Source organism: Ascaphus truei, chromosome 16 (assembly GCF_040206685.1).
Source record: "Ascaphus truei isolate aAscTru1 chromosome 16, aAscTru1.hap1, whole genome shotgun sequence".
Classification (NCBI taxonomy): domain Eukaryota; kingdom Metazoa; phylum Chordata; class Amphibia; order Anura; family Ascaphidae; genus Ascaphus; species Ascaphus truei.
This window is the reverse complement of record NC_134498.1, coordinates 2,790,339-2,862,427: the sequence shown is the minus strand read 5'-3', so window position 1 is coordinate 2,862,427 and position 72,089 is coordinate 2,790,339.

Sequence of the window (72,089 nt, the reverse complement as noted above, 5' to 3'; positions counted from 1 at the left end):
CAAATAAAATACAAAAAGCACAGTATCCATATGTGCAGGCATTAAGCATTAAGTAGCCCAATTGGCTACATACAGTAGTTATGATGAAAACATGACTAGCTGGCCACTTAGGCTCCAAAGGGATTTATATACAGTATTAATATGATACATTGTTAATAGTATGAATTTTTACACCAATTCTAGGTTAGCTAATCTTATATTACCTATTTATGTAGTGCAATGTATGTATTATATACAGGCCCCCGATGAAGCCATGAACGGTGAAATGTACGTAGGTTACGTCTGAGGGGTGGGCTATCACAGAACGCATAGGGTCACAGGTCACGGCGCCTTTGGAGGAAGTTGGATCTGTGTTGCGTTTTGGATCATCCCCACCCGACACGTGGACTGTACGAGAGAGGTTTCATTGAATTTATCTGTGCATCTCCGCATCATCTTGGGACCTCTCTGGATATCGGAGAGAGTTTGTGGCATTCCCCCACTGACCCGAGTATACACGGAGGACTCGCTCTACTTCAGTCATCTGCCACTGTTTGGTTTTCAATGTCTATTGTATCCAGTCCTGTTGTAAGTAGGGTTTTGGGTTTTAACCCATTGATGATCCGCTGCAACAGGCTCCTCTGTGTTTTATAATAAATTAGTTTAATATTTTCAGTCTCTGTGTTATATGTTTAATGTTGTTTGTCTATTCTGTCGTCATGTAGTTTGTGCAATCATGCAGTATACACTATGATTTTTTCTTTTGTATCTATTCACATGTCACGGACCAATCAAATGGAGTCTTATCATTGATTTGGACTGTCTGGACTTTCACCAATTTTGGACCTATTGGACATTATCATATATTGCTGTGGGCGCTGGTTTGTATTTGTTTCTCTATTTCCCATCTGGTGTTTCTTCTACCAGTTGATTCTTTGCTGCCCTGCCTTATTTTAAGTTTATTTCACTGTTCATTTGCATATTTTATTGCACATTTATTATAGTCTGTAATTTATAGTGATTAGGGCTTTGTAAGCACATTTCTTTTTGTGTTAAACACAGATAACAACTATTTTTTCACTTATCGACCTTCAGTGAATCTAGCACATAAGGCCATATGTATCATCACTAGAAACTGAAGCATTGCTCCAAAAAGGATTATTGGGGCTATGCACTAAGCAGTTATAAGTCGTTTTAGGAGCGCAAAGTGCTCTTAGAACGTGAAGTTCCGCCGAGCGCTATTCACTAAGCCGCGCAAACAGGCACGTTGCGCTCTAAAATTGACTTTTTCTTGAAATTTTTTCAAAGTCCAACTTTGCTCGTACGATCAGCTGTTTTTGCTGAATCCTGCCCTTCTGCGGGATTCACTAAACAACGCAAACTGATCGTACATGAAAGATGCGCTGAAAAAAGCTCACCAGCTAAAGGCTGGTGATAAAAAAGCAGGACTTAGAAAACATTCTTTGTTTACATTTTTGCATGCGCAAAACCCATACAACAGGCCGGCTGGTGTCCCCGGCTGACCCGGCGAGGGGTCTCCGCGGCCGTCCCGGGGTACCTGCGGGCCTGCGGTACCAATGTTGCACCTACAAAAATAATAAACAATATTTATAACTAAATACACCCCCCTAACACACATACCATACAGTAATGGACAAAATTACTATTATCCACATATGGATAATAATGCATTTGCCCATTTTAAATACATTTAACTTTCAATAAATACAGTAAAAACATATTACACTTACCTTTTACAGGCACCCACGATGAAGGCCGTCTTCATCCTCATCTTCATCCTGCCCATTACCCCTCCGATGCTGCAAAACATGCGCAAGAATCACAATAGCCAATGTAATGTCCCCTAACAGGCATTAAGGGGTTAACCCTCCCTCACCCACCACTCGGGAGGCCTACATACCCTCACCCAATACCCAGCCAGGAGGCCTACCCACATACCCTTGGGGCCAATACCCCCTCCCCCTAACCCCAGTACCCACAATAAAAACAATACACAGCCCCACAATAAACATCATTCTATTTATTAAATACATAACCCACCCCCTGTGCACCCCCATAAATACATGATTTATCCTTTTACATACAGGGTTCCTACCCCAGGCCCACGCGAGTCTCCGGTGGGCCTGACGGGTCACCTGACAGACCTACAGGTTACCAGTAACTTGTTTCATACAGATTCTGGAGGCCTGTTGGTGGGTCCCGCCAGGCGCCATGGCCCACCATGTGGTCTCCGCAGGTCACCGTGGGCCACGCAGCCTGGTACCCGTGAGATACCCGAGGATACGTCAGGTGGTCTCCAGAGGTCTGACGAAGAACCAAAGGAACAAATCCTGAATGTAAAATAAATAAACCGGACCTATACATTCAATACATACATCGCCCCCCCCCCCCCAACACATACAGTACAATCATGTGCCAAATAACTATTATCCATATATGGATAATATATTATTTGCCCATTATGAAACACATAAAAAATCCATAAATCAAAACATGAATTCTTAATCTTAAAATCACCACATTGCATGTTAAAATAAATCCTGAAGCAATTGTAAATATAAACCAACAAACCAACAGCTACACACATTTATATGAAATGTCACACAATTGCATTGAGTGTGTACATGATGCAATTAATCTGTGCATCATGTAACACTATGCAAAATATTTGTAACAATAAACTACACTATGAACAATATCCCCTAAGCACCAATGCTATCCTGAAAATCAAATAGAAACTAAGCAACATCAATACAATTAGCATCAATCAAATAATCCATTTCCTCAAACAATTACAATACAATACAAATCAATTATACAATTCCCTATTCAATTCCTAAAGCCAACCCAATGCCAAAACAATTCTAATTTAAAGTAACCACCATCATTCTAATCTAACTACCAGAAAGAAGCCATTACAAATAACCTGTCACTAAATACAAATTACATTATTCACAACAATGACAAAATAAAGATGATAAATACATTAGCCATACATGAAAAGAACATAAACATTAGCAAAACAATCAATTATTATCCCTGTATGTCTATCCATATAGATAGATAAACATAACATACAAGGAGCAATAATAGAGCATAAAATACAATGCATTTACATACAAAAATCACATAGCCAGGGTAAATCTTACTTGCTTGATACAACGCACATTCTACAAATATTGAGAGATTTGGAATGGCAGCCTGAGTATACATGGGTAACCGCAGATGTTACATCTCTTTATACCACCATTAACCATGTTAAGGGATGTCAGGCTATATCACGCAAGTTAGAATCAGATTTCACCACTTCACCTGCACTCAAATAATTTTTAGTAGATAGTATTAAGTTTATTTTAACACATAATTATTTTCAATTTAATTCACGATTCTTTCTACAGATCTGTGGAACGGCAATGGGCACCAGGTTTGCCCCAAGTTATGCGAACATCTTTATGGACAGTTGGGAAGAAGATTATATCTGGAACAACTGTCCCCTTGGGGCACACCTGGTGCTCTGGCGCCGTTTTATAGATGATGTCCTATTCGTTTGGTCGGGCTGCCAGGAACAGCTAGATTCGTTTTTTAATTATCTAAACTTTAACGATAGGGATCTTTCATTTACTTTTAATCATCACAAAGATCACATAGAATTCCTTGACCTTAGTATATATATATATAAATAACAACCAAATACAGACTAAGACATATTTTAAATCAGTTCAGGCCAACAACTACCTTAGGGCGGACAGCCAACATAACCCTGGCTGGATTCGCAATATTCGTAAGGGACAGCTCATCCGCCTGAAGCGCAACTGCTCAAATCCAGAGGAGTTTGCCATTCAGGCGGATGAGCTTAAAGAAAAATTTCGTGACAGAAAATACCCAGAGAACCTACTAGTAGAAGCGTCTCTCAAAGTGGACAAAATTGAGAGGGATACCCTTTTGGAATATAAAAACAAAAATAAAAATCCAAATAAAAATCCACATAAGGGTAAAGAGCAGAACAGTGGTATGGCCTTTGTTACTCAATACAACGAGATGGCACCGAAGATTCGCCAGATTTTAAATAAGCATTGGCCAATCCTTCTATGTGATAATACATTAGCACCATGTCTCCCAGATAGACCTAACATTATCTTCACCAAAGCCTCCAATATTAAAACTCGATTGGCTCCGAGTTGTCCTCTTGACCATTCAAAATCTAAAATACTAACAAGGGCTTTTTTAAATGTACTAAGTGCACAGCTTGCATATTTAGCTCCAATACTAAAACATTTAGATCAAACGTTACCTCAAAAATATATACTATCAAAACATCTATTAATTGTCATACCACCTTTGTGATATATCTATTATTATCTGCGGGCAATATGTAGGCAGGACAAGTAGGTGCTACCAAAGAAGGGTATATGAACATATTTATAATATCAAGCGAGGTTTAACGACACATAGCGTTTCTCATCATTTTAGCATCCACCATAACAAAAGTACAATTGGACTAAGATGCCAGACTATAGAGACTGTGCAAGCCAGTTGGAGAGGGTGGAATCAACTCAATCAGATCAGTAGGCGTGAAGCCTATTGGATCTATGAGTTGAAGACCCTCTCCCCCAACGGTCATAATATTGATTTTGAACTAGGTGTCTTTCTAAAATAGATTTTAAAATGTTATAATATATTACTGATTGATATAAAAATTTTATATATACATTTATATTTTTAATATATTTACATATTTTTTCTACATATATACTTTTTTTTAATATAAGCATTTTTAAATGAGACTAAAACTTATAAATATCATTATATTTCTATCCATCCAATTGTGGGCATATTTATGTACAACATGTTCCGTTGGTATATTTTACAACGTCTTAGCATTAGAGCACTATATGTTGGTATATGACTTTATTGTACATTTTATTGAGAGTTGAATAGTATTTTTTTTTTTGTTAAATGTGTCAGTGTTCGTATCTTTGTTTATATATTGCATGGTAGGTAGGCTGTACTTTACACAGAACATGACTGACAGAGGTTTAGACCAATCATGGCCTATATAGCATCATTCGATAGGTGTCTATTCTTTACCAATGGGGTCAATCCTGTCAGTATTTAAAGATTCTATGGACTGTGTTCTATTAACCCCTGATGAAGTGCGCATGCGCACGAAACGGGTTGGGCAGTTTGAAGAGAGTGATCGCATTGGAGCAGAGCACTTCAGGAGCGTTTCCAGACATACCGACAGGAGAAGGGAGTTTCGGCGATTTGTCCCGCCCCCAGTGACGTGTTTCCGGTAACGGAGCGGCAGTCGGCACCAGGAGAAGCAGAGAACAACCAGTGGTCACGCGCATCCGGACGCAGAACTAAGGAAGTGATCGGAGTTTCCCCTGATTGCCACGAGCCCACCAGCAGCTGTTGCCGGATTCTAATCACCACACACCTCTGCTTGTATTCAGTTTACGTCTTGTAAGTAGGATTCCGGTTTTACACACCAGATCCGACATCTGCTCCAGGCATTTTTTAGTTGTTCATTAAATTTACTCTTGTATTATTTGTCAGCCTACCTGTCATTGTTTTATGTGTGTTTTGTCTTGTGTGTCCTATATGTTTGCTTTTAACATTGTTGCACTATGATTTTTTCTTCTTCTCTCCTTTGCTTCACACATGTAAATCCCTGCTGTGGAGCCTGAAGTCAAAGATTCGACTCTCCTCTGTTGGACATTGTCGCAATTCTTGGACTCTATATTTGTTCATACATTGGACTCTAAGGCGCCGGTTTGTATTGTTGTTTTTTGTTCTTGCACTAACTGTGTTTTGGGTTAGTTTTACTTGGCAGCCTTGCCCTATAGTTTATAGGTTAGGGTGTAAAATTATAATTATACACCTTCTATATTGTGTAATTGTTGTATTATCCTTTACGCATTTTATTTTAGTCTTTTAGCGCTATTCACACCAACCTTTTTTTTTTTTAAATCACATAGAATACACCCATTCAGTGTCCGTGAATGTATGTATATACATAGATACATTCACGGGTATTAAATGGGACTGAAAAAATAAAAGACATGAATCAAAAATAAAAAAAAACTGTAAAAGTTAAAATAATAAACTTTTCTTTTGTTTACTTACCATTAGATGCCCACTCACCGAAATCCAGGCGACCTGGAAGCACAGGAACCAATCCACAGGTAACCATAAAAAAATAAAAAAATAAACCCTTACAATCCATGTCTGTGTCTTTTTTCTTCTATTTGTAATCCTTCAGTCAGGCTTGGGGTCTTTTTTTCTTCTTTGGGGTCTTCTCCGTCTTCTTCCGTCTTCTTACGCCACGCCCTTCTTTTCTTCTTAGGAGGGGAGATGTTCCCTCCTCGGCGACTGGCTTCAAAATGAGGCGACATAGGCTTTTATAGGCCTATGATGTCATATTTTGGTCAAATGTTTCCCACGGTCATGATTGGGCCGTGAAAAACATGTGATTTGGCCGAAAGGGGGGCTCTGAGGCAGAAATCAATGCGGTTCAGCTCAGGGGACCCCCTGCTCCCGCACACTATTATTAAAATGTACATTAATGCAGCTTCATTGCCATAGCGGATAGCCGCTACGGTAATGAATTATTGTTTATTGTTATGTGTGTTTTGACAGTAGTGTAGATGTGTAGGGGGTCTCCTGAGCTGAACAGCATTGGTTTCAGGTCCAAGGACCCCATACTTCAGGAGATACAGGCCCCTTTATGGGGTGCCGGTATCCCCTGCAGAATTTAAACAAATTTAAAAATCTATACCTCTGAGATAGGATTTTATCAACCAATGACTCTGGAGATTGCATGTATACCAGCTGATGTGTTATTTTGTTTCACTATACTGTATGAACTATTCATCTTGCTATGTGCAATGGCATTGATATTAGTTAATGTGTTTGGCTGTGAGACTTCATAATTATTAACTGTGGGTGCTACTCTTGATTTATCATATTGAGCTGGAGGATATATTCTTAATTGGGACAATTCACTATATCCCATAGTATTGTGAAGTCATATAACCATTGATATTATACAACTTGGCAGGAATCAGTTACAATAGCACCACGTGTTAGTTTTAATTATATTTTATTTCTTCACTTTTTCACCATGGTGATTCACTGTACACATTCACATAAAATTACAAATTGTTAGTGTGGTGTGCACCACAAATGTACCTTCTGTGAGTGATCTTGTGACCAAGTCACAATTTTCATTCAATTGTTAAATTTATTTAGTGTACGATCGCCTGTAACAGCCTTGTATGGAGATGGCAAATCTCCATGCAAATGTTACATGTGGCTTTTTTTTCTATCAGCTAGCGTACAGGAACTTTAAGTGCGATAGCAGAGGGAAAAAAGCTTGCACGCATGATAAGCCAGTTTTGGGCACGTCCGATAGAAAATGGGCTCAGGGCCTTAGTGAATCGCGCCGCCGGCTTAATTTTTTATTGGACATGCTAATTTTTTTCAGGCCAGCGCGAAAGCTCGGAGCTTAGTGCATAGCCCCCTAAATGTCAATGTAGGCAGGTATTTTGTTCTGCTTGGCCATTGAACATTTTCAAAGTTTGAGAATCAGGCAAAATTTCCATTTGTTTTCCTTGAAATGTCACGAAAAAGCAAGCTTGAAAACAAAATTCAAAGTTAATGTGCAAGGTCCCGTTGCCCTTTATATACTGTGATCTATTACAATATTCAGAAAAAAATCTGGAGAAGATGGAAAAGTTCTTTCAAAATGGAAAAAATTCTGTTGAAATTGTTCCACTAGAGAAAGTGCACAGAAGAGCCACCAAATTAATAAAGGGGATGGACAATCTGATTCATGAGGAAAGTCTAGCTATATTAGATTTATTTACATTAGAAAAGAAGCATCTAAGAGGGGATATGATAACTACTGTACACACAAATATATTCAGGGACAGTAAAGGGAGCTTTAAAAATAACTATTCATCCCAAGGGCAATACAAATGACAAGGGGTCATCCCTTGAGGTTGGAGGAAAGGAGATTTCACCAGCAACAAATGAAAGTTTTCTTTACAGTAAGGGCAATTCAAATGTGGAACTCATTACCCATGGAGACTGTGATGGCAGATACAATAGATATCTTCATAAAAAAGGTTGGACATCTTTTTAGAAAAGAAAGGTATACAGGGAAATACCAAATAAGTAATGTGGCGATAGTTGGGTTAATCAGGCCAGTAATAAAGGTATTATGTCCGGCTGATTAACCCCCAACTCGCATTAGGAGTGAAGGGGTTAAAAGTATCTGCATTACCCAGATGTATTTGCCCCTGATCAGCCTTCTTACCCCCAGTTTACAGCCTATTCCCTGCCTGCAGTAATAGAATTGCATACAAACTGTGCTATTAGCTGTTCAGGCACAACATGTAGTTGTGAGCGCTGAACCAGCGCTTATTGAGGAAGCGTGGCTGTATAAGAGAGGTCTGTTTGAAGCATAGGTATCCATTTTCAAGCACTCAACCTCGTAACCGCAAGTTCAATTGAATAAGTGTCTTGCGGTTAGATTTAAAGTGGTTTTCGACAGAATGTATCCGTACCTTGTTAGCTTGCGTAACTTGAAAGGAGGAAAGTCTATTGCCGTGGGAAGTCGGTCAATTGACGTGAAAACTAGGTGAACTTGGTATCCCACAAGAAAGCCTTTCAATTAAGCGGGCTAACTTGCGAACAGGAAAAGCTAGCACTCCAATTTTTGGAGTGCAAGCCCAAATAAAGAAGTCAACCACACACATATAAAAATTACAGTAGTGACACCCCCAGAACATAATGTTTTAATAAAGTGTAAAATACTGTCAGTTTTAAAATGTACAGGCAGGAACAGTTTTTTTTCTGTGAGACCGGGAAAAATCCTTTGGCATATAAATATGCTAGGAGTAAATGAGCTGAGGGTATTTTCCTTCCTGCACTTCAAAGAGGCCCCACTAAATGGCAGCCTCTGAGTCTAGTGAAGTACAGGGATGAAAAGCCTCAGAGATCCATTGTGAAAATGGCCAGGATGTTGCTGAGTGCCAGATCCCGGTACTCAGCATGAGCCATTCACACCTTGGGCCAAACCCCAGACTAAGGGTCGCCAGATAAGGGGTGTACCCCAGGTATGCTAAACCGCATGGGTGTCAAGCTGACATGCCCTTTAAAAACCAGATAGGCTTTTTTGGCTGTTTTGCAAACTACGGGCAAATCGGATATTGGTGGGTTAAATGTTCCACGGAAGGGATTTGCCATGCATGTTAGAGATAGGTCTGTGAACCCTATAAGACTGCCCACCGAGCTATCCCCTGTGTGATTCCTGACATATCCAAGCTCTGCATAAGATTCTGTTTGAGCACAGTAGTGGTTCCAAGACGCAAGGGGTTAACAACATCGCAACTAAGGATTTAACCCAAACTCAGGAATTCGTTAGCCCTGGTGACTCCCGAAAGAATTCTAACGAACTACTATGAAATTCCTTCATTTGGCAGAGATATTAGAATGGCAACTTGCGATCTAGCCAAACGGACTTTAAATCAGAGACTGCATTTCTTGCGCTTTCTTTCAAAGGACAATTGATTTTGTTTTCCTATCCCAGTAAGTGTTGTATTAAGTGTATTCTGAGGTTGTCGTGTGTTTGTCTATCAAGGAAATAAATGACAATTTATTTGGCTCTCCTTGTTGTGTTCAATCGAGAATTCAAAAATATAAAAGTGTTGATAAGTACTGTCCACCGTGACAGGCTAATATTAACTGGTGGCAGTGTGTGGGATACTGATTGAACCTATGCTATAGACTCCTGCTGGACTCTGTAGTATAGTGGGGGATCTCATGGCTTGCGAGCTCCCCAGACAAGTGGCAACTTACACACACTTCTAAAGAGCATGAGATACTTCACTGGCCCCTATACGCATGCCCCAATAGCACCATGAGTAACCACTCAGGAAGGTTCTGATCCTGGTACAGGGAGCAGATCATGGAGAGATGTGCGGGCTATGGACTTCGGACTACACTATAGATGAAGACTTGGAGCTTCATGAGGCCAGGAAAGCCCCACCAGAAGACCCTGGCTCCGTAGCTGCTGTGGCAGCAGACGCTACTCAGCCCGGAGTATAGGATGTCCCTCCAGCTCTGGGGCTGCAAGGACATGGGGAGAGTGCCAGTGACCACCCGGCTAGTGGTGGCATGGTCCCAGGGAGTGCAGAAGGGGTAGTCGCTGCGGCTGCCGGACTTACCGTCCCTGGGCTCAATGCAATTCTTACTGCATGGGGAGAGTGAGTTAGCACTGCAGAGTGTGTACAGCTGCTGGCAACAGTGCTTGGAAGAGCCTCCCAATCCCACCTTGTAAATGGGAACAGGAGCTTCCCCGGGTGGACCATCACAGCTTCAGCTAGTTCGGGATAGTACGAATGACATTGATGCATTTCTCAATGACTATGAGACGCAGTGTTGCCGGTTCCAAATTCCAAGGAGGGATTGGGTTGTCAGACTGCAACCACTTGAAAAACGGTAAGGTAGCGCTAATTCCTAAAGGAGAAAGGGCTGGCTGCCTATGATATAAATCTGACCCCAGGTCAGACTGATGGATAGGAAAGAGTGTTATACTCTATCTCTGACAATCGGCACTTCATTCAAACTATATATAAAAATTATTATATACAACCAGATTTGATGATATGGCACATCCAATGAAGTACTCCACGTGTAGATGGTTTTACATGGAAAGACAATAGAAAGAATATCATAGCGTAATACTGTAAGTTAAAACAAATGTATATAAACACACAAACACAATACAGACAACAGATGCTGAGAACAAACAGGTCTATACTGGCATAGCGTTCAGATCTTTAGACAATCTGCTACCATCCTCCACACAGTATTGCTGAGCTGATCTCAGACAAATCTGCTGCCACGGTTTTACAGCTACCACTGCGCATGCGCAGGCTGCACAGGAGATGGAGGTTGAAGCCACAGACTGGAGAGGTCTGTCCCCGTGAGAGCAGGGGAGTACCCCGCCCGGAAGCAGATGCCGGCATGCAGTGTGTGACCGCCTGGAGCTGACTGTCCATCAGAGGGGATACTCTTTAATTATCCACTGCCGATACCTTCTTGCTTCTGGTAAGCAGGTATTTCAGCCACAGTTTGAGTGTTTATATGGGACTTTATCATTCATATTTTCTTATGATTCATGTTATAGATGTGTTTTATTAAATGTCATTTTATTAATATCAGTCACCTGTTTGTTCTCAGCATCTGTTGTATGATATTCTTTCTATTGTCTTTTTATGTGTAACATCTACACGTGGAGTACTTCATTGGATGTGCCATATCATTGAATCTGGTTGTATATTATATTTTTTATATATAGTTTGAATGAAGTACAGAGCGCCAGAAATATAACACTCTTTCCAGACTGCGACCACTGTTATCTGGCAAAGCCAAGCGGACTCTGCAGGGTATTCCACGAGTGAATGCCGATGACTACAGTCATGTCAGAAGTAGACTGCTGACCCAGTACGCCCTGACCCCTGAAGCATACAGGGGCAAGTTCTGAGCAAGAGAGGTACTTCCCGAGGAGTCTTTTGCAGATTTTGTCGGCCGGATGGCCTTACACGGGACTCAGTGGGTGGAGGTAAATGGGTTACAAAATTCCATACCCTACTGGACTTAATGTTTCAGGAGCAGCTGCTGCAGCGGCTTCCCTCAACCTTGAGGGCATGGGTCTTTGACCATAAACCTAAGACCTATGAGGAGGCTGCAAGGATGGCTGATGAATATGTGGCCAGCAGGGCTGCAATGGATGAAGCAGCAGCTCCCAAAGGAGTGGTCCGTGCAGCCAAGGGAGCTAAAAATAACCCTCAGTGTTGCAGAGTTTAAACACGAGAGGCTGTGTTTTTCCTGTAACAAGGTCAGACATCTCAGACCAGACTGTCCGGACTGGGACTGATTCAGGGGACCCCATCAGGGGAAACGATCCCCAGCTCTGAGACCAGTCGCCTGTGTGTGGGAGGAGCCAAGCACAGCCGCGGAGCCATCTCACAGAGGGACGTCCACGGGAGAGCCTGCGTTTGCCACCTCGGGACAAGCAGCGGAGATCGGGGGACATCAGGTTGCACCAGTCGGATGCAACCCAATGATGTCCGGCAGAAACATCTGCGGAAGGTGACCATCGGGGACCGGCAGGCAGACGGCTTGCTGGACTCTGGTGCCACCGTGACTCTGTCCCCCTGCATTTGGGACCTGTGATTCCAGCAGTTTCTGCGGAGACCATACAGGTAAGCAAGACTAAGTCGCATTGTGATCCTGACTTACTGTTCCCTGTCCCCACTTAGGTATGACTGGAGGGTTAGGAACCCAGTTTAGGGATGCAGTGCTATCAGACACCAGCTTAGATGGCATGAGACTTCGGGCGTCCGAGTCTAAGTCAAGTGAAGGGTCTGATTACTTCTTGTGGCACCACAGGCTCCTGTATAGAGAGCAAGGGACTACAGGGCTAGATGAGGTATGGACGGAGAAGAGACAGCTATTGGTACCCTGGGAGTATAGGCAGCAGTTGTTGCGGGTATCCCACTCCATTCCTTTAGCAGGGCATCAAGGGGTTGCTCAGATGCGAGCCCGGCTGTTGCAGCATTACTACTGGCTGGGGGCATCCAGTGCAGTGGCAGAATTCTGCCAGTCCTGTGATGCCTGCCAGCGAGTAGGTAAGGTGGGTGACCATGTGAAGGCACCCCTGAACCCGTTACCGGTAGTAGGGGAACCCTTCCAGTGGGTAGCCATGGACCTTGTGGGACCCCTCATATTTCCCAGCTGGTCAGGGAAGCGCTACATCCTCACTGTGGTGCACTTTGCCACCTGGTACCCTGAGGCAGTAGCGCTTGCCACTATTGATGCTAGGGCAGTAGCAAAAGCTTTGCTAACCATTTTTGCTAGGGTAGGTTTCCCTAGTGAGATCCTAACCAATCAGGGGTTGTAATTCATGAGTGAATTGCTCCAGTGTCTCTGGGATGCATGCGAGGTGAAGCACCAGCGCACGACCCCTTACCACCCCAAGACCAACAGACTATGTGAGAGGTTCAATGGGACCCTCAAGCAGATGCTTTAGACTTTTATACAGGCAGAGGGAAAAGACTGGTAGATTCACCTGCAGCACTTGATGTTTGTATACCGAGAGGTACCGCAAGAATCTAGGCTTTTCTCCCTTTGAACTGCTATATGGTCGCAGGGTACGAGGACCTCTGGACCTATTCCATGAGGGATGGGAAGGGGAGAGTACCAATACTGATGATTCTGTGCTTCAGTATGTGGTGGATCAAAGAGACCGGCTAGAGATGCTTGTGACGAGGATGGAGGTGATCAGGCCTGAATGAAGGTGTTATACCCAGCTGGTCATCTTCCCCTTGCATTGGGAATGAAGGGGTTAAACTTGTTTGCCATGCATTATTGTGCTTGCCCTGTCCCAGCCGTTTTTACCCTCCATTTGCAGGCCATTCCCTGCCTGCTGTGTTAAAAGACAAAATGCGTTGCCTGTTATACCCTTTCACAGACACAAGATGGCGTAGGAGCGCCCAACGCTGCCGCTGATTGAAGAAGCTTGGCAAAAGTTTAAAGGGCCGTCTGTGAAATGGGTGTAACGATGCGCGGAACACACCCCCTGCGGCGTGTTCCTTCCTTATCTGTTTTCTTCTGATCGCCGTCCTCTAGCTGCGAGTCAAGATCCTGTGTCTTTAAGGATTCTGAAGCAAACTATGCCATCTTGCTTCCTGGCAAATCCTGCCCTCCTCCTCCTGACTGGAAGTAAGCCCCTCTCTGACTTTCTCATTGCTTACAGCTGCTGCTTCCTTTAAATAGCACTCAGTGGCTACCTGTCTGGGTTCCTGCAAGTACCACCATTGCATGCTGTTCCTGCCTGGACCTCCTTGGTATCTTTACTCATCTCCTTTGGATTCCGGAAGACTGGGACAGTCACTCATTTACTACTGAGGTTAGTTTACCGTTGGGTAGTGTAGGTACCTGCTTAGTAGGGTTCACCTTGACGTGGTAGCAGGCTTATAATTCCTTGGCCAATGGATTAGACTAAGAAACCTTATGTTATATTTAGTTTCGCTGCACCTTGCTGTTTCTGTCACTATGCCTTTAAGAAGTATGGACGTTCTCCAAGAAGCAATCCCCTTGTGGATGTTACCTTGTGCTCTGGACTCCATGCCCATGTTCCTGCTCCATGTTCCTGGTTTCCGTTTCCAGACTCATGTGCTGAAGCATTGGCTTCCTGCAACCACTGCGTTGGTGCCTGAGAGCGCATGCACTCCCGCTCTGCTGTCAGAGCATACGCGTGCGTGCAGTTGGATCACTCGTGTCCCTGGGCCAGGCACCGCACCGCCGGACGCGTCGCGCATTCTCATGCACGCGGCGCAGTCACGTGACTACGTGCGCCGATCCCCAGCTTCACGGCAACTCACTCCCTTCGTATCCCCTGCGGCCTCCCCACCTCGCTATTGGGACCCTTCCCTTTCCCTGCGCTTGTGAGGAGAGCACAACCGTGACAATGGGTATCCATTACTTGCGGTTAGAATCTCATGTGGTTTACCGATTAAATGTATCCGTCCCTGGTTAACTTCGTAACTTGAAAGGTAGAAAGTCTATTGCCGTAGGAAGCATGTCAATTGACGTGAGAAATGTGAGAACTTCGCTTCCCCATGCCGGGCTATTCAATTACAAAGGCTAACTCAGGAACAAAAGCACCCAGCACCCTGATTTTTGGGGTACAAGTATGATTAAACAGTACATGCACCTACAAATAAAAACTACAGTTGTAGCACAAACAGAACATGATGTTTTAATAAAGTATGTAAAAACTGCAGATTTAAAATGTAAGGCAGGGTGTATTCTGTAAGCCCGGGAAGGAATTCCTCGGACATACAGATGTGAGATGGGTGAATGATCTGGGGGTATTTTCATGGCTGCACTTCAAATGTGTCTCACTGATTTAGCGCCCCCCAGTCTAAAAAGTGTCAGGGATGAAAAGACCAAGAGACCCATAATGTATACACGGCCGGCATTCTGATGCATAACAGATGCCGGGTCATTGACACCTCTGGGCCAAATCTCAGACTCAGAGGCGTCAAGGTATGGGTGTAGCCCAGGTATGCTAAGTGGCATGGGTGTCAAACTGACCCGTGCACTTTGCACACCGGAAAGCATTTTTGCCCGGTCTTATGAACTGTGGGCAACACGGCTATTGGTGGGTTTAATATTTCCCACAAGGGGATTGGGTCCACATGTTGAAGATAGCCTTGGCCAGTCTATAACTGTGGCTCCCGAGGTATCCCTGGTGTGATTCCTGATCGTGACTGTTGTTCGTGTTTTTCAATCCATGATGTAATGACGCAAGACTTTGTTCCAGTACAGCGGCAACCGGTCCCGGAGAGAAGGGGTTAATAACAACGTAACTAAGGATTTACCCCAATTTTCGGAATTCGTTAGCCCTGGTGACTCTTGAACAAATTCTAACGAATTTCAAGGAAATTCTTTGAGGTGGCTGAGATATTATATCAGCAACTTGCGATCTGGCCACGGACATTTAAATCAAGACTGCATTTCTTGCGCTTGCAGACAAAGGACAATTTATTTTGTTCACTTATCCCAGTAAGTGTTGTTTTAAGTGTATTCTGCAGATGTCGTGTGTTTGTCTATTAAGAAAATAAATCACAATTTATTTTGCAACTTGTTTTTTCAATCGAGTACCCAGAAATATAAAGGTGTTGGTAAAGTTGGTGACATCGTGACAATGCTCATGGGGTTGGCACAGGACAACCTTAGGGCTGCTAACACCAAGCAGAAGACTTGGTATGATCATAATGCCAGTAGCAGAGAATTCATCCCAGGACAGCAAATACTTTTTCTCAAGCCCTCCCGGGAGAACAAATTGATGGCTGCCTGGTCGGGACAGTATGCGGTACTCTGAAAGATGAATGAGTGCAAGTATGTTGTACAGGTAGATGCTGAGGCAGGAAGAAATAAGACCTATCATAAAAACATGCTCAAGGAGTACATAGCACCGAGTGTGGCATCAGTGTTGGCCATTTGTAGCCCACTGATGGGGGATCCAGCAAGCACTGCTCTGCCAGATCTCCTGGGGGAGGCTAGGCAGGGGGTAAAGTAGAGCAGGTTGAGATAGGGTCTCATCTGAGTGTCAGGCAGAGAGCAGAGGCCAGAGCTATGGTAGAACAGTATAGGGCTCTTTTCACAGATAAGCCAGGCAAGATACACATTACAGATCACCCAGTGCCTACAGGGGATCTGAGACCTCTGCATAAGCACGCTTACAGAGTGTCAGCAGAGATTAAGGGCAGTATAGCGAGAGAGGTAGAAGAGATGCTGGCCCTAGTGGTAATTGTACCATCCCAGAGCTTTTGGGCTTGTCCGGTAGTCCTGGTACCTAAGAAGGATGGGACCACCCGGTTCCGTGTGGACTACCGGCAGCTCAATGCAGGAACAGTGTCAGATGCCTACCCATGCCCCGCATGGATGAGTTGTTAAATGAACTCGCAAAGGCAGGGTATCTGACCACCATGAATCTGAGCAAAAGTGTATTGGCAGATCCCCTTGACCCAGGAGGCAAGGGAGAAGTTGCATTCATTACCCCAAGTGGCCTCTATGAATAGCTAGTGATGACATTTTGGATGAAGAATGCACCGGGTACCTTCCAATGCCTAGTCAATCGTTTGCTGGAGGGTATGCAAGGGTTTGCAGTGGCATACCTTGACGATTTTGCTGTCTTCAGTAATTCGTGGGACATTTAGTGCATGTAGCTGTGGTGCTAGCCAGTATTAAGGAAGCATTACTCACCTTGAAAACCACCAAGTGCTTAGTAGTGATGGCAGAAGTACTGTACCTAGGGCATAGTGTGGGTGGCGGGCATCTTAAGCCAGAACCAGCTAAGGGGGAAGCAACAGTGAAGTGGCCCATTCCCAAAACCAAGAAGCAGGTTATGGCTTTCTTAGGCACCGCAGGCAACTACAGAAAGTTTGTCCCTCAGTATAGTGCCATTGCCAAACCTCTGACTGACTTGACCCAAAGGGACAGTCCATGCTGGTAGTCTGGTCTCCTGCCTGTAAGGTATCCTTTCAGGCATTGAAGACTGCACTGGCCAGTGCCCCTATTCTTGCTGCACCAGACTATGCAAAAAAGTTATTGGTGCAGACTGATGCCTCTGATTATGTCATTGGTGCAGTACTCAGCCAAGTGGGGAGGAGGGCAGTGAACACCCAGTGGTGTATTTTAGCCGCAAGCTGCTGCCCAGAGAGGTGGCTTATGCTACCATTGAAAAAAAGTGTCTGGCCATATTGTGGGCTCTAAGAAAATTACAGCCCTATCTGTATGGCAGACATTTTAAAGTGTTTACAGACCATAATCTGTTAAGTTGGATACAGAGGGTGTCGGGGGAAAATGCTAAACTCTTGCTCTGGAGTCTTGCCCTACAGGAATTTGACTTTACTATCCAGCACAAGAAGGGCAGCGAGCATCGCAATGCTGATGGCCTTTCCCGCCAGGACAGACCTCATGAACTCATAACTTCAAGAGCTGGCAGGCCAGCCCAACCACCGGATGAGGTGGTCAGGGCAGACCCTGCGCTTTGAGTGGGGGAGGTGTGGTGATAGTGGGGTTAATCAGGCCATTAATAAAGGTAGTATGTATTACCCTGATGTTTTTGCCCCTGTCCCAGCCTTCTTACCCCCAGTTTACAGCCTATTCCCTGCCTGCAGTAATAGAATTGCATACAAACTATGCTATTAGCTGTTCAGGCACAAGATGGCATTTTGAGCGCTGAAGCCAGCACTGATTGAGGAAGCGTATCTGTATACTGGAGGTCTGTTTGAAGCATAGGTATCCATTTTCAAGCACTCAACCTCGTAACCGCAAGTTCAATTGAATAAGTGGCTTGCGGTTAGATTTGAAATGGTTTTTTAACAGAATGTGTCCGTACCATATTAGTTCGCGTAACTTGAAAGGAGGAAAGTCTATTTCCGTGGGAAGTTGGTCAATTGACGTGAGAACTAGGTGAACTTGGTATCCCACAAGAAAGCCTTTCAATTAAGCGGGCTAACTTGCTAGCGGAGACAGCACGCACTCAAATTTTTGGAGTGCAAGCCCAAATAAAGAAGTCAACCCACACACTTATAAAAATTACAGTAGTGATCCCCCAGAACATAATGTTTTAATAAAGTGTAAAATACTGTAAGTTTTAAAATGTACAGGCAGGAACAGTTTTTTTCTGTAGACCGGGAAAAATCCTTTGGCATGTTAATAAGCTAGGGGTGAATGAGCTGAGGGTATTTTCCTTCCTGCACTTCAAAGAGGCTCCGCTAATTGGGAGCCTCTGAGTCTAGTGAAGTACAGGGATGAAAAGCCTCAGAGATCCAAAGTTTGAAAATGGCAGGGATGTTGCTGAGTGCCAGATCCCTGTACGCAGCATGAGTCATTCACACCTTGGGGCCAAACCCCAGACGAAGGGTCGCCAGATAAGGGGTGTACCCCAGGTATGCTAAACTGCATGGCTGTCAAGCTGACATGCCCTTTAAAAACCAGATAGGCTTTTTTGGCTGTTTTGCAAACTACGGGCAAATCGGATATTGGTGGGTTAAATGTTCCACGGAGGGGATTTGCCATGCATGTTAGAGATAGGTCTGTGAACCCTATAAGACTGCCCGCCGAGCTATCCCCTGTGTGATTCATGACATATCCAAGCTCTGCATAAGATTCTGTTCGAGCACCGCGGTAGCGGTTTCAGGACGCAAGGAGTTAACAACATCACAACTAAGGATTTACCCCAAACTCAGGAATTCATTAGCCCTGGTGACTCCCGAACGAATTCTAATGAACTACTATGAAATTCCTTCATTTGGCAGAGATATTAGATCGGCAACTTGCGATCTAGCCAAACGGACTTTAAATCAGAGACTGCATTTCTTGCGCTTTCTTTCAAAGGACAATTGATTTTGATTACCTATCCCAGTAAGTGTTGTATTAAGTGTATTCTGAGGTTGTCGTGTGTTTGTCTATCAAGGAAATAAATGACAATTTATTTTGCTCTCCTTGTTGTGTTCAATCGAGAATCCCAAAAATATAACTGTGTTGATAAGTCCTGGTCCACCGTGACAAGTAAACATGGGAAGGATGTTGAACCAGAGAGTAAAAAACAAAAACAGACTATAAGCTATGCACCTGGATTTAAAACTGGTTAAAGGACAGACAACAGAGGGTTGTCATAAATGGAACTTTTTCAGATTGTGCTAAAGTCGTAAGTGGAGTACCTCAGGGATCAGTACTGGGACCCCTGCTTTTTAACTTGTTTATTAATTACCTTGAGGTTGGGATTGAGAGCAAAGTCTCCGTCTTTGGTGATGATACTAAATTGTGTAAGGTAATAGAATCAGAGCAGGATGTAATTTCTCTTCAGAAGGGCTTAGAGAGACTGGAAACGTGGGAAGGTAAATGGCAGATGAGGTTTAATACAGATAAATGTAAGGTTATGCATTTAGGATGCAAGAATAAAAAGGCGACTTACAAATTAAATGGAGCTATATTGGGGGAATCCTTGATGGAGAAGGATTTAGAAGTGCTTGTAGACAGCAGGCTTAGCAATAGTGCCCAATATCATGCAGTAGCTGCAAAGGCAAACGATCTTATCTTGCATCAACCGGCAATGGATGGAAGGGAAGAAAACATTATTATGCCCCTTTACAAAGCATTATTAAGACCACACCTTGAATATGGAGTACAATTTTGGGCTTGAATCCTAAGAAAATACATTATGGAACTAGAGAGAGTGCAGAGAATAGCCACCAAATTAATAAAGGGGAAGGACATTCTAACTTATGAGGAGAGGCTAGTGTCACGCCTGTATGCCCACAAACCTGGCAAGTCCCCAGTACTGAGGTGGGAAAGGTATTACACCACACACCCACAGCAGTGGAGCAAGCCCAGAGTGTGGTATAGCATTGCTGGGCCTGTTGAAAGAGTAGTTAGTTATACTTGCAACGTCCTTAGTAGTATGCGTAGGGATAGTCGTGTCCGTGTGCCAATGTCCAAGGGTTCCAGAGGGTAGAGTCGTCGAGGTGCAAAGCCAGGTCCAAGGGTTCCAGAGAGCAACGTGGTCGAGAGCGTAGCAAGGTTCAAAGGGGTACAGAAAGCTTAGTAGTCCAGAACAAGCAGGGTCAAAGCCAGGGAAATCCAAAGGTTAAACAGAGGAGCAGGATACAGCAGGGACACAGAGGGAGCACAGCATAGGTCAGCACACAGGGAAACAGGAACTATGCAGAGCGAGGAAGAAGTGGAAAGACAGATATTATAAAGGAAGGTGCACCAATGACAGAGAGGGGAGGAGCAGAGAGAGAAGTGGGAGAAGATAGGGATAGGTCAGGAAGAAGAGAGGAGACAGAAGGGACAATCAGGGGAGTAACCGGTAGGGATTGGGAGGAGGAGTCAGGGTCGTGGCAGGGCAGAGAAAAGGAGCGTGTGCGCGCGCCCTCTGTAAGTTGAGGGTGCGCGCGCACAGGCTGTGAGAGCGAGATGGCCCGCAGGGACCGGGAGGAGGATGTTGAGGGCGGACAGAGCCCGGAGGAGGAGCGTGTGCGGGCGCCCTGCATGAGCAGAGGAGTCGCATGCACAGGCCGCGTCACCAGTCGCTCGGAGCGCCGCGCTGCGGGAACCGGTCAAGAGGGAGGCAGAGGAGCGGAAGGGACTGCCAAGGATGGCAAGGTATTGTTTGTGGGCGCAGCGGGTGACTGGGAGCGGGGAGCGCTATTGCAGGAGCTCGGGGAACACACGGGTGCACTAGGTCTGCGGGGCATGCGTAGAGGAAGTGGGAGAGAGGTAGTAGGAATGGGACAGGAGTGGGACAGGGTAGAAGGTTTAACAGGAGATGGGACAGAGGGAGATAAGGAAGGGGATGGAATCCCCTGGATCGTCACAGATAGCTAAATAAGATTTATTTACATTACAAAAGAGGCGTCTAAGAGGGTATATGAGAACTATATACAAATATATTCAGGGACAATACAAGGAGCTTTCAAATGAACTATTCATCCCATGGGCAGTACAAAGGACTCAGGCCATCTCTTAAGGTTGGAGGAAAAGAAATTTCACCAGCAACAAAGGAACATGTTCTTTACAGTAATGGCAGTTAAAATGTGGAATTCATTACCCATTGAGACTGTGATGGCAGATACAATAGATTTGTTCAAAAAAAGGTTGGACATCTTTTTAGATGGGAAAGGTATACAGGGATATACCAAATAAGTATACATGGGAAGGATGTTGATCCATGGATTAATCCGATTGCCAATTCTTGGAGTCAGGAAGGAATTAATTTTTCCCCTTAATGGGGTTTTTTGTTTGCCTTCCTCTTGATCAATGAGAAAGTATAGATATAGGATAAAGTATCTGTTGTCTAAATTTAGCATAGGTTGAACTTGATGGACCTACGTCTTTTTTCAACCTCATCTACTATGTAACTATGTACTCTGTAACCAATACCGAGTGTATAATAAGGACACGGAGGGTATAATATTCTATTCCAATTTTGTAAATAGAAAGTGGGGCATAAATAGAGTTTAACGTGCAAATGTAAGAGGAAAAAGACGGAGGGGAGGACCGGGTGCAGATCCGCAGTACCTGACTATGAAGCAAATGATGAGAAGTAAATCCTCAGCGGCAAGTCAGCTGCAACTATGATAACGCCCGTGTTTAAGTATAGTTGTCCGGTGTGCAGTAGACCATGTTCTCACAATAATTCCCCGATCCCCTCTCCTCCTTGCCATGCGGTGCACCTTGGGTATGTGATCGGCGGCCCACTGCGGCGTCACTCCTATCGGCAGAAATGGAGCAAGGCAATTGATCAGAAGAACAGCCTGTAACTCTTGCGCTGCCAACGAGCAAGACAGTACCCGGTACTGAGTTGGGGAAGTAGCAAACCACGCACCCACAGCAGCAGAAGCGTGTCTGGCAGGCGGATTGTCAAACGTAGCTTGATCTGGGTTGGAAAGAGTGGGTTTGTCGATACTTGCCGAGGTCTTGGAGTATAGAGTTCAGAATAGTCAAAGTCCGTATAGCCGTGGTCTGGGGTTGGAAAGGTCTGAATAGTAAATGTCCGTATAGCGGTTGTGACGATAGCCTGCCACAGGCTATTACAGTGTTACACAAATCACTGGGTCTGAACTGGGACGAGTCTTAGATATGATAAAGTATATTTATTCCTTTGGATAGGTGAAAACATGAATAATACAGTAACAAGCAAGAAGTACACTTACGTTGGGGTTGGGGAATGAGAAGTATGAAGTATAGCAATTCTCTCGCAATCAGGTAGCATTCAGATGATAAATTGAAGACCAAGGATACAGGGTGGACATCAGTTTATAAACCTTTTGTGCCCTATCCTTAACATTGAGTACCGTGGATTGGTTTTCAATTAACTCTAGCCAGTGGTTAACGTGGGAACACTTTTTGACACATGCCCCCGGCTAGTTGGTATATGCGCAGTAGAGCTCTGGGTCCCATTTCTATAACCCCTCCTCTATATCAGGAATGCCAGCTAGTCTACCAAACGGAGTACCTGGCAGGAAATCCTTTGTTGTGAGGTGTGAAATGGAACTCTGGAAGACTGCTCTGGTTTGAGTAGTCTCCAACCTCATGCTAACAGTGGAGGTGACAAAATCCTTTGAAACATACTCAGGTCCTAGACATTGGGTCGCCTTTCTGGCCATATGCTACCCTGGTATGCAAAGGAATTTCCTCTGAGTTTTACCCATATCTCGGAATACAGTATGTTGGATAAAACATAAACATATTAAAATATCCAGTTCCTTTGGGTCCAGCAGGTCCAAACTTCCCAGTTCTCAATGCCGTAACTGGGACACCCTATGGTCCAATTTGCGACCTGCTACGACCTGGGAAACCGGAGATACACAAATACACTTAAAACCGTTTTACATTTTAATACACAAATCTCCGCTGTAAATTAAATCACGTTTTTTCACTAAATCCCCATTGAAAACAACGGGCTTCGCCGCCATAGACTTTCAATGCAAACCGCCGCCGTTGGCGGCTATGGGAATCCCCGCCATAGACTTTCAACTGGGCGATGCCGCCGTTGAAGTCAATGGGAGTTTTCAGCCGTAGCCGGTCAATGGGGTTTGGCCGTCATTGAAGTCTATGGGAGAAATCCTGGACTTTCAAGGGGGTCCATACTCCGTCGGGTTGGTCCAAGCGGGTCAAGGATGGTTCTGCAGCGATGCCGGAGCAGTGGCTACAGATACCCCAAACCCTGATCCGCTGGACCTCCGGAACCGGAGCTATGGATTACCAAATTTCAGCATTTGACACATAGCCGTTTTCCTGAGCTGTTTCTGCCACCGCCATTGGAACCTATGGCGCGGCCCGCTCTTCTCAGTTCGACCCTTATCGGGGGTCCAGGATACGGGGACCCGGTGGTGGTTGAGTGGGGGGAGGTCTAGGAACTAGGGACAGAAAGAATTTTATTCCCAGGGGCCCTAGAACTGTTTATTCCCACGCCACTTATCGTTAAACTTGACTTGTAAGTGATCAAAGCTCTCCTATTGAAAATGTATCCGCTTTGCGGTTAAGAGGTTTGGACGGCAGCCAACTCGTTCCTGGAAAGCTCTCTCGAGGATTTCTCCATTGAAGTCAATGAGCCCATTGACTTTCAATGGGAAACTGCCGCTCTCCCTCTCGGACGCCATCTGCTGGTCTTCTCAGGAACAGGATCCAACAGCAAGATTCGCCATTGAAAACATGGAGTCCCAATGGCGGCCTATGGGAGCCTGCAAAATGGTGCCTGAAAAGGCGGGAAAATTACACAAAGGGCTATAATCACTATACAACTATTAACCCTTGTGCTCCAGGATGGATCCCAGTGTGTGTGTGCTGCAGACACGGATTAACCAGATGTTACAATAAAACAGGGGAAACAGGGGAATGCACATTTACATGTCATAACAGGAGTTGAATCACAGTTCTGGGTCTCAGCCCAGTTAACCCTTTGTCTCCCTGGTGAGGTCAGGGGATGGCCAAACGGGGTGTAACCCCTTTAATCCTGGGCCACCCCCTTTCTCCCTCTACAGCGGTGGTCTGGGTTGGAGAGATCAGCAGAGTCAAGGTTAAGCGGGGGTCAATAGCCAGAGATTCCAAAGACAAGCCGGGTCAGTATACGAAGGGTTAACTGCAAGAAAACATAGGAAAAAGAGCAAGGCACAACAGACGTAGGAGCTCAAGTCTACAAGGTGTGGCCTCCGTGAAGGCAAGGATTGGCTGCAGGAGACAAGTGGGCTAAACACTAGTACTTGCCACTGAGCTGGGGAACAGTACACATCGTTACGTGTGCACGCCATGCGCGAGAGAAGCATGGCGCGGGTCTGAGGGTTCAGAGCTAGGCTCCATGGCACTCTAGAAGAGCAAAGCGTGTGCGCGCACTCTGTAAGCAGTGCAGGGGTGCTCGCACTCGCTGGTGCCAGAGCAAAGGTCTGAGATAAGACAGGTAATGAGGGAACATGTTGTAAAGGACGTGTTCCTTGATTCCTTACACAGCCGCCCCGTATAAGAGCCGAACTCACCAGAGAAATAAGTGAAATAAAAAACTCTTTATTAAACTATATAAAATATATACTACATCCACAGACAAGAATGACCCTCCTCCCACACGTTTCACGCACCAACTGCGCTTTCTCAAGGAATGTAATGATAGAGAGGGGGAAGGGTACTATTTAAACCTTTCCTCCACTAATTACAATCAACATCAAACATGTGCAAAAAGTTAATAAACACACATTCCCAGCTAGCTCAAACTCCCACACCCACCACATCATGAATATATATTTATGTTAAAAAGAGTGCTACTGGGCATGGCAAATGTATACAACAAAAGACAGGGGTGCCCAATGCTACATCCAATTGACAAAACATATAAAGTAATACGTATAAAGTTTAAATATTTCAATAATAATGCTGCAAAGAACATGATCTACTAAGGTTGCTTCCCCTCATACAGATGTAAATGGAAGGGTTCACAGTGTAGTATAGGACCTGCATTAATTTTGGTTATACTTGACGTGGTATGCAGGCTTATGATGCTTTGGCCAAAGGGTTTAACTAAATAACCAAGTAAATATTATTATTATTGAAGTATTTAAACTTTATACTTATTACTTTATACTGTATGTTTTGTCAATTGGATGTTACATTGGGCACCCCTGTCTTTTGGTGCAAAAAGTTAATACTTAACAAAAGAGAGTTTCTTGGACATACTGTAATTGTTGATTTAAAGAAAATACAAAATGAATAATATAACAGGTGGATATGGTTAATAATAAAACTGACTGAGGAATGAAGGCATCTTTAAATATATATCAGCTTTATTAATTATTTGTTGTTTATCTTTATGTTCATTGAAAATGACCTGAGTTTTCTTTTAATATATTTAATATTTTTATAGTTTATCAAATTTTCTCCAATTCAATTTCTAGTAATGATTTGTCTCTTTGATCATCTTATCTAAATGATTTTTATATGTATTACTGTTTTCTCATTTCACTGTTCGATTTATAAGGCTTCTTATCTTACATGTGTTTTTATATTTATTATGTGTTAATAAAGATATTTTTTGTAATGTGTAATATAGGTACTTAGACTAAGCAATATTTAGTAGCTAGATTTCACCTGTGCTAGCTACGTGCCTTATGTTATGAATGGTTAATTGGGTTTTATATCCTCAAATTGTTGATCACTATAGGGTTTATTTGCTATTAGTTTTACATCATCAACATCCCTGACAAAGTAGAGTAATCTATGAAACGCGTAGGATTGTATACTATTGCGGCAATTAGCACTGTGTTCCTGACCCCGTTCGAGCTACTTGCAGGACATTGCTGTTTACTGTTTCCTCGCTCCTTTGTGAACGTCTCCACTCCCCACTGCACCATTATTTATACGCCTCTCTCCCAACAACTTCTTTGGGAGAATAAAAAAACACCCACACAAATCCTCTATTCACATCCTCTATCTACAGCTGCGGCCCCCTTAATCCTAATGCGGCCGCGGGCACATGCAGTATATTTTCTTTTTTCCCGGAATATGTTCTGGTATTTTAGCGCTCGTATTATTAGCATATTATTAGCGCTGTCTTCAATACTGCAATACCGTCTAAAAACTCAGGTAGGCATTCGCGAGCTTTTGTCTTCAAAGTCTAATACTGCAGCAGTTCAACCTACGTCAGTACACAGTGTGTGTGCAAGCGCGCAGTAATTGTAAATTTGCATATTTATACATGCATGTACAGTACTGTATGTCTCATTTGAACATAGTTGAAATGCATAGGCGTGTACTGTAACAGTATCACATTTCGGCGTACACAGCGCTCTCCCCTCGCTCTCCCCCGCACAGATACAGGCTAATGTACTGCACTGCTGTATTTCAACTTCTTCTCTTATCTACAGTACACCTCTCCCACACCATTCCTTTGAATGGATGGCTTTCTGTCTTCAATCACATTCCTGTCATCACATTCCTGTGTGTATAACATACAGTGCAGTGCAGAGCATAGTTTTATTTATTCTTCTGTGTTGATTATTAATGCTCATTGGGGGAAAAAAAAGTTCAAGACTGACAAAAAAAAAAAAATTCTCGTCATTTTTTATTTTTATTTTCTCAACATGTGCCTGCCTAAACCATCTTGATATTATGATATTCAATTGGTGCTGTAGTTTTTGACTGTGACACTGTGCGTTTGACTGCGCATGATTTATGTGATTTTTTATGTATTTGGGGGTGTGGGGATCAAATTATTATGATGACCTGTTGAAAAAAATGTCATGTCTTTGAACTACAGTACAGCTAATCCTTCATGCAGCTTTACCCCCCTCCCCACCGCAGACACACACAAGGCTCAAGGATTTCAACTTCTTATCGACACCTCTCAAAAAACATTCATTTTCAAAAGCTTGTCTTTGTGCTTTTAATCGTCCCGAGCTGAGCGTCACCTCTCTGCGCCTGTGTGTAATCCTCTTTGGGAAGGGAGCCTGTTGATTATTACTGCGCATGCGTGTATAACTTCACCATTGCATGCGAAATTCAAGAGTGACAAAAAAAAAATTCTCGTCATTTTTTATTTTTATTTTCTCAACATGTGCCTGTTTAAACCATTTTGATATTACGATATTCAATCAGTGCTGTAGCTTTTGACTGCAACACTGTGCGTTTGACTGCACATGATTTGTGTGATTTTTATGTATTTGGGGGTGTGGGGATCAAATCATTATGATGACCTGTTGAAAATATGTCATATCTTTGAACTACAGTACAGCTAATCCTTCATGCAGCTTTCCCCCTCCCCCCTCAGACACACACAAGGCTCAAGGATTTCAACATCTTATCGACACCTCTCAAAAAACATTCATTTTCAAAAGCTTGTCTTTGTGCTTTTAATCGTCCCTAGCTGAGCGTCACCTCTCTGCGCCTGTGTGTAATCCTCTTTGGGAAGGGAGCCTGTTGATTATTACTGCGCATGCGTGTATAACTTCACCATTGCATGCGAAATTCAAGAGTGACAAAAAAAAAATTCTCGTCATTTTTTATTTTTATTTTCTCAACATGTGCCTGTTTAAACCATCTTGATATTACGATATTCAATCAGTGCTGTAGCTTTTGACTGCAACACTGTGCGTTTGACTGCACATGATTTGTGTGATTTTTATGTATTTGGGGGTGTGGGGATCAAATCATTATGATGACCTGTTGAAAATATGTCATATCTTTGAACTACAGTACAGCTAATCCTTCATGCAGCTTTCCCCCTCCCCCCTCAGACACACACAAGGCTCGCTCAAGGATTTCAACCTCTTATCGACACCTCTCTCAGACCATTCGTTAATTTTCCTATTGTTGGCTTTGTGTAATCCTCTTTGGGAAGAGAAACAATTGGTGATTAATGTGCATGCGTGTACAACTTCACATTTGTTTTCAAATGCTTGGCTAATCCCTTATGTTAATCTGATTATGTAACCAATTAATAAAAATGTAATCAATTAATAAAACTGTATGTCTTCTTGAAGAATCCCCCCCACACACATTCACAGTGAATTTAAAGTTCAAAGAAAAATAATCTGAGTGTAATTAAATATGTATTTTATTTAATCGGGAAAGAAAAATACAAATAATCATTGAGAGAGGGGGGGTTGTGTAAATCATGACTGGAGATACACTATGGAAGTATGCAGAAGAGAAATAACAAAATAGTACAGCACAGTTGAAAATTGAGGGCCGGTGGATAATCATGAATAATTTATTTATTATAAAATATTTTACCAGGAAGTAATACATTGAAAGTTACCTCTCATTTTCATGTATGTCCTGGGCACAGAGTTATGATGACAATAACATGTTTACAAATACAGTTACATAAATGAGCAGGGTATACATTATATACAAGACATTGCGTGCACAGTTAAAGATAATATATATTATGGGCGTATGAAACAGTTACAGACCAGATTAAAATGTGTGACAGCCTTAGATTTGAAAGAATTTAGACTGGTGGTGGATGTAAGAGACTCTGGTAGGTTGTTCTAGTTTTGGGGTGCACGGTAAGAGAAGAAGGAGTGGCTGGATACTTTGTTGAGCCTTGGGACCATGAACAGTCTTTTGGAGTCTGATCTCAGGTGATAGGTGCTGCATGTGGTAGGGGTGAGGAGCTTGTTCGGATAGCTGGGTAGCGTGCCCATAAAGAATTTGAAGGCAAGACAGGAAAGGTGAACTTTGCACCTAGTCTCGAATGATGACCAATCTAGTTCTTTGAGCATTTTGCAGTGATGAGTGTTATAGTTGCATTGGAGAACAAAACAACAAATTGAATTGTAGAGGGTGTCAAGTTTGCTAAGGTGGGATTGAGTTGCCGAGCCATATACTATTTCTCCATAGTCAATAATTGGCATTAGCATCTGCTGTGCGATACGTTTTCTGACCAGGAGACTTAGGGAGGATTTGTTCCTGTAAAGTACCCCTAGTTTGGCATTTGTCTTGGTTGTCAGGGTATCAATGTGCATCCCAAACGTTAAGTGGGAGTCAAGCCATATGACCAGGTATTTAAAACTAGTAACAGGAGTTAGGGTGGTGTTAGTGTTGGTTCTAATGTGGAGCTCAGTCGCTGGAAGCTTTAAAAATTTAGTCTTGGTCCCAAATACCATTGTTACAGTCTTGTCAGTGTTTAAAAACAGTTTGTTTTTGGGAAATCCAGTTTTTGAGTCTCAAAAAGTCAGACTGAAGTATGTGTTGAAGGTCAGAGAGGCTATGGCTGTGTACATATAGGATTGTGTCATCTGCATACATGTGTATTGAGGCTTCCTGACAAGCTGTGAGGAGATCATTGATGAACACTGAGAAGAGTAGGGGCCCCAGAACAGAGCCTTGCAGAACGCCACAGGTGATATCCAGGGGGTTAGAGTTAGAGCCAGAGATGGACACATGTTGGGATCTACCTGATAGGTAGGACTGAAACCAGTTTAAAGCATGCTTCCCTATTCCAGAGCTCTGGAGTTTGTTAAGCAGGATAGCATGATCAACAGTATCAAAAGCCTTTGCAAAATCTAGGAATACTGCACCAGTGAGTTGACCCTGTTCTATTCCACACTGGATTTCATTGCAAACTTTTAGCAGGGTAGTTAATGTAGAGTGTTTGGGGCGAAAGCCAGATTGGAATTGGCTAGGAAAATTTGTCTTGTTATAGTAATCACTTAATTGGGAGTGGACACATTTTTCCATGACTTTGGATAAGATTGGGAGAAGGGAGATTGGCCTGTAGTTTGAGACAGTGTTTTTATCCCCACTTTTGAAGATTGGGACAACTCTGGCAGCTTTTCAGGTCTTAGGGATATGGCCTGCAGACAGGATAGAGTTGACTATGGAAGCAATTGGTTTGGCAATTGCTGGGGCACCAAGTCTTAGGAACCTAGATTGTAGTAAGTCAGGTCCACATTGGCTGCTTAGTTTTAATTTGAGAAGCGCTTGTATAATCTCCTCTTCGGATACTGGGCCAAATTGAAAATTGTGGGCAGTTTTGGGAGGGGATGGGGCTATAGGGGTACTACCAGGATGAGATTCAGGTTTGTGGTTTGGGCTGCGTTTTGCTAATAAGTTAGTAGCGGACCCTACAAAGTAATCATTGAATGCATTTGCAATGTCGGTGGGGTTTGTCAGAGAAATATAGCCCTTAATGATGTTACAAGGCTGTTGATGGTTAGAAGGCTGGAATATGTTGTCGATAACCTTCCAGAAGTTAGCTGGGTTTGATGTGTTCTGGTTGAGATTGTCAGAGTAATATTGGGCTTTTGCATGCCTTGTTTGCCTTGTGCACATGTTCCGCAGGCATCTGTAGTGATTGAGATCCTTGGTAGTGCCAGTTACTTTGTGGCTTTTCCACAAGGCATCCCTGAACTGGTAGAGTGCTATAAGGTCAGTTGTAACCCATGGAAGGTGGGCACCCCGTACCCTTATTCTGCGTAGTGGAGCATGGGTATCACAGAGTTTTAAGAACTCGGATTGGAAATAGTCGAGCGCAGAATCAGGGTCAGGAATTAAATCGATTCTGTGTCAAGGGCAGTTGGTAAGGTCAGCCAGAAACTGTTGTGGGTTAAAGTTTCTGAATGTTCTAGTGAGGAGAACTTTAGGGCTTGATTGGGGCGGTTTAATTTTCCTTACACAGTACACTATTGCATGTTCACATTGATAATAATAAAAACAGAAATACAAATTTTCCGTCTTTATCTTCTTTCTCATTCTGTGTAGTTCATTGAGAGAGGGGAGGTTTTGTGTAAATCATGACTGCACTTTAGATACACTTTACTGTACACACACCTCACACAATTTACACATGATACCACCCTCCCCCTTTCCATCCTTTTTCTCTGAAAAGACAAGAAAATAAAAAATTAGTGCAGTTATGTGCATATAGTATTATGGCATCGTGTACTGTATAGCTACTCCATATTGAACTACAGTTTGCAGTTAGTACTGTCAAACTAGTCTATACTGGAACTAATGTATACTGGAACTACTGTTAAATACTTTGTAACCAGATGGCTAGTGCTGCTCTCTCAGGAAAGAAAAATAATGTGCATTTAGGTGCATGCTGTAAAGCAATCTGTGCCATACTTACCTGTATCATACTGTACTTGGTGTGCCTGTACTTACCATTCTACAGTACAGTACTGTACACTGGCGACACACTTTATTCGAGCTCGGCTAGTCCCACGAATTCGGGTATACCCGGGTGTATTGAGGTTTGTGACTGTTTTCTGCCCGAGTGCATTGGGTTATTTTCCAGGCAGGGATTGAAGCATTTTATTCCCGCTGGCTGCAATACTGCACAGTATATATATATATACTGCATTACAATTCATGAATTTATGCCATCTGGCAGACACGCGAAGCATTGCAGCCTATTAAATCCTAATCATTATCATTTAACAGATCAGCCGCCCGTCAGCCAGGCATGAACCCAGGCTGGGAAGGCAAACGCAACGGGGCTTGTCAGAGGTGAGGAGCGGCGCATTCCAGGTATCTGCCAGGTACATACTGGGTATTTGCTCGAATAAAGTGTGTCGGTGCAGTACCATACTACCTTCCTGATGCTTGCCCACTCTGCTACGCTCTATCACAATGGGCAACACAGTCGCAATATGGTCAATATATTTATTACATCATTCCACGGTGAGTAGATCGTTCCAAAAACTCATTATGCCTTGCGCCAACTCATCCTTTTTGGAGGGTTTCACGACTTTTCAGATATGATCCTTCAGCTGATGCCAGACCATTTCGATTGGATTGAAGTCTTGCGATCTGTCATTGGAGAGGGAAAGAAAGGAGAATTAGTTAAAGAGATACACAGTAAATAGTGGGAAATAGTGAGACACGGTTACCGCACTTACTCCACTGGCGTCTTCACCCAGTTGATACCGCGCTCAAGAATATGCGCTGTTGACACAGTGTGCTTCGGATCGTTGTCCTGATAGAAACGGTGACCATCTGGAAACTCACATGTGATGTATTCCACAATCACAGGCACAATTTGCTCTTGGAAAAAAGCTTTATTCATGATTCCTATAAAAAGAAAAGAAAAGTGCTCAAAATACTGCACAGTAGTACAGAACAGTGCATAAGGCAAAAGCGTGTGACTTATTTTACCTTCAAAGATGACAATGCATCCTGGTCCACGCCTAGAGATGGCACCCCACACATGCATCTTCTCTGGGTGTTTCGGACGCGGCTTCATAGATATGCGACCTTTTTTGTGTACAGAAAAACAACAATCCGGTAAGTTACAGTGCAGTAGGCCACAAGTACAGCACAGTCATTTACAGTAAAAATAGTATAAAATTAGATAGATCTACACAATATATAGTTCTATTAATATGCAGCAATATAAACAATAATAGATATACTGTATTATATACTATAGTTATATAAATATACCGAAATAACTATAAAATTAGAGAAGAAATCCTAGGAAGTAAAAGAAGGGGACCAGCAAGGTGTGGGTTAAAAATATTTATTGATATTGCATGGTAATGGAGACACACACTCTGACGCGTTTCGGACAGGGATTGTCCTTTATCAAAGAGCTCTATAAAATTAGATAGATCTACTCAATATATAGTTCTATTAATATGCAGCAATATAAACAATAATAGATATACTGTATTATATACTATAGTTATATAAATATACAGAAATAACTATAAAACTAGATAGATCTACACAATATATAGTTCTATTAATATGCAGCAATATAAACAATAATAGATATACTGTATTATATAGTTATATAAATATACTTACGCGTTAGTTTCCGTTGTTGTCCTCGTGCGTTGTTTGTTTTTTCCGTGTGCATGATAGCACACGGTGGTTGATGGCACAACGAGGCCAGAAGCAGCTAACCAGCGTTGGATATCTGCAATTCGTTGTCCGCTCGTGTACATCTCCTTAATTCTCATGCTGAGATCCTTTGAAATCTTTTTAACAGGCATTGCTGCGAGTAGAAAGAAATACAAGCACAAGAATGTATATTCGATGTTTAGTCGATGTGTATTCAATGTGAAGTGAATCCACAAAATGGATGGTGTATTTATATGTTAATGACTCACATTAGAGAACGCCCACTTTTAACACCTGTACCTCGTCGCCATGCATAAAAGGTTACACACTTTGCATAGCCTCCCACTCGATGATCTGTATCTGAACTTGCCCTTGTCCAGATACTGCATTGTGCCATCTGCTTCTATGGATCAACACTGATTCTATGGACGCAAGAAACTACTCTCTTCTGCATTGCCTGTCATGCCGAAAAAGCGAAAGGCGGGAGCCATTTCCAAGCCAAGGCGAAAGCGACAGGCTAAGGCTAATAAAGAAAACCTTCTGCTGACCCCAAAGGCTAAGGGTTTTAATACACATAAGCCTTATTATATCAAGAAGAAATTCGGTGATGTACACCCAAGGCAAAACAAATGGCAGCCAACCCTTCGAACCGCAGGCCACTTCCTCGATTACGCTTCGACGACTCTGCCACCGCTCTCCCGGAAATCTACAGCCCATCTTCTCCACTACTCGTCCACTACGCTGCTGCTGCTCTCCCGGAAACCCACAGACCATCTTCTCCACTGCTCTTTGACGACGCTGCCGCTGGTGTCCCTGAAATCCATGGGTCACTTTCTCCATCCCTCTTTGACGACGCTGCCGCTTCTCTCCCGGAAATCCACAAGTGACCTCCTCCATCCTTCTTCGATGATGCTGCCACTTCTCTGCAGGGAACCCCCATCTCATCCTCTGTAGCACTCATCCACCCAGATGTCCATGCACAAGAACCAGCTCGTTAGATCACATGCTGAATGGGTTAAGTGCGGTATCCCTGGGAACTCTACTATGCTGGTAAAGATAGATCTGCTTTTAGAGACTATGCTAAATATGGATCAACTGATGCAGAAGATGGATTGACGGATGGAGAAGATAGAGACTGACATAGCAGGGATACATAATTTGCTCAGTGTTCATGTCCCTGTATCCCTGATGCCAGAGCAGGAGGGTGGCATGGATGTGATGATTGGGACCTTCGACTGCCTTCAAACACCAAGCGCACCCCCTCCACCAGAAGAATTTGTGTACATGTATGCCGTTCTGGAGGAGGATAACATGACAACCCCGTCAAGACCACGCCAGGAGACAACAAGGCGACCAAGACAGGAGGAAAGCTTCCTCCCAGACAACCTACCCTCGCCCGCAGCCACAAGCACACCCGCTCCCAGAAGAACACCCGCTCCCAGAACCCAACCTACATATGCTTGCGTCGATACGATGCCCAACATCATCCTGCGCGAGCTGCCACCGGCACTCAGGGAGAAGTATAGGGTGATGAGTGCTGGTTTACCCCAGAAGTATGGCATGTTAATTTTTAAGCACCACATGTCCTACTTGGTGTACTGCGGGTGGGCCAACAATGTAAACTACGAAGGAAATCGCGAAAAAAGGGCGCTTCCTGAATATTTAAGAAGGACTATTGTGGAGGAATTGCGGCGCTATTTTTCAATTTCAGATCCTTTAATGAAAATCGTTCGAGACTCCATTATTGGCATTTTGCGCCATACAAGGCATCGGCCCTGGAAGGACAATCTGGTGGGTATCGAATTTGCATGACTGTTCAACTGTTGTTTATTTTTTGTAAAGGTTTTTGTAAATGTTTTGACTTTCTGTACTTTAATAAAGGAGATGTTGCGTTTTTTACATTTTATGAATAAATAATTTTTTTAATAACACCATACTGTTGTGCTGTACATGTTTTGACTTTCTGTACTTTAATAAAGGAGATGTTGCGTGTTTTAACTTGTATTAATAAAGAAATGTTTTTACTTACTGTATACAAGACCTGCACAATTCCAGTCCCCGAGGGCCGCAAACAGGCCCGGTTTTCAAGATTATCCTTAAAACCAGGGCTGTTTGCGGCCCTTGAGGACTGGAGTTGTGCAGGCCTCACTGACTGTTCTGTACACCATCCTACTGTAAATGTTTTGACTTTCTGTACATAAATGTTTTCACTAGCAGTAAAAAACGGAGGGTTCAGGGCTCTACGGATTTTAAAGAATTTATTATATCAAATGTGCATTTGATATAATAAATTCTTTAAAATCCGTAGAGCCCTGAACCCTCTGTTTTTTGCTGACTTTGGAGTCTGTCTTTCACAGGGACCCCCTTGTATCAGGAGCACCGGTAACAGCAAGTTTCAGTTAGAGTTTTCAGTTTTTGGTGTGCAGCATTTATTTGTTTTTTTCACTAGCAGTAAACCGTACACCTGTTAATGTTTTGAATTGCTGTACACTTAAAATGTTTTTAAATTATATTTGTATATAAAAAAATTTGTACTTACTCCACCAATAAAAGAAAATGTTGATTTGTTTTAAATTGTTCCATTGTCTCCTTTTACACTGTAACAAAATACAGTGTTTCTAGAATGTGCAATACTGTCCAGGCATACTGAACTGTATACTCTAGGCATGCTTAGCACTGTACAGTACATCACAAGAGTATTAAAACAATACATGCTGTATGGGTATAGAATACACATATGTACTGGAATACTGTACATGTAGAATAAATGCATACTTTTTATTTTTCGGGTTTATTATACAGTATATATAAATAAGTATTGTATACGGTCTGAAAACAACAGCATACTGTTTCAGGTTTTCTATGAAGCTCTCAGTTACAGTATTCTATCCTAATCAATAACAACGGCCACTAAACTGTAGACTCCGGTACGTGTTTTTTTTAAATCAGATTCAGCAATGTGCAGGCATTGTAACACAAAGCGATATTATCCATCGAAATCCCTCCATTTGCCGTTTTCCGCATGAGATGACAAAGTTTTATTTTCTGAGGAAAAAAAAAAGTAAAAGTTTTACTGTAATGGTCAGTCAGTCAGTCCCCTAAAGAAGTTCCCACAGTCAGTCCCACCAATAATTTTCTCGGGGTCGTCTCCTGTTCACATGCGCATGTGCCTACTGTTGATGTGATGACACGCATATGCGTTTCAAGAAGGTTCCAAAGCGCATGCGCCTAGCGTTCCACCAATTGTTCAGTATCTACTGTAGAAGCTGCTCAGCCAATGATATTGCTTACAGGAGACTCACTTGACTGTGCATTGATATTTCAAAAACAGAATAAAATACGGCAACATTACTCACCATAGACTTTGCCAATCAGCTGGCGCCGAGTCACTGCCAGTCCAGTATTCTTGATCTTACACGTAGTTGACAGGTGACAGCGGGACTACTACACCTGTAGTCAGCTGATGAGGATGTCAATCGCTTAGGTACATGCAAGCTTGTTGGAATCTGTACGCGAAATCCGTCTCAGGCTGCAGGTATCCGGGCGGGGACAGACAGCAAGGGTTGTCGGTCACCAGGTTTTCACTGACGGTCGGACCGTTATTTGAAGCCGGTGCTGGTGCTGGTGCTGGCGCATTGCTTGCCTGCGACTGACGTTTCTTAGTTGGTTTTAACATGATATTTTGCCTTTTGAAGTTTCCATGATGATAGGTACAGGAAAAACCCGGTGATACACACCAATACCCTCCAATAACATCGGGATCAATACGAAAAAAACATGGATCGATACATAACTTTTTCCTTATTGCACGCTTCCACACACGAGCATCTGGTGAAAATTTGTAAAAGTCATAGTTTTCTATAAAATACTGATACATTTGAACAACTGTTGCCATCTTATCATCTGTTGTATTAATCACTGCCCATATTAAATAAGCATACGTTCTGTCGGGTTTTTGGAACACGGACTGCAGCTGTGCACTCATCTCGGAACTCTCAGGACAATAGAACACCATACACTGCGTGTTTAGTTTTAATATGAAAAGCCTAAATTGATACATTATTGTAACTTCTTTAGTCCCAAGGCCAATTTACAATGGACCCCTATGGTATTCTTTCAAACACCTGCAAGTCGACACATTACTGAAGCGCATGCGCATTACAATTCATGAATATCTGCCATCTGGCGGATACGCAAAGAATTGCAACCAATTAAATCCGAACCATTATCAATAAACAGATCAACCGCGCATCAACCGCGGGTGTGAATGCAACATGAATGCGGCATGAACGTGGTGGTATTCGGAAAAAATCGCCGAAAAAAATTCGGAGATGTTGGAGAATAAAAGGGGCCGTGGCTCTAGCATTAAGGAAATCAATGAGGAACAATTTTCCAACTCCAGCTTTTTGTCAGAGCATACTGTAACTGATGCACCATCAAAAGGCAAAGAAATTGAATTTTCCTTCAGATATCAAAATCCTCAATTTTTTAGACTAAAATTGCATCATAAATGTTTTTTGATTTTGCACCATATTGTAAATGTGTAAAATCAAAATAAAAAGAAACTGCATCACCAAATTCACCAACAGCAATCCTTAAGCAAATAACAAAATGGTTTTGCATTCATTGTACTGTTGTTGATTCATTGACCATAGCTGAGAATTTAGATTTTTTTTTGCTCATAATACTGCCTTCCACATTTACTGTCCTATGTGGTTTGCAATATCTTTACAAGATTTTCGGGAATGACAAACAAGACCAAAATAGTTTTCGTTGATTTATTGCTGTTCAATGTCATGTTCCATATCTGTGAAAGTTCTGCCTTTGTGGACAATATTATAATGGTTCTAAAAATTCTGCATGTTTTTTCTTCGTGTATCTTCAATGAGTTATAGGCTGTTCTATTATTTGTTTATTTGCTGTATTTTAATTTTTTTGGCATGCAATGTGAATTTGACTACTTTTGATTTTGAAAATAGTTTTTCTTAATTCTATCAGTCGGTTGCTTTTAGTACCACTTACTAGTACTTGAGTTTCAAAATGACACCATTCTTGAGATAGAGGTTTGTTTGGCCCCCTTAATGAGAGACGTTGCTAGACACACTGCATCTTATTTTATTTTTTTTCGGAATCTATGGATATTCTTCTTTCTTTTTTAAAAACATTTCACGGGTTCATCAATCTGGAATATCACATATCGAATTTTCACAAATAGATGACTCTTTCCCTTGAAGTTCTGTAGATTTAGAAGTCAATGCCTTGGGACTGGGAGGCTGGAGATGAGGTTGTCCCTGTCAGTGTCATCTTTCTCAGATAATTTAAGTTTTTTTATTGTACCATTTTCACATTGTATGTTCTTTCACTAACACTAATATTATCTGGTTCGGTACACTTTTTGTTAAAGAATTTTAAGACATTAATTTTTGAGGGTTATCTTAATGAACAATAACATAAAGTTGATATTAACCAAAAGTCAAGGGTCACTGACCTCTTTGCAAGGGTACCTGGGAGCTCAGCACTAGCAGGGTATTTCCCTACTAGAAACTGCAACTCCTATGAACCCTGGCAGAAGACCGGTGATGTCAGAGTACACTTATATGGCTTGGTCTGCCATATAAGTGCACTGGCATCACTGAGCTGACTACAAACCCAGGCTTGCACAGCACTCACTGAAGCATGGAGCCTGGAGCCTGAGGAAAGCTTAGCTAGTGATTATAACAGCAGGGAGTTCCCATACAAAGCAGGGACTCCTGCTGTGATACTCTGAGATGTAGCCATCTTTACTGTCCAGGCCACTGCTGCTTGCGGTTGGGTTACGGTTAACTCACCATTAGTAGTTGCGGTGCCGGAGACAGTAAAATTGGCTATATCTGTATGATAAATAGTTAATTACTCGGTCGGTAGGTGGTGCTAGCAGCACTATATTAATATAAATTAAAATAAATATATCTATGAAAAGAAAAAAGGTACATGACTAATTTGAATTCACCAATTTTCTTATTTCACCTACATTTATTTCCCGATCGCCAGAACTATATGGATGCCATCTTCCCACCCCTCAATTTCCAGCCTTGTGTATCACCAGCCATTCACACATGCACATGCAGTTCCTTTGTTCAATATGAACATATATCTATACTTGAGAATTAATTGTTTTTTCCTAAATTCAGTAAATTGAATGACAAAAAACAGGGGAGAGGAGATATTTGGGTCTACATCATAATTCTTGGGGGAAAAGTCACTACTTTTTCCATTGCACTCATTCTTATTTCCATGGGGTTTTACCATCTAGTCCCACACTTACCATAGGATTGACACCAAAATGCAAGGACAGAAAAGGCATAAAGGCTTTCTAACTTGTACAATCTGCATACATCCCATAACACCTCTGAGTGATTAATGTTGTTTGTTCAATATACTATATATTTTTTATTACAAGACAGACTACATGCACCATTAATATGTAATGACAATACTGAGTTCTTATAACCATATTTTTTAATATTCCAATCAATGTCTACAATTTACGTTTTAAGTAATTGTTAAATCAATTGTGTTTAATCATTGATTACAATAGAATATCTCTGAGCGTAACGTTATTCCAGCATATCTCTTTCCAGGTGAATTCTTTCAATTTTCTTTTTTTCCTGCCTTTTTCTCAACAGCTTCTGTTATTCATTTATTATTTAAGTCCCTCAGATGGTAACAGCACTATTCGTCTTGTATACATTGTGTGAGGTTTAAAATATAGATAAAAGCTGGTCTGTCTTGAAACATGGATTCTAGCTGCAGTTGATTTTGTCTGGAAGCTAAAAAAAACAAGCTTTTAATTCTTATCAATTGTGTCTTCAATTTAATTCAGCTATGTGTGTTTATTTTCAATATTTTAGTCTCTTAATTAACAACATACAATGTGCATTTTGAGGTTAATTTAAATTGTATATGTTTTCTGAGTATTCATAAAATAACAAAGAAGATATGAAACATACAGTACAGTATTGTATAAACATACACATAGTTACATAATTTCATAGTAGATGAGGTTGAAAAAAGACATGCGTCCATCAAGTTCAACCTATGCAAAATGTAGACAACAGATACTGTATCCTATGTCTATATTTACTTATTGATCCAGAGGAAGGCAAACAAAAAACCCAGTGACATATCATCCAATGATATCTCATAAGGGAAAAATAAATCCCTTCCTGACTCCAAGAATTGGCAATCGGATTACTCCCCAGATCTACATCCTTCTCATGTTTACTTATTTGGTATATCCATGTATACCTTTCCTTTCTAAAAAAGATGTCCAACCTTTTTTTGAACAAATCTATTGTATCTGCCATCACAGTCTCCATGGATAATGAATTCCACATTTTAACTGCCCTTACTGTAAAGAACCCTTTCCTTTGTTGCTGGTGAAATCTCCTTTCCCCCAGCCTTAAGGGATGACCCCTAGTCCTTTGTACTGTCCTTGGGATAAATAGTTTTTTTGAAAGCTCCTTGTACTGTCCCCGGATATATTTGAATATAGTTATCATATCCCCTCTTAGACGCCTCTTTTCTAAAGTAAATAAATCCAACTTAGCTAGCCTGTCCTCAAAAGTTAAATTGTCCACCCCTTTATTAATTTGGTGGCTGTACTCTGCACTCTCTCTAGTTCCAGAATTTATTTTCTAGGGAGAGGTGCCCAAAATTGAACTCCATATTTAAGGTATGTTCTTACTAATAAACAACAAAACAGGTAGCGCTAACCGCAATGTGTGTGGTGTAGTAACTATTACCTTATATATTAATTAAAACTATACATAAGGGGCTGCCTAGGACACAAAGCCTGACCCCCTGGTCAGGAAAACAGTATAGACAGGGAATAGTTCCGTGGGCGCCTATAAAATTTTACCACTATAAAGGATATACGAAAACCAAGCCTGTTGGTTGTGAAGATTGTTGATCCTCACGGTGGGCTTGAAAACAAAGAGAAAGCACAACACATAGCGTAATACTGTTGAAACATTAAACAAACAACATACTGCACCGACACACTTTATTCGAGCAAATACCCGGTATGTACCTGGCAGATACCTGGAATGCGCCGCTCCTCACCTCTGACAAGCCCCGTTGCATTTGCCTTCCCAGCCTGGGTTCATGCCTGGCTGACGGGCGGCTGATCTGTTAAATGATAATGATTAGGATTTAATAGGCTGCAATGCTTCGCGTGTCTACCAGATGGCATAAATTCATGAATTGTAATGCAGTATATATATATATGTACTGTGCAGTATTGCAGCCAGCGGGAATAAAATGCTTCAATCCCTGCCGGAAAATAACTCAATGCACTCGGGCAGAAAACAGTCACAAACCTCAATACACCCGGGCATACCCGAATTCGTGGGACTAGCCGAGCTCGAATAAAGTGTGTCGCCAGTGTATAAGACAACATATAACAGCTGAATACTGAAATGGTATTTTTAGGACAATAAAATCATTTAATAACAATTAATATTTACTATAATGCACAATTTGCATGGACATATAGATTTAAGCAATTAAAAATCTGAATAGGTGGTTCAACTGCTCCGTAGCACCAATGTTGATGATAGCAATGCCTACTCACCAGATGGAATAGGTTTGCAGGCAGTGGATATTTTAGAGAGTATCCCCTCTCATCTGTGTGCTGCTCTCTGCTTAGCTGGCGTCTCTGTCGGCTCGTGGGTGCAGCTCATCAGCAGGGACTCCTGCAGCTCCAGGAAGCACGTCTGAGCAGATGGAACTCAGCTGCAGCTGATTCAGCACAATGTCAGCCACGGACCACCGTGAGCTCGTCTATCTGCTGCTCACTGCTAGCTGGTGTCTCTATCCGCTCGTGGACGCAACTTGTCAGCAGGTACTCCTGCAGGGCGCCAAGCAGGGCGCTTGAATAATGGGAAACCGCAACAGCTGGTTCAACTCGTCGGCGGCTATAAGAGATGGTTAGCTGGCAGCTCACGTTGATTCACCGATGTACGGGGGGTACTACACCAATGTGTGCGGGGCTTGAACCTCCACCCTACGCGTTTCAAGAGCGATCTGCTCTCTTCCTCAGGGGTATATGAATAAAAAAGTCCAAAATGTCCTTTAAATACTGACTTCACCATTTGGGTAAATAGTTCCACCTGTAGCTAATTGCACATGTGCTGTGCTTGTGATAAAGTTGCTCTTAGTGTGTTTGCAATCAGACACTGCACAGTGAGAATGTCTTTGAACAAAAAAGCTACTTACTAATTTGTACAGCTGTTATACATAATGACAACATTAAACATAACACAATATACAATGAACACATACTACTAACAACATATATATTTAAACATGACACAATAAACAATGAACATATACTACTAACAACATATATATTTATGTATATAAACAAAAAATAAATGAATAAAAAAAAATTAAAATAAAAAAAAAAAAAATGCATAATTTTAAGGTAGGACATAAAAAAAAAAAAAAAAATTATTTAATATAATATTGCGAATTATGATTAGATAAAATGTATTAAACCAGTGATAGTGTGCTTATTTATGTAGGAGGAACCTATTTTCAAAGAGACGCCATATCTAGACTGGACACCAACACTAACTTACCACTAAATACAAACAATTCAACGTTCAGAAATCCCTCAACATTCTTTCCTAGGTTTGTGAGTGGTCCCTTTGTGGACACATTCGCTAAAATGGTCACAGATGACCTAGAGACCCTAAGTAGAAACCACAAAGTTCCATCTGCTCAGACGTGCTTCCTGGAGCTGCAGGAGTCCCTGCTGATGAGCTGCACCCTCGAGCCGACAGAGACGCCAGCTAAGCAGAGAGCAGCACACAGATGAGAGGGGATACTCTCTAAAATATCCACTGCCTGCAAACCTATTCCATCTGGTGAGTAGGCATTGCTATCATCAACATTGGTGCTACGGAGCAGTTGAACCACCTATTCAGATTTTTAATTGCTTAAATCTATATGTCCATGCAAATTGTGCATTATAGTAAATATTAATTGTTATTAAATGATTTTATTGTCCTAAAAATACCATTTCAGTATTCAGCTGTTATATGTTGTCTTATATGTTGTTTGTTTAATGTTTCAACAGTATTACGCTATGTGTTGTGCTTTCTCTTTGTTTTCAAGCCCACCGTGAGGATCAACAATCTTTACAACCAACAGGCTTGGTTTTCGTATATCCTTTATAGTGGTAAAATTTTATAGGCGCCCACGGAACTATTCCCTGTCTATACTGTTTTCCTGACCAGGGGGTCAGGCTTTGTGTCCTAGGCAGCCCCATATGTATAGTTTTAATTAATATATAAGGTAATAGTTACTACACCACACACATTGCGGTTAGCGCTACCTGTTTTGTTGTTTATGTGCATTTCCCCCTTTTAGGTTAGCAGCTTTCCAGGACAATTATGTCTCAATTGTTTGCTCAGAGAATCAGTAGGAATATTGACATTAATAGCATCTTTGCAGATGAGGAAATTCCCATCGCAGTTGATAATGTATCACATGATATGGAAAATATGGCTGATAAATTAGAAAAACTACTGATTGATGAAAACAAGCAGCTGTGGGATGCGATAACCATTGAAAAATATATTGAACAAAAACGTATTCCACGAGGTCTGAGATTATTTAAAAAACCTACAACAGACTTCAAAAGTGAATCATTTATTTTGGAATGGAATCGCATCCTTGACAGCTGTTCGTTTGAATTAATGCGTCTGTTAATATCAAAACGCAAAGTATGTCTTCAAACATTAGACAAGGAAATTAACGATATGAAGGGATACTTTGAAAAGTATAAAGATAATTGTGAGTTACCAATGCTAGAAGCTAGCATTAAAACAAAAATGGATAAATTACAAAAAGATACTATAATCTCAAAACAAACAAAGTTCCAAAGGGACAAAAATGATTATGTCACGGGATGTTATAGAAATTGGAAAAAACCCAGATATGATAATGAAAAATATAGGTATAATAAGGATTATTCACATAAAATTCCTTCAAATTATAAAAAAACTATTGTAAAACCTAATGAAATATCCTCTGATCCAGTACAATTTATAGCCCCTAAGAGGTCTAGAAGACCTTCAACACCATCTTCTATAAAACCAGTAACTGGCAGTACAAAAGCCAAACACCCGGCCCCTCCTGTTCCTCCAAGCCCTCTAGTCAACATACAGGGTAAAGATACTGACAATATCTTTGATCAATATCATCATCAGAATAAGTACCAACCTCTTATAGACCTAGATAGAGAACAACGTCTCCCTGGTCACAGTCGGGAAGAAGAGAAAAATACGTTCTCTTTTTTAGACTGGCGACAAACGAGGGAGCCCAAACAAGCAAGAGATGTAATAAGAGACTTATTGGGAAAAGAAAACTCCCTGAAAGACAATCGAACAAGAAAAAACACTCTAGAGGAACGAGAGGAGGGAGAAAAATTAGGCAAGGTACAAAAACAGTAAGTCAAAGTGCTTATCAAAATATCTTTAATATAAGCCAAAATCCAATTACCATCAAAGAAACTAAGCTATTATCAAAAGGTTTATCCTTTGCTCCAGTTACAGGGCCAGATAGTTTTAAGTTATATGTTGATGTCCAAAGATATGTGCGCAAGCTTTGCCTCAAAAAATATTTTCAAAGAGACGCCATATCTAGACTGGACACCAACACTAACTTACCACTAAATACAAACAATTCAACGTTCAGAAATCCCTCAACATTCTTTCCTAGGTTTGTGAGTGGTCCCTTTGTGGACACATTCGCTAAAATGGTCACAGATGACCTAGAGACCCTAAGTAGAAACCACAAAGTTAGGACTGATAATCTTAGTAAAGATGAAAAAATAACTTTACGTGCACTTGAAGAAAATGAAGACATAATCATAAAACCAGCGGATAAGGGGGGTGGGGGGGTTGGTAATCATGGATAAATCATATTACATCCAAGAGTCACTGAGAATTCTAAGTGACATATCCACTTACCAACTCCTCCCAATGAATCCTACTACATATTACCAGCAAAAATTATTTAATTATTTAACATTTGGTTTAGATCAAAATTTAATTACTCCAAAAGAATTTGACTTTCTTTACAATAAACACCCCAGACTACCCTTGTTTTATATAATCCCTAAAATACATAAAAATATAAATTTTCCCCCCGGCCGCCCCATCATTTCGGGCATTCAATCATTAACATCACACTTATCTCAATATATAGATAGACAACTCCATAAATATGTCATACAATTACCTTCTTACCTCCGGGATACTACCCACATACTGCAGACACTCCAGGACATTCAGTGGCAACCCCATTATATTTTTGTTACCGCAGACGTCAATTCATTATACACCATAATCAACCATGATCAAGGATGTGAATCAGTCTTAAACACCCTAAAAAATGACCCATCTGTTTCAAAAGAATTTAGAGATTTTTTGATTTTAGGAATTAAATTCATCCTTTGTCACAATTTTTTTCACTTTAATAAAGCTTATTATTTGCAGGTATGTGGCACCGCCATGGGCACCAAGTTTGCTCCTAGTTATGCTAATATATTTATGGGATATTGGGAGAAACAACATATATGGTCCAATTGTCCCTATGGTGCAAGCTTGGTGCTGTGGCGGCGCTACATAGATGATATTATTTTTATCTGGTCAGGCACTTTAGCACAGTTAACACAGTTTCAGTTATATATGAATAACAACACTAATAATTTAAAATTCACGTTTGTCACTAATACTAATAAAATAGAATTTTTAGATTTAGAAATCACTATAGTTAATAATCACATACACACCAGCACATATTTTAAACCGGTTCAATCAAATAATTATTTACATGCACAGAGTCACCACAACCCCACATGGGTCAAAAACATCCCTAAGGGACAGTTCATTAGACTGAAAAGAAACAGCTCACATCCAGATACATTTAAAATTCAAGCCGAGGATTTAAAACAAAAATTTGTGGAGAGGAAGTACTCCCCACTAGAGTTGGATAGAACTATCTCTGAAGTTGCAGCGATGGACAGAACCAGTCTCTTACAATATAAAAATAAAAATAAAATTATTAACTCATCAGGCAATTTGTCATTTGTCACTCAATATAACCAAATAGCACCCAACATACGCAAAACTTTAAGAAAATACTGGCCAATATTGAAAAAGGATAAAGAACTAGAGGGAATTCTACCCGAATATCCACATATTATATTCACAAAAGCTCCTAATATAGGACAGAGACTGGCACCCAGCTGTCCATCGCTGCAGCCAGTTCAAAGAGACACAACACTCTGTGGGGGATACTTCCTCTGTAACAAATGCACGGCATGCAAATACAGTAACAAAAAAATAAATTTTATATCAAATAAAACACATAAACAGTATAAAATTAAACAACATATTACATGTAGTAGTTCCTTTGTTAGATATTTAATTGAATGTCCGTGTGGTCTGCAGTATGTGGGTATGACAACGCGAGCTATAAAAAGACGTTTGTATGAACATATATACAATATTAAAACTGGTTTAGTCACACACAATGTGTCTAATCATTTTCTTCAGGTGCACAATAAAGACCCAAAAGGTTTGTGGTGCGTAAGAATAGAGCGCATTGTACCACACTGGAGAGGAGGTAACACATTGAGCCTATTGGGGAGAAGAGAGTCCTATTGGATTTATGAGTTATGTACTCTGTCCCCAATGGGCTTAAATGTAGAATTCGATTTGAAATCCTTTTTGGTGGGTTAGTACCAAATACATCCACATAAGGTGACATGTCATATACATTAGTGTTTAAATTCGCTTATAGCAGTAGGTTCCTCCTACATAAATAAGCACACTATCACTGGTTTAATACATTTTATCTAATCATAATTCGCAATATTATATTAAATAATTTTTTTTTTATTTATTTTTTTTTTATGTCCTACCTTAAAATTATGCATTTTTTTTTTTTTTTTTTTAATTTATTTTTATTCATTTATTTTTTGTTTATATACATAAATATATATGTTGTTAGTAGTATATGTTCATTGTTTATTGTGTCATGTTTAAATATATATGTTGTTAGTAGTATATGTTCATTGTATATTGTGTTATGTTTAATGTTGTCATTATGTATAACAGCTGTACAAATTAGTAAGTAGCTTTTTTGTTCAAAGACATTCTCACTGTGCAGTGTCTGATTGCAAACACACTAAGAGCAACTTTATCACAAGCACAGCACATGTGCAATTAGCTACAGGTGGAACTATTTACCCAAATGGTGAAGTCAGTATTTAAAGGACATTTTGGACTTTTTTATTCATATACCCCTGAGGAAGAGAGCAGATCGCTCTTGAAACGCGTAGGGTGGAGGTTCAAGCCCCGCACACATTGGTGTAGTACCCCCCGTACATCGGTGAATCAACGTGAGCTGCCAGCTAACCATCTCTTATAGCCGCCGACGAGTTGAACCAGCTGTTGCGGTTTCCCATTATTCAAGCGCCCTGCTTGGCGCCCTGCAGGAGTACCTGCTGACAAGTTGCGTCCACGAGCGGATAGAGACGCCAGCTAGCAGTGAGCAGCAGATAGACGAGCTCACGGTGGTCCGTGGCTGACATCGTGCTGAATCAGCTGCAGCTGAGTTCCATCTGCTCAGACGTGCTTCCTGGAGCTGCAGGAGTCCCTGCTGATGAGCTGCACCCACGAGCCGACAGAGACGCCAGCTAAGCAGAGAGCAGCACACAGATGAGAGGGGATACTCTCTAAAATATCCACTGCCTGCAAACCTATTCCATCTGGTGAGTAGGCATTGCTATCATCAACATTGGTGCTACGGAGCAGTTGAACAACCTATTCAGATTTTTAATTGCTTAAATCTATATGTCCATGCAAATTGTGCATTATAGTAAATATTAATTGTTATTAAATGATTTTATTGTCCTAAAAATACCATTTCAGTATTCAGCTGTTATATGTTGTCTTATATGTTGTTTGTTTAATGTTTCAACAGTATTACGCTATGTGTTGTGCTTTCTCTTTGTTTTCAAGCCCACCGTGAGGATCAACAATCTTCACAACCAACAGGCTTGGTTTTCATATGTTCTTACTAATGCTTTATAAACGTGCATACTTATGTTTACTTCCCTACCATCCATTGCCCGTTTCATGCAAGATACTGCTGCGGCTCATTTTATTCTAAAACATCGCCGCATTTTTCCTGGCTTTTTTCTCGAATGCGACGCACTTCACCGGGTGCATGCCACATTCTTGTTGCGTTCTCAGCCGCGGGTCATGCGCGGGTCATGCGCGGTTGACGCGCGGTTGATGCGTTTATTGAGAATGGTTCGGATTTAATAGGTTGCAATTCATCGCGTGTCCGCCAGATGGCAGATATTCATGAATTGTAATGCGCATGCGCTTCAGTAATGTGTCGACTTGCAGGTGTTTTTTTTTTAAAAAGATACCACAGTGTGCTATTGGAAATTGGCCTTGAGACTGAAGGAAGAGGTTACAATAATGTATCAATATAGGCTTTTCATATTAAAGAAAGACAAAGACCAGTTTCTGTTATTCTCCAGAGACCCGCCGCCATGAGTGTTCAAGTGCAGCCCGTTTTCCAAAAACCCAACAGAACTTATCTATGATCAAGCAGAGGGCAAAAGGCGAAGGGTCGTGTTAAAACCAACTAAGAAACGACAGTCACTGTCAAGCAATGCGCCAGCACCGGCTTCCAATAACAGTCCCACCATCAGTGACAACCCTTGCTGTCTGTCCAGCAACCTGAGCCGGATTTTGCGTGCAGTTTCGAGCAAGCTTGCATGTACCTAAGCAATTTCCAGCCTCATCAGCTGACTACAGGTGCAGTAGTCCCGCTGCCAACTATCAACCTGTATGATCAAGAATACTGGACTGGCAGTGGCCCGGCGCCGGCGCCAGCTGATTGGGAAATTCTATGGTGAGTATTGTTGCCGTATTATTTTCTGTGTTTTTTTTATTTTGACAATATTTTGACAATATTAATATCGGTGCGATTCAAAAGTCAAGCGATTCTCCTGTAAGCAATATCATTGGCTGAGCGGCTTCCACTGTACTGCAGATACTGAACAATTGGTGGAATGCTAGGCGAATGCGCATTGGAACCTTCTTGAAACGCATATGCGTGTCATCACATCGACGGTAGGCGCATGCGCATGTGAACAGGAGACGCCCCAGGGAAATTATTGGTGGGACTGGCTGGGAACTTCTTTAGGGGACTGACCATTACAGTAAAACTTTTCTTTTTGTTTTAACTCAGAAAAGAAAACGGCTAATGGAGGGATTTCGATGGATAATATCGCTTTGTGTAACAATGCCTGCACATTGCTGAATCGGATTTAAAAAACCACGTACCGGAGTCTACAGTTTAGTGGCTGTTGTTATTGATTAGGATAGAATACCTGAAACTATGCTGATGTTTTCGGACCGTACAGTATACAATACTTTTTTATATACAGTATACTGTGTCATAAACCCGAAAAAATAAAAAGTATGCATTTATTCTACATGTATTACAGTACATACCGTATGTGTCTTCTATACAGTACCAGTACATACTGTACAGTACAGTACGTGTCTTCTATTTTTTTTAATACTCTTGTGATGTGCAGTACTGAGCATGCCTACAGTATACAGTACAGTATGCCTGGACAGTAGTTTACATTCTAGAAACACTGTATTTTGTTACAGTATCAAAGGAGCCAATGGAACAATTTTAAACAAATCAACATGTTCTTTTATTGGTGGAGTAAGTACAAAAACATTTATTTACAAATACTGTACAATGTTAAAACATTTTAAGTGCACAGCAATTCAAAACATCAACATGTGTATGGTTTACTGCTAGTGAAAACATTTCTTTACATTAAGTAAAAACATTTACAGTCAGTCAGTATGGTTTACAGTCACATGTTATAAAAAAAAAATCTTTATTCATAAAAAATACAAAACGCAACATCTCCTTTATTAAAGAACAGCAATTCAAAACATTTACAGTGGGATGGTGTGCAGAACGGTCAGTCAGGCCTGCACCACTACAGTCCTCGAGGGCAGCAAACAGGCCCGGTTTTCAGGACAACCATGAAAACCGGGCCTGTTTGCGGGCCTTGGGGACTGGAACTGTGCAGGTCATGTGTGTGTGTACAGCAAGTTAAAACATTTCTGTATAAATACAAGTTAAAACACACAACAACATCTCCTTTATTTAAGTACAGCAGGTCAAAACATGTACAGTACAGTTCAGCACAACAGTATGGTCTTAACTGTGATTAAAAAAAATTCTTGTCCCGAAGAACAGTAGGACCTCGTTGCTACTTACACAGTTGTTAAAATATTGTTTACATACAAGACAAAAGTATTCTGTAATGTATTTTCTGCTGTTTTGATTCAATAAAAATTTAAGTTACAAAAAAAAAAAAAATTCTTTATTCATAAAATATACAAAACGGAACATCTCCTTTATTAAAGAACGGCAAGTCAAAACATTTGCAGTGGGATGGTGTGCAGAACAGTCAGTCAGGCCTGCACCACCACAGTCCTCGAGGGCAGCAAACAGGCCCGGTTTTCAGGACAACCTTGAAAACCGGGCCTGTTTGCGGGCCTTGGGGACTGGAACAAAACATTTACCAAACATTTTCAACAGTTGAACACTCACTCAAATGCGTAACCCACCAGATTGTCCTTCCATGGCCGATGCCTTGCATGGCGCAAAACGCCATTAATGCAGTCTCGAACGCCTTTCATTACAGGATCTGTAATAGAATAAAAGTGCTGCAATTCCTCCAGAATGGTCTTTCTTAAATTGGCAGGAAGCGCCTTTTTTACGCAATTTCCTTCATAGTTAACTTTGAAGGCCCAGTCGCAGTACAACAAGTAGGACACGGTGCTTAAAAATGAACAAGGCATACTTGTGGTGTGCACCTGCACTCATCACCCTATACTTCTCCCTGAATGCCTGTGGCAGATCGCGCAGGATGTTGTTGGGCACCGTATCGATGCTAGCGAATGTAGGTCTTCTGTGAGCGGGTGTGCTTGTGGCGGCGGGCGAGGGTAGGTTGTCTGGGAGGAAGCTTTCCTCCTGTCTTGGTCGCCGTGTTGTCTCCTGGCGTTGTCTTGACGGGGTTGTAATGTCCTCCTCAACGGCATACATGTACACTAAATCTTCTGGTGGAGGTGGTGCGCTTGGTGATGGAAGGGGGTTGATGCTCCCATTCATCACATCCATGCCACCCTCCTGCTCCGGCGTCGGGGAAACAGGGGCATGAACACCGAGCAAATGATGTATCCCTACTATGTCAGCCTCTATCTTCTCCATCCGTCGATCCATCCGTTGATCCATATGTAGCATCCGCTGCTCCATATTTAGCATGGTCTCCAGAAGCAGATCTATCTTTGTCAGCATAATGGAGTCCACGGGGATATCCACACTTATCCCATTCAGCATCCAGTCTAACGAGCTGCTTCTTGTGCATGGCGTGTGGACATCTGGGTGGATGGGTGCTACGGAGAATGAGATGGGGGTTCCATGGAGAGAAGCGGCAGAAGAAGGGTGGAGGAGCTTACCTGTGGATATCCGGTAGAGAAGAAGCGGTAGCGTCGTTGAAGAGGGATGGAGAAAGGGACCTCTGGATTTCCAGGCGAAAAGCGACAGAGTCTTCTAAGCACAAAGGAGAAAGTGACCCGTGGATTTCAGGGGCACCAGCGGCAGCGGCGTCGAATAGAACTGGAGAAGATGGCCTGTGGGTTTCCGGGAGGGCGGCGGCAGCGTCAAGGATGAGGAGTGGAGAAGACGGGCTGAAGATTTCCGGGACAGCGGCGGCAGAGTCGTCGAAGCGTATGGGAGGAAGTGGTCTGTGGGTTCGATGGGTTGGCTGCCATTTGTTTTGCGTGGAGTGTACATCACCATATTTCTTCTTGACATAATAAGGCTGACGTCTATTAAAACCCTTAGCTGTTGGGGTCAGCAGAAGGTTTTCTTTATTGGCCTTAGCATGTCGCTTTGGCCTTGGCGTGGAAACGGCAACCGCCTTTCGCTTTTTCTGCATGACAGGCAAGGCAGAGGCGAGTGGGTTCCTGCGTCAAAACATCGAATATACATTCTTGTGTTTGTATTTCTTTCTACTCGCAGAAATGCCCGTTAAAAAGATTTCCAAGGATCTCAGCATGCGAATTAAGGAGATGTACACGAGCGGACACCGAATTGCTGCTATCCAACGCTGGTTAGCTACTTCTGGCATTGTTGTACCAGCAACCACCGTGAGCTATCATGCACACGGAAAAACCAGAGAACGCAAAAGGGCACGAAGGGTAACTAACGCGTAAGTATATTTATACAACTTAATTTTTTTTTAATATAAAATATTGTACTGTAGATCTACTGTATCTAATATTTTTGTTATTTCGGTAGATTTATACTACAACAGTATATATATTTTTTATATTTATTTTTATATTACAACAGTATATATATGTTTTATATTTATATTTATATTACAACAGTATATATATTTTTAATATTGCTGCATATTAATAGAACAATATATTGTGTACTGTTGATCTACTGTCTCTAATATTTTTGTTATTTCAATTTATATTTATATTACAACAGTACATATATCTTTTATATTTATATTACAACAGTATATACATTTTTTATATTAATATTTATATTACAACAGTATATACATTTTTTATATTTAAATTTATATTACAACAGTATATATATTTTTTATATTGCTGCATTAATAAAACAATATATTGTGTACTGTTGATCTACTGTCTCTAATATTTTGGTTATTTCAATTTAAATTTATATTACAACAGTATATATATATATTTTTTTTATGTTGCTGCATATTGATACTGTAGAACTGTGCTGTAATACTGTAATGCTGTGCTTGTGGCCTACTGCACTATAACTTACCGGATTGTTTTTCTTTACATTGTAGGGAGACAACTCTTCTGGTGGACAAAATAAGTGAGGAGAATGATGAGAAGAGTGCATTAAGGGTCAAATACACTCTGCAGGAAAATCACAATCTCACTGTATCCGAGACCAGCATAAAGAAGATGAGATGCAGCATTGGATGGAAATATGGACGTGTGAGGTTAGTACTGGACAGTACAGGAGGTAAAAGTGTTGTTTAGGAAACTGTACTGTACCGCTAAAATTATTTATTCCTTGTCATTACAGAGCGTACCCCATGATAAGGGACGTAAACAAAATAAAAAGAGTGGTCCAGGCCCAGGCATGGATCGACAGTGGGGAAACTTTCCAGGATTGCATCTTCACTGACGAGTCTACTGTGTCGCTGGAGAGATTTGCAACCTTTGCATTCCACAAAAAAGGTCACATATCTATGAAGCCGTGGCCAAAACACCCCGTGAAGATGCATGTGTGGGGTGCCATCTCTAGGCGTGGACCAGGATGCATTGTCATCTTTGAAGGTAAAATATATCAAATATAATGTAGCCTTATACACTGTACTGTACTAGTGTAGCCTTATGCACTGTACTGTACTACAGTATTGTGCAGTTTTTTGAGCACTTTTCTTTTCTTGTTATAGGAATCATGAATAAAGCTTTCTTCCAAGACAAAATTGTGCCTGAGATTGGGGAATACCTCACACGCGAGTTCCCGGATGGTCACCGTTTCTACCAGGATAATGATCCGAAGCACACCGCTTCAACAGCGCATATCCTTGGGCGCGGTATCAACTGGGTGAAGACGCCAGCGGAGTAAGTGCGGTAACCGTGTCTCATTTTTTTCCCACTGTTTATACTGTGAACTGTATCTCTTAAACTAATTGTTCTTCTTTCCCAATGACAGAACGCCAGACTTCAATCCGATCTAAATGGTCTGGCATCAGCTGAAGGACCATATCCGGAAAGTCGTGAAACCCTCCAAAAAGGATGAGTTGGCGAAATGCATACTGAGTTTTTGGAACGATGTACTCACCGTGGAACGCTGCAATGTGACTCAGATGTGCTAATTAAGCAGACAGAACCACACTGTCAGGTGACTTTTTAGGCCCATTGTAGGGGGACGCTCACAGAGGTATGCAAGGGAGACTGATTATAGTGAAATTAAATAAGCCTTTTATTGCGCCTTTTCCTTAACATCAGGAAACTATCCAAACAAGGGGTAAACAAAGCTTCTATTCACTTGGGAGTATTTCTAGTGAAATACTATGCAGTTCACAACTCCCTTAGATAAGCATGTCTCCCAGCCCCAAACATATAGCATGAAATGAACAGATATAAAAAAGTCTTATAAATTAAAGTCTTATCTATTCCTTGTGGTTTGGAGGGAAAATCTTCTCTGTTCCTGTTTCAGCTCCCTTTTCCTCAGGGTGTGTCAGCGTTCAGGTTTAGAAGTTTCCCCTGTGTCTTGAAAGCAGCTCTGCTGTTTCTTCTGGCAGGGCTCAAGACTGTTTGTCTCCAAGTTCAGCTCAGGTGTGAGCTAAGGAGTCGTTCTTCCTGTCTCAAAAGACAGGCTTTTCTAAGCCATCTAATCAGGCAGGTGGTGTTAGTTAATTGCCTACCAGCAATTAACCACCACACTGCTGGATTAGAGGCACATTTGTGAACAGGGATAAGTCCCCTGTTACATGCCTCCCCTGTTTGTGGGAAGCTCGGGCTTACCACGGCCAAAGCCCATCCTTCCACTCTCATTCGAGATCTTTGTGACTTGAATGAGAGTGGATCGAGGTAGAGAACCTCTGTCCCGCTGGGATTGGAGCCCTTTCTCCAGTTTATTTTTGTCTCCTCCCAAAGGTGCTTGAGATCAGAACTCCGTCGTCGCTCGAGGAGGACTTTTCCAAGTAAAGTCTTTTTACAGAGTGCGCGGTCATGAGTTTTCCGTTGCGTCGGGCACTCCTCTTTTTGTAGACAAACTGTATGGCAACAGTTTAGAGCAGTTAGGACTAGCCCGTAGAGTTTTCCGCTTTTGAAGCGGTCTTTCTGCACCTCCTCCACACAACGGAGTCGCCAGTTCAGATTCATTGGGACTGAGTTGCACCTCCACCGCCCTTTCCAGAGAATGTCCTATCTTTTCAGCTTCCTCAGCTAAGGATTCTTCTGGCTTTGATTCTGCACTCCTACCTCTGTTTGTTGCCTGTTGGGCAGCTGTAGGTTTGGCTAGAGCTTTCTTACAGTAGGTGGCTCAAATTCCTAATCTTGTTTTGAAGGTGCGTGGAGTCCCCAACGTTCACTGTACCCTTGTCCTCACGGGCATTAGTTACTGTGGGATACTGGTGCTTGGGCAGAGACAATACCTTTTTCCGTATTGGAGGAATCTGTAAGTTTCTGGTCTGCAGAGTCTCAACCTGTTTGAGTGCGTCTTGCAAGTCTCTTCTCAGGGAATTTATCTGCGTATTTTGCTTTCTCTGAGCTTGCTTCCACATTTTTATAGCATTGTGAAGCACTATGAACTTCTTTGCTTGGGCCACAGTTACTTGTTTCAGTTTCTGGACCTTCTTGTGCTCCCTTTTGTGCTGCGCCACCTGGGTTCTAAGCTTGGCCTTTAGCGTTGCTTTGGTGACGCTCAGGGTAGCCTTCAGTTTCTCATGCTGCTTTGCGGGGACATACTGGGTAATCAGACGTTCCTGCAGCACTTGAATTTCTTTAACAGCCTGCAGATTGTCTTCCTGCAGAGTTCGCTGCTTCTCCTCGGCCTTCTCGAGGTGCGAACGCAGACCTTGCAGTTGGTTCTGCAGTCGGTGTTCTGCTTCAAACTTCTCACCTTCCAAAAGTCTATTTATTTCATTAAGCTCGTGCAGCTTTTCATTTTTTTCCTTGACGTCGTTTGTCAAATTCAAATTTTCTTCTTTGAGTTTTAAGTTTTTTCTTTGTAATCTTAAATTTTCTCCTTTTTCAGTCTCTGTACTATTCAGGGCCTTCTTGCAGTCCTCCTTCCATTTACACACATCTGCTTTGAGAATAACAGTCTCCTGGCGTGAGATTTCCTTCTCTAGGTTGAGGGTCTGAAGCTCCTTCTGAGAGACTTTGAGATCTGTCTTAAGATTGACAATCGTTTCTTTAGATATGTCCAGCTCCTCAGTGAGACTGTGTAGTTCCTTTCTGGAAACTTCCAGGTCTGTGCGGTAGCTGTTGGTCTCATGATGTGAGGCATCCAGTGCTCTGCGGAGTGTCTGAACCTCTTTCTGAGATACGTCCACCTCTGTCCGGACACTGTTGACCTCCTGTTGTGAGGCATTCAGCTTTATGCGAAGAGTGTGAACCTCTTGCTGGAAGACTGTCATCTGCTTCAGTGCCTCCTCATACTTCCGCTTCAGCTTAGCCATCATTTTATCAGATTGGCTTTGCTTTTCATCCATGGTGGAAATAGTAGCGTTTGCAGTATTTAGCTCAGTCTTGAGATCGTCCAATTCTGTCCTGGCTAAAGAGTAAATTGTGAGCACATCTTTTTGTAGCCTCCCGTTATTTTTCTGTAGCTCTGTGTAACCATCTTTCTTTTGTTTCAATTGTTCACGGAGCATATCACAGTCATGCCTGGCATTTTTCAGGGCATATTCAGGGCTGGTCAAGGGATCGTCACTCACTGGTTCTGGCTCCACTTCCCTGGGATGGTTGGTTGAGGGTTCCTCACTGTTGGAACCGGACAGACACTTCTTTGGGGTACACGACTTCTGCCTTGGGCCCTCTGGATATTCGGTTAAGCGCGGGACGAATTCTCCATTTTCTCTAGGCTGCAGGGCAACTCGGTCCCCCTTTTCCTCCACAGGATCTGCGGACGTGTCTGTTCCTTCCACGGTAAGTGAAGAACCGCTTTTCTTTTTCCGCTTTTTTGTTTTGGATGACTCCATCCCATCAGGAATACTCTTGTCTCCTTCTTTATTTGATACTTTAGCAGCTTCATTATATACATCAGGCTTTTCTTGCAGTTGCTTTAGCTGACAGAAATATTGAGTGATCTGCTGCTCCCGCTCTTTCTCTTGTCGACCATATTCGTCATCATAGAGAGCGGTCTTTTCGGTTCAGGCACCCCCACCATTCTTGGGGTGTTTTGTGGGTGTGACTTGGTTCGGGTTCCCCGTAAGAGATGTCTTCCTCTTTATTGGACTGGAAGGGCCACTCTTCCGTGGAGTAGGGTTCATTACAGGAATGCTGCATCTTGTCCTCCATTTTGGGGCTCTCAGGTGTAATTTTCTTCCTGACCTCAGATGGCGCTATTGCAGCTGTTGCCACTGTATTTGCTAGAACCCCCAATTGTGGTAGTCCTACAGGTGGGCATATTTTGCTTGTAGAGGTCGTAGCTCTCACAGGCATCTCTGTAGACTTTTTCTTTCTTGGATAAGTTTTACAATATCAGCAGTGCTGTGCACGCATTTTCTCTCATCAGGTATACAGTATGTGCAGGATGTGCAGTTGTTAGGTAAAAACGTCTATTTGCTTTACATCATTTACTTGCTAGGTGTAATCTCTCATTAGGTATGCTGGATGTGTAGTTGCTAGGTAAAAACTTCTGTTTGCTTTACACCATTTACTTGCTAGATCCAATCCCTCCGCTTCAGCAACAGAATTTGGTTTTCTGCTTGAGTTCAGTAATTTTCAGTCTCATCTTTGGGTATTATGGCATTCACACTTCACACTTTGGGTGTCTGTTTTGCTCCCAAGATACATAGGTAGACGTTTTTACTTGCAGAAAAAAAACATTCTTTGCAGTGGAATATTTCTTTCACTCCCGGCAGGGTTACTCAACACTCAGCAATTGGCTTTGGAATAACTTTTTACACAGTTCAGCAATTACTTTTTCCCCGGTAGGGCAATTTTACACTCGACATTTGTTTGCTAAAAATTCCCCTGCTTCAGCACAGTCTTGTATCAATTTTCACACTTTTCTGCATATACTCCATTCACAGCTGGTAGTCCTATGCGGTGTGGCAACATTTATTTGCAAAATCAGTACCGCTCGTGGGTCACCATCTGTATTAACTGCTTCAGCGAAACTTTTGAAAACAACAAACACCTATCCCTTTTTAATGGCTGACTCACTTCTTGAACTCTGACTATGGCTGGAAGGCAAAACCCCTATTTCAATGACCATATTACACTTTATGATAGGCAAATAAGGTTTAGCTGCTTCAGCAGTCTCTCTCCTCTTGGGATTGGGGAAAAGAGTCCATCTGTGGTTTTTTAGGTTTCAGTGCAGTGTAAGTTTCCTGCCTGGGTGTGTATCCCTTTAATTCTGATCTGTGCTGCAGGTGAATCTTTGTTTTTGTTGCTCAGGTTTGTTTGCAAGACTGTATGCAGGCAAAAGCACAAAAAAATAATTCCACAGGCAATCTCATGCCCTTTAAAATTCAAACGCCACCTCTCATCCCACTTCTGACACCATATGTAGGCGGACGCTCACAGAGGTATGCAAGGGAGACTGATTATAGTGAAATTAAATAAGCCTTTTATTGCGCCTTTTCCTTAACATCAGGAAACCATCCAAACAAGGGGTAAACAAAGCTTCCATTCACTTGGGAGTATTTCTAGTGAAATACTCTGCAGTTCACAACTCCCTTAGATAAGCATGTCTCCCAGCCCCAAACATATAGCATGAAATGAACAGATATAATAAAGTCTTATAAATGAAAGTCTTATCTGTTCCTTGTGGTTTGGAGGGAAAATCTTCTCTGTTCCTGATTCAGCTCCCTTTTCCGCAAGGTGTGTCAGCGTTCAGGTTTAGAAGTTTCCCCTGTGTCTTAAAAGCAGCTCTGCTGTTTCTTCTGGCAGGGCTCAAGACTGTATGTCTCCAAGTTCAGCTCAGGTGTGAGCTAAGGAGTCCCCCTTCCTGTCTCAAAAGACAGGCTTTTCTAAGCCATCTAATCAGTCAGGTGGTGTTAGTTAATTGCCTACCAGCAATTAACCACCACACTGCTGGATTAGAGGCACATTTGTGAACAGGGATAAGTCCCCTGTTTACCCATATAAACTGTGTCAGAACAGCTAGTCTGCCTGCAGCACATATCCAAGTGGCACATTATAAGTGGCAGGACTACTGGACAACTCTACTGAACAACTGAAGTTTAAAAGGAAGTTAAAAAGAAGTGAAGAAGAAGTGAACACCCCAACTGGCCCTGATTCCTGCATTTGAACTATGCTGGAAAGGAGGAAATCATCTATACCAGACTGCATCATTACTGCTGTGATGCTGCCTTTACCATTTATATTTGCTGTGACTTCACTTCTTCTCAAATTATGCACTTCTTTTTACCAGCCTCAGTATGTATCTAACTCTATTCATATATCTCCATCTCTCCTTCCTTCACCACTTCTCTATTCACATGTACTCCTTTCTTACCTGCGTCCTCTGACACCACACAGCTGTATCCCCTGCACTAAAAAACATCCCTACAAATCATCCTCACACATCCTCTTTCTATCCATGCTTCTCCTCCTTGCTTCTGGGGATATTTCTCCCAATCCTGGTCCCTGCTTTATTCCTACATGCGCTCGTCCTCGCCTGCCAATTGCAACCTCTACTCCTTCTGGTGTCAACCCCTCCAACCTCATACCCATCCCCTGCCACCCTCCCTCCTGTCACCATTTCTCCTGCGCCCTTTGGAATGCTCGCTCCCTTTCTAACAATTTCCTCTCTGTACATGACTTTTTTCTCTCTCACTCTCTGCTCCTATTTGTTATAACTGAGACCTGGCTCACTCAGTCTGACACTGCTCTGGAAGCTGCCCTCTCCTATGGTGGCCTTTCCTTCTTCAACACTCCGCGCACTGATGGGAGGGGTGGAGGCGTGGGGCTGCTTCTCTCCCCCCTCTGCCGCTACCGAACCCTTCCTATTCCTCCATCTCTTGCTTTTCCTTCCTTTGAGGCTCACACTGTCCAGATCTTCTCTCCTCTCTCTGTCCATGTGGCGGTCATCTATTGCCCACCTACCTCTACTCATCCCCCTTCTTTGTTTCTCTCTCACTTTGAATCCTGGCTCTCTTTCTTTCTCTCCTCAGACTCCCCTGTTCTTCTCCTTGGGGACTTCAATTGCCACATTGATGACCCCTCTCTCCCTTGGGCTTCCCGCTTTCTTTCTCTAACCTCTTCTTTTGGCCTTCAACAGTGGACTGCAGCCAGGACCCACAAGGATGGCCACTACTTAGACCTGGTTTTCACTAAAAACTTCTCTCTCTGATTTCTCCATTTCCCCTTTTCCTCTCTCTGACCATCATCTCATCTCATTCTCTCTATCTCGCTTCTCCCCTTCTCCACCTCCATCTCCCACCGGTTCTGCAGAAACCTGCGCTCTATTCACTTACCTGACTTTGAGTCCAATTTACGCTCCTCCCTCTCCTCAACCAGCTCTGATACAGACCCTGACAACCTGGTCAGGAACTACAACTCTGTCTAGTCCTCATCTCTTGTTCTACATGCCCCGCTTTCTCTCTGCCGCCCTCGCCCTTCTAACCCTAGACCTTGGCTAAATTCCCACACGTGCATGCTGCGTTCCTCCACTCGTTCCTCTGAACGCCTCTGAAGGAAGCCTCACACTCTCGCAGACTTCCTTCACTACAAATTTATGCTATACTGTTTCAACTCTGCCCTCTCGCAAGCTAAACAAGCCTACTTTTCTTCGCTAATCAACATGCACAAGTCTAACCCACGCCGACTGTTCTCTGTCTTTGATACTCTACTCAAACCACCCTCAGCTGCCTCTCCTTCCTCCATCTCCGCTCAGGACTTTGCTGACTATTTTAAGGAAAAGGTGGATCCATACGGCAGAACATCCCCTCTGTTTCTTTCTCCCATCCTACACCTCTTCCTAACTTTCCTCCTGCCTTCCTTGACTCTTTTTCCACTGTCTAAGAGGAAGATGTGTCGCTGTTAATCGCCTCTTCTCCTTCTACCACTTGCCCTCTTGACCCCATTCCCTCCCATCTCCTAAAACCTCTTGCTCCTACTATAATCCCTACGCTCACACACATTTTTAACTCCTCCCTCTGCTCTGGAACCTTTCCATCCTCCTTCAAACATGCAACAGTCATACCATTACTGAAAAACAGCAAGCTTGACCCTACCTGTCTTTCTAACTATCGACCTGTCTCCCTCCTGCCTTTTGCCTCTAAACTACTTGAACGTCTTGTATTCTCTCGCTTGCTCCATTTTCTCAACACTTATTCTCTCCTAGACCCTCTACAATCTGGCTTCCGCACTGCTCACTCCACGGAAACAACCCTCACTAAAATAACTGACGACCTCCATGCTGCAAAAGACAGAGGTCATTACACTCTGCTCATATTACTCGACCTCTCTGCAGCATTTGACACCGTGGACCACCCTCTTCTCCTCCACATTCTCCATACTCTAGGTATTCGGATCAAAGCTCTATCCTGGATCTCATCCTACCTCTCTCATCGTACTTTCAGTGTTTCTTCTGCTAACACCTCCTCCTCCTCTATTGATTTCTCTGTGGGGGTACCCCTGGGCTCTGTCCTGGGACCTCTTCTCTTTTCTCTGTACACACTATCTCTAGGAAACCTAATAACATCTTTTGGGTTTAAATATCACCTCTATGCCGACGACACACAAATATACTTTTCAACACCCGACCTTACACCTGCTTTACAAACCAAAGTTTCTTAATGTCTCTCTGCTATATCATCCTGGATGGCCCTCCGCCGCCTTAAACTCAACATGGCTAAAATAGAGCTCTTCATACTTCCTCCCAAACCTGGCCCTACTACCTCCTTCCACATTACTGTTGGAACTACAATCATTCCCCCAGTAGCCCAAGCATGCTGCCTAGGGGTCACACTCGACTCCTCTCTCACATTCGCCCCTCACATTCAAAACATTTGTAAAACCTGTCGCTTTTTCCTCTGCAATATAACAAAGATACGCCCTTTCCTCTGTTGCTCGACCGCTAAAACTCTGACTCAGGCTCTCATTCTCTCCAATCTTGATTACTGTAACTTCCTGCTGTCTCCCCTACAATCTATCCTAAATGCTGCTGCCAGAATCACTCTACTCTTTCCTAGATCTGTCTCAGCATCTCCCCTCATGAAATCCCTCTCCTGGCTTCCGATCAAATCCCGCATCTCACACTCCATTCTTCTCCTCACTTTTAGAGCTTTACACTCTTCTGCGCCTCCTTACATCTCTGCCCTAATTTCTCGTTATGCACCATCCAGACTCTTGCGTTCTTCTCAAGGATGTCTTCTTTCTACCCCCTTTGTATCTAAAGCCCTCTCCCGCCTTAAACCTTTTTCACTGACTGCCCCACACCTCTGGAATGCCCTTCCCCTCAGCACCCGACTAGCACCCTCTCTATCCACCTTTAAGACCCACCTTAAGACACACATGCTTAAAGAAGCAAATGAATAGCACTGTGGATATTCTGAACACATGATACATAAAGCTTGGCCCCCTGCAGACGCACTTACCAGAACTCCCTCCTACTGTCTCTGTACGTTCTCACTACCTACCAATTAGACTGTAAGCTCCTCGGGGCAGGGACTCCTCTTCCTTAATGTTACTTTTATGTCTGAAGCACTTATTCCCATCACCTGTTATTTATATTATCTGTTAATTATTTCATTACCACGTGTATTACTACTGTGAAGCGCTATGTACATTAATGGCGCTATATAAATAAAGACATACAATACAATAAATATATAGACCATATTGCGACTGTGTTGCCCATTGTGATCGCGCGTAATGGGCAAGCATCAGGAAAGTTGTACTGTGCTGTAGTATTGTAAGTACAGTATGATACAGGTAAGTATGGCACAGATTTTTTCTTTCCTAATAGTTGGAGTATACAGTAGTTCCAGTATAGACTTGTTTGACAGTACTAACTGCATACACAATGCCATAAGGCCATAATACAGTATGCACCTACAGTACAGTAGCTGCTCATTTTTTTTCTTTCCAGAGAGAGCAGCACCAACCATCTGGTTACATAGTATTTAACAGTAGTCAGAGTATACAGTAGTTCCAGTATAGACTAGTTTGACAGTAATAACTGCCTACTAACTGCTCAATTTTTTTCTTTCCAGAGAAAGCAGCACCAGCCATCTACAGTAGTACTACACATCACACAATGCCATAATACAGTATGCACATAACTGCACTAATTTTTTGTTTTCTTTTCTTTTCAGGAAAAAAGGATGGCCTGGGGGGAGGGGAGGTGTTGTGTGCAGTCTAATCTGTTTTTACAGCAAGTGTACAGTATATAAACAGCAGTAATGATGTACACAAAACCTCTCCTCTCTCAATGAACTACTGTACTGTACACAGAATGAGGAAGAAGATAACGACAGAAAATTTATATTACTATATATATATATTATAAATAATATAATTATAAATGTGCATTATTCATGTTTATCCATGTTTTACAAATGTTTTATAAATGTTTATGCAATTTCAATCTGCCAGAAGAACTTAATATAGACTGCATTATGTATTATTCATGATTATTTTTATATTTGTATTTTTTGGTTCCTGATAAAATAAAATAAATATTTATTTACATTCCTGCTAATCATAATCATTGACAACAACCCCCCCCCCACACACACACCTACAGTATACCAAAGAAAAAGAATGAATGACAAAACAACATGAATCAGTTAATGGTTTTTTTAACTCTCAATTCTCAAAATGCTGTGCAAATCAGATTTACATTTCAAATTCGAGAAGGGATTTTCCAAAGCGTTACCGTAAACAAAGCCTCAAAGGGTTGGGGGGGGGGAAGTTTGCATGAGTCATGCGCGGTAATCAGCTAGCTCCCATCTCAAAGAGGATTACACGCAGGCGCAGTGAGGTGACTGACGCTCGGCTATGGACGGATTAAGAACACAATGGCAAGCTTCAGAAAATTAATGACTCTGTGGAGGGGAGGGGGGTGGGTGAGTCATGTGCAGTAAGCAGCTAGCTCCCATCTCAGAGAATTACATGCAGGCGCAGTCAGGAGGTTGACGCTCGGCTAGGGACGGATTAAAAACACAATGACTAACTTCAGAAAATTATTGACTCTGTGGAGGTGTCTGTCGATAAGAGTTTCAAAACCTTGAGCGAGCCTTATGTGTGTGCGTGTCGGAGGTTGCTGCATGAAGGATTAGCAGTGCAGCAGTTCAAAGAAATTACATAGAGTAGAGACAGTAATTTCAAAAGGCATTTCATCATAATAATTTGATCCCTACACCCCCAAATACAGTACATAAAAAGCACACAAATCAACCATGTGCAGTCAAATGCACAGGGTCGCAGTCAAAAGCTACAGCACAGATTGAATATCGTAATATCAAGATTGTTTTTGCAGGCTTGTGGATAAAATAACAGTTAAAAAATTATAATAACATTTTTTTGGGGGGGGGCACTCACTCAAGCAAGCAGTGGTGGGTGAAATTACAGGCACATGCGCATTAATCAACTAGCTCCCATCCGAAAGAGGATTGAACACAGGCGCATAGAGAGGTGATGCTCTGCTAGGAACTGATTAAAAACACAATGGCAAACGTTTTATATTTATTTTTTTTGTTCCTGGTAAAATAAATATTTATTTACATTCCTGCTAATCATAATCATTGACAACCACCACCCCCAACACCTACAGAAAACCAAAGAAAAATAATGAATGACAAAACAACATGAATCAGTTAATGTTTTTTTTTAACTCTCAATTCGCACAATGCTGTGCAAATCAGATTTACATATCAAATTCAAGAAGAGATTTTCCAAAGCGTTACTGTAAACAAATCCTCAAGGGGTTGGGGGGGGGGGGGGTTGGGTGAGTCATGCGCAGTAATCAGCTAGCTCCCATCTCAAAGAGGATTACACACAGGTGCAGTGAGGTGACGCTCGTCTATGGACGGATTAAGAACACAATGTCAAGCTTCAGAAAATGAATGACTCTGTGGAGTTTCAAATCCTTGAGTGAGCCTTGTGCGTGTTCGTGTGGGAGGGGGCTACAGGGTACAGCTGCATGAAGTTCAAAGATAATGACATACTTTAATTTCAAAAGGCAGTTCATCATAATAATATGATCCCTACACCCCCAAATACAGTACGTAAAAAGCACACAAATTAACCATGTGCAGTCAAACGCACAGGGTCGCAGTCAAAAGCTACAGCACAGATTGAATATCGTAATACAGTATCAAGATGGTTTTTGCAGGCTTGTGGAGAAAAAAAAATTAAAATTAAAAAAATGTTTTTTTTTGGTCACTCACTCAAGCAAGCAGTGGTGGGTGAAGTTACAGGCGCATGAGCAGTAATGACCTGCTGTCAAGCAGGAATGTGATTGAAACCAGACACACGTTCAAAGGAATGGTGTGGGAGAGATGTACTGCATTGTAGAGAAGATAAGAAGTTGAAATACCCTGCAGTGCAGTTAATTATCCTGAGCGAGGGAGAGCACCGTATATGCTGAAATGTGACACTTTTACAGTACTGTACACGCCTATGCATTTCAACAATTTTCAAATGAGACATACTGTACAGCAGAGTGGATGCAGGGGCTAGACACCAAAGTAGATAAAAATCCTTTATTCCACGATCAACATCATGGTACTGGATAAATGAAACTCTCTTACGCGTTTCAGGCTTTCGCCCTTTATCAAAGAGAACCAAATCATACTGCAACTGTCCCACTGATATAGGTCTCTCCCCCCCGCGCTCCCAGCTGATCATAGTTTCATGATTTGTTAGCGCGAAATCGCCGAGCTACAATCTCATTGGCTGTCTCCAGGTATGTGGGTTGTTTCTTGCAGCCGTTGGTTCAACAATTACCCTCATTTTTGAAAGATTCTTTTGACTTGCTTACAGACATAAACAATATCACATGGTCTCACACATACACTTGGGTCACTTTAGATGTTACCTCCCTATACATGATTATTGAACACACCAAAGGTATCAAAGCAATCACTCACTTTCTAAACAATTCTAATCTTCACTTGGCACAAATCACGTTTATTTTGGATTGTGTATTATTTTTATTACAGCACAATTATTTCACTTTTGACAATCAATATTATCTACAGACACAGGGCACGGCTATGGGGACCTCCTTTGCACCCTTCTACGCCAACTTATTCATGGGATTTTGGCAATCTCAACACATCTTCGGTGACACTAACCCATACAGACACTATATCAAGTTTTACAGTCGATATATTGACGACTTGTTATTAATTTGGTCTGGGGACGCACAGACACTTATATTATTTTTTACATACCTTGAATCCAACGACTGCAATCTTAGATTCACACATATGGTCCATGACCAACATATTGACTTCTTGGATCTCCACTTATATGTGGACACTAACCTTTCAATACAAACCAATATTTACAGAAAGGAACATTCTCGCAACTCCCTGCTCAGAGCAAATAGTGCACACCCCAAACCATTGTTGAACAGTATTCCTAAGAGCCAATTTCTTCGTCTTAGGAGGATATGCTCGACGGAAAATTCTTTCAACGATCAAGCAGAACAACCTAAAACCAGATTTAAATCTCGTGGTTATTCAGATGATGTAATTGAGAATGCATTTCAGAGCGTGAAAGAATGTAATAGAGCAGATCTACTATCTAGATATAAGAACAACAAACAAAAGAAAAGGGGCATACTAGAGGGAGAGGTACCCTTATTTATCACCACATATTCAAAACAATCTAATACCATAAGATCAATCCTCAATAAACATTGGAAGATACTACAATTAGATAGAGATTTGGATACAGTCACACAATCTAATCCAAAAATAGTATACCATAAAGCCAAAACATTGGGGGATCATCTATCACCTAGTATGTATAGAGATAGAAGGGCTACAAAAAGAAAACTTCCAAAGGGATTTCACAAATGTGGAACATGCAATTTCTGCAAATTCGCACTTCCTATGAAATCAGTAAGGAACATATACACTGGACGCAAATATAGGATTAACTCATTTCTAACATGTAACTCCAAATTTGTTATTTATGTTCTCAGGTGTGCATGTGGGTGTAGCTATATTGGAAGAACAATAAGACCACTTAAGATAAGAATCAGGGAACATATTAGAACTATAAAGAATAAGGATGACAATTACCCAGTGGCCAGACATTTTAAGAACTGTGTACAGGGTTCGGTAGATCGTTTGACATTCAGTGCCCTCGAACATATCCATCCTAGAGGAGGTGATAGAGAATCACTCCTCAATCGTCGAGAAATGCACTGGATATATACCTTAGGAACACTGGCTCCCAATGGTATGAACACTGACTGGGAATTGAAACATTTCCTGAAATGATATAAAATAAATAATAATATGCCTAGGTCAGCACATAACAGTCCTGTTAGGACGACACCAGACACAATATTGTATTTTCATATTAATTTAATATATAACATGGGGTGACAATTATTTACTTATATGCGAACCATGTAATATACAAGTTGTTGATAACAAATGCATCTTGTGACCAGCATTTTATTGTCTATCTGTTCTCTTTTTTCCCAATTATAGACATAACATATCATTATATAGAAAGATCATATGTGATATATATGTATAAAAACAACTTTATATGTCACTACAAAATGTATATATATATATGTTAGAGTGAGAGATCAAATGTGCACTATGTTGGCTCCATTTAATACCAACAGTAGGCCAACATATCATGACTAATAATTGTGAATACATCTTTAAGATCACTTAGACTTTATCTAAACAATTGGCTATTTGTATATAACCATATTACTGCCAAGTCTATACAGTTGGTTGTAATAACAATCTTGTTACAAGTTATGTGTATATAGATATATTATTTCCCCACTGTATTATCTTCCATACCACCATTTCAGTTTGATATAATGCTTCTGTAACATCATGTCTATATTGTTTTTAATATGCTTCAAACGCTACTGTGTGTACTGTTGTTGCTTTTTAAAATGTTACAAAGACCTGCTGCAGCCGCTCCGCTGATCTGAGCCGCCCCCTGCACGCAACACGGTGGTTCATTCATCTCATTGGCTGTATGAGACAGCCAATGAGATTGTAGCTCGGCGATTTCACGCTAACAAATCATGAAACTATGATCAGCTGGGAGCGCGGGGGGGAGAGACCTATATCAGCAGGACAGTTGCAGTATGATTTGGTTCTCTTTGATAAAGGGCGAAAGCCTGAAACGCGTAAGAGAGTTTCATTTATCCACTACCATGATGTTGATCGTGGAATAAAGGATTTTTATCTACTTTGGTGTCTAGCCCCTGCATCCACTCTGCTGTGCTCCGCTCCTACCTCTCCAAGGATTTCTACATACGCTTATCACTAGCGTGACGCACGCTGAATGAATATCCACTTCTTAACCGTGAGTACCCCAGCCCGTTTCACTACGGCTAGGGGCTTATCCTTATGTACCCACATGCTTCCTAGGGGACAATACACTGTTCTCAGGTAGTCAGACATTTATTACTGACTCTACCTGCAGATACAGGTCCTGCAGACACAGGAAGGGGTTACTCTCATGGATTACACGGCATACATGTTATAGAAGATTGTTCCTTCCTGGATGTTAGAACACTACTTATATATGACAAATTACCTGCATACAATTTTGCAAGGAATCCCACTTAGCTGAGCACGGTATTCGGGAGTCTCATCTCCTATCTATCACTGACATACTGTACAGTACAGCACTGCAAATGCATGTAAAGTATACTTTAAATATGCAAATTTACAATTACTGCGCGCGCACACACAGATTGTGTACTGACGTAGGTTGAACCGCGAAGGTATTAGACTTCCAAGACAACAGCTCGCAAACGCCCTCTTGAGTTTTTACACGGAATTGCAGTATTGCAGACAGCGAGAATAAAATGCTAATATCACGAGCGCTAAAATAACGCAATTCACTCCAGACCAAAAAAAAAAATACGCACCTGACCGGGATTATCTGAGAGCCGCGCATCTAGCCGATTTAGACTCAGGTCGGCCGCCACTGTAACATCTAGTTTGCCACTTCTGCATGACTTTGAGCACTATTGCTAAGCCTGCTGTCTTCAAACACTCCTAAATCCTTCTCCATCAAGGATTCCCCTAATATATACCCATTTAACTTGTAAGTCTCCGGTTTATTCTTGCTTCCCAATGCGTGAAACGCGTAAGAGTTTATCATCTTGTCTATTCCATGTTGTCCTTACTTCATTAAATACTTTTTATTTAGCCGCACGCTGTAGCCCCTACACTTTTTCGTTCATCTCCGGCGCAAGGCTGTGCTCCATCTCTCCTCTCCACTGGAAAACCTTATATTTATCTGTATTACATCTCATCTGCCATTTACCTGCCCAAGTTTCCAGTCTCTCCAAGTATTTTTGGAGAGAAATTACATCCTGCTCTGATTCTACTACCTTACACAATTTAGTATCATCAGCCAAGATGGAGACTTTGCTCTCTATGCCAACCTCAAGGTCATCAATAAGCAAGTTAAAAAGCAGAGGTCCCAGTACAGATCCCTTAGGTACTCCCCTCAAGACTTTAGCCCAACCTGAAAAAGTTCCATTTATGACAACCCTCTGTATCTATCTTTCAATCAGTTTTCAATCCAGGTGCATATATTTGTACTAAGTCCAATTTGACTTAATTTGTACACCAACCTCGTGTGGAACTGTGTCAAAAGCCTTTGCAAAATCTAAGTTTACCACATTCAACATTATGTGAATCTTAAATAAACATGTATTGTATTGAACTATTTGTAAATGATACAGGTGTTTATATCTAGATAGTTCAAATGATTGCAACCCTACTATATGTTATTAAGAGAACTTTGTCCCCAGTCCCATAAACCAACATACATATAAGGCAAAAAAGTGAAGCCATGTGCTCCAACATTTTTAGGCCTATATATTAAGCATAGCAAACAACTTTTTTGCACAAAATTGGCACAGATTTGTAATCTTTTTTTAAATTGACCTTGTTTGGCCTATGTACTACAGTAATTTAAAAAAATCCCCGTTCACGCCGTCAATTTAATAAATTATCTTTGTAACTACAAATATATATGAGTTTACTATCAAATGGAATGTATTAAAAAAAGATTTTTCTGTGCCCCGGCGCCCAAAAAGGAGAAAGTGTGTCTAAATCATCCGTCAAGTTCAGCTTGGTGCAAACCCTAAAAATTCTATTTATATTGTTAGTGCAGAATAAATCAACTAAATATTTAATTTCAGAATATAGGTTAAACAAGTATATTATTTTCACAGTATGGCTATTATAAATAGTTACACGAATAATGTATATTTACTAATACTAGTTAAACAAAATACACAATTCTATTTTAATTTAAATTGTAACAATCCGGTATTTAACATGATGCAATATGTTAAAAAAAGATTTGAGACGGCGCATGCGCGACGGCAAGGAGCATGGTCGCATAGGGTAAGAGCTCCGTGCCGCGCTTGAAAAAATCGATAGCAGAAACCTAACAAAATCACCCATCCAACAGAAAATTTCAGTAAACAAGCCCCACATTGTCCCGCGATGTCCAGAAAAAACCCCAAAGTAGCCAAAAAGAAAAGGACTACCGGAATACTTCGGCCGTGCAAGGTCGAGTGGAGCAGGAGGAGAAATGGCGCCGCATTCAAATGCCGGATCAGAGACTGAGCCGGACGGTGAAGGAGAGGAGCGGGATAACCCGGCACTGCATCCAGTGAGACAGTGTGATCTGGACAAATTATATGATAACCTAAAAGCACTTCTGCAGGCTAACTCAAAGATCTAAAGAAAGAAGTGTCCGGTCTGGGTGAGAGGACAAACACCCTAGAGATCAAAATGGACCAATCGATCAGGGCAATAAAAAGACAGGATCGAAAATATACAGGTCTTCAGGATCAAATTAATGAGCTGCGGGAACGCCAAGAGGACTTGAAGAACAGAGACAGGCGTAACAACCTCCGGATCAGAGGGGTCCCTGAAGCCGTCCTGGACAGCGAGGAATTTATCCTAAAATGGCTGGAGACCCTGCTCCCTGACACCCCAAAAGAATATCTGGCACTAGACAGGTGCCACAGAGCCCTGAGGTCTAAACCGCTACTGCACGAGCAGCCTAGGGACATTGTGCTCAGACTACACTATTACCACACAAAAGAAGCGGTCCTACACAAAACGAGACCCCTACCAGTAGTGGAATACGAGGGCGTGAGAATGTCCATTTTCCAGGACCTGTCCCCGGAGACATTGGCCCGCTGGAGAGCCTACTATCACTTACAAAGAACCTAAGAGAAAAAGGTCTAAGGTATAGGTGGACCTTCCCCTTCGGCCTGCAGGTAGTAAGAGGCGGCAAAGCTTTCACCCTCCGAGGACCAGAAGAGGGGCTAGCCTTCCTTCACAAGCTGGGCCTGGGAGAAGCTCCTGGAGCCGAGGACCCAAATGCCGCCCTCCCGGAACCCGTGTGGGAACAAAGGGCAAAATCCCCCAGGGAGCAAAGGGGAGCAGTACAAGCTTAAAAGCCCCCGCAAAATAACATGAAATAAAGTTACACAGTCTGTTGAGAGAGTCTCGTTAAGTTATTAAATAACATGCTCCCGGCCAAGCTGAAGCAGATCCACAAAGTGGATCCCACCTCCGATATAACAAGATTTGAGCCCCAACACCCCAGCTACAGATGACCAGCGATCACCCACCAAGCACCAAAGCAGAATCCATGGTGAGAAAATTTGCGGCCTACCTTTTCGATGATGGCGCCCCCCGACACAAGATGGCGAAGACTCCCTGGAAGGCGGGAATCCACAGTGACCGGCAGGAGCAGGAAGAGAGAGGTGAGCGGGAAGCAGGAGCAGGCGCATGCACCTCCGCACTGGTGAGAGACAATTTCAAAATTGGCCGCCACCCAGATGTGCGTCACGGAGGGGTCCCGGAAGGAGCGGCGCCATCTTGGAGGTGGTGCGGAACCTGCTTCCACCGTCGCGGGCGGATGATGTCACAGGCAGGGACGGGGACAGCCGAAGGCCTAGCGAGGTGGCCAGAAAGCGCTGGGCTGCCCGCGCAAGCTCTGAGTAGACACCCCACCGGTCAGACGCGGGGTTTTTTGAACCTGGAAAGAGGATAAAGCAGTACGGGAGGGAAAAAATTATTT